Below are 71,593 nucleotides of genomic sequence, written 5' to 3'. Positions count from 1 at the left end.
TAAACACACGCAATGTTTTCCATCAGAATATTGCAGGATAAGCCGGTGTAGTATTAAAAATAGATGAAGATGATGGCCCAGTGAAGACACAGAGCACCGTAGAAGCGGTCAGCCGGTCGAGCGGTCGAGCGGTCGAGTGGTCGGCCAGTCGGTCGGCCATTAGCGCGCTCGTTAACACGTCGAGTGCTGCAGCTGCATCATCAAACTCCTCGCGATGCGGCCCACTTCGTCCCGCCACCGCCTGTGCGCGTGCAGTACGCAGCAGACACACCTCGTCTCACTTACATGTTACATATATACTTTTGCGAAAGTTTCTACTTTACAACCTTAAATGCGGAATTAAAAAAAGAAACGGTTACATTGTGGCAAGTACAACATTTTAAATATACAATTGGCGCTACTTCCTGTCTCGAGCGAGCATCCACGTCTCCTTCACGATCACCGTCAGTTCTGGATCACCTTTATTTTGTTCAAATATGCAACATTCTTGTATCGTCTTCACAAGAAGATCAGACTTATCGCTTCAAAAGCAAAAGAGGCGGAGTGCCGCCAGCAAATTGCACTGTAAGTAGTGGCTCAATAATAAGTTGTACTAAATTGCATTAATAATTATTTGTTTTACAATAATTAATAATGAGTTCAAACAATGCCGTTAGGAGGCGATAATGATGTCTTGATGAATGTCATATATACTATAATTATTAATTACTTCCTCTCTAGTACGATCGCTGGCAACGTACAAGAATGTTTGTTAATATCTGGGTGTCAGTTGTAACGGGTGAAGTTGTGTGGCCCAGTATCTCTCAGTGCCCGCCTGACCTGACTTGCCGCTTGCCGCCTGCTACTTGCCACCTGTGTAACGGTAACGAGCAATTGAAATCACACATTTTATTGTGTCATTTGTTGAATTAAACCAACAAACAAATAAAATGTCTCAAATTATTTTTTGTCAATAGCATGTAAAATGTCGCCTTCCCTTCGTTAGCGAATACTCGCCTCACATCCCTCGTTTAGCCGCCGCACTGCGCGCTTTAATCGTGGGGTGTTTAAAAGATACCCTAGAAAATAAAGGAGTGCCGCAACCGGCTATTGTGTTACGATCCGACATCGCAGGGGACAGCACGGGGAATATATTTTGCAGAAAATTTAAGTAGCCGTATCGAGATAGAATTACACGTAGGTACCTACGCAATCGCTTGAGAAATAATTGTTCCAATATTATGTACAGTAGGTACATAAAATTCTCTATAATAAGGAGTTTGTTGACATGCCGAGAATATCAACATCAGCTGTACAGTTTACTTTAATCAGACTATTTTGCGAAGGACATTCTCTTATAGTGATGTCTTAGTCACAGAAGCATTATTATTTACAACTTAAAGTACAAAGGACAATCTTTGTTCGTACTACGAGTATCTGTCCGAGGAACAATTAGAAGCGCAGTTATCGTCGCACTATTGTTAACGGTAAAACATATAAATATAGTTGCGCTGACGTCTTTCGCCTCAACTATAGTTATTATTAAACATATGTTGGAAATCACTTATGACTCACTCAATACTGATAATCGAATATGAATAATTCATCTGCGAGGAGATCGTAAGTAAATAAGGTCGAATATCTAGAGAACACAAATGGGTTGCGCGGCTGCGGCCGTCGACCCCGACCGGTCCGCAACTACGCAGCGGGTTACTTAGCATCTAACTCCGATACCGCTTACGTTGAAATGCTGGACAAAAAGATCTGAACCGGCCTCGGCGGTCGGCACTAATCGCACCAGCCCGCCGCACAGCACGGGGCCGCCCGACGCAGCGTTACGCACGGATTAACTTCAATACTCGGCCTTGAACGATGTTCAATGAATGACTTCAGATGAAAACAGGAAAAAGAAACATAATACATGAACAGGGTTAAATAACATCAGTGGAGGCGCGCAGCTGCAATAGCTTTGTTGTGCTTGAATAAACGCGGCGTGCGCGCGTCGGCGCAGCGTCGCGTCGTCGGCGAGCAAGGCCGAGGCACATCGCCGCGGCGCAAGTACCTTTAGTAAAACTGGATTCCATTTGGTAAATGATATATGTTTCTATCCTCTTTTAATTCCCTTCTCTTTTCTTACCGATTGTGTCGCTTGTTCAAAGACAGCGAAGGTCGCGGCTCAGGGCCAGATTTATATGTAGGTACTGTACTTACTGTACTTTGTAAGTCTTAACGTAAATATCTTGAAATAACACTTTAAATTTTATTATCAGAAATGTTATCGGAAAATTATTGGAAGAGGAAAAATCACTCCTTACGATGAGTTTACATAAATTATATTTTGTTTATCAATTTTCTCTTCGAATATCCTTCTTCATAATGAGCCATATTTGTTTTTATCGAATTAAATGTGAATCACGTACTGCTTCAGCTCGGCCTCGCGAGAATTTCTCTTCACAAATATTTGCTTATTTAATGAGGTAAATTGAAAACATAATTTAATAGATATTCTAAATTCTAGTCAATGACATATAAGATATTTGTATATAAATATATATTCGATCTCTTTAATTTTTAATTTAGAATATACAAAACATTTTTAACAAATCCAATGTTTATTTACGAATATTCAAGTCTATGTTCATGATATCACAACAATCAAAATCAAATCAACCGAGTAGGTATCACGATACCATATGGTCGACTGCATATCACGCCCTGTAAGTGGTGAGAACAAACAAGCACTAGGCTCGCGCCCCGGCCAGTCGTGGCGCCCACACAGCGTCACGTGTTTATTCAATATTTTAAAATTAAAATGAATTCGTGGCTACTCTCGCTTTCGTTATTTAAAAGCTTACCTGACGTGTGTTTACTGCGCGCCTTCTTTACCGCAACGGAATCTTCTAATAGACGTTTTCCAGAGAATTTCGCGAGAATTAACTTTGTTAACGTTTACTTATTTACTGTCTTATTACGCAAAGTGCGCTATAAATCTAGTAAGGTAATGCGCGTTAAGTAAATATTTAATGTAATATATTGTCGGTTATTTGCTTGTGTTTTGTATCTGAGAGCACTCGCAGACAACACCGAGTGTCGGCGAGTGGGAGGTGAGCGATGTACCGCCGCCGTGCTGCCTTGCGCCAACCAACAGCGGCATACCGTCCATTGCCTACCATCTGGTTTCGCAATCGTCGTCACCAGAAATACAGCTAACAGCTGGTATAGGAAACACGATTACTATGTTACATTGCATTTGTTGTTACATTTTATGTATCTTGTAACAAATACGCGTAAGTTAAATAGTTTCCGCTCGACTGAAATAACATCAACAATTCTAAAGATATTGTGCATGTAGTGTAGATGTATAGACGTAGATGTCTTCTGTCATCACTCTACACTGATGTGAGAGTGAGCCACTCACACTGTCGGACAAAGTGGACGCAAACAGCTTTCCCATCGGCGACCAAAATCCGGTCCATTTCCACAGAGCGCGCTTTGAGCTGAGAAATGCGCGGGGTCGTCGCCCCGCGGGCTGCCGGCCGGCTTACAGGCGGGAAGGCGGGCAGGCGGGCAGGCGGGCAGGCGGGCAAGGCGGTGGACCCGAGGGCCGCTATCGCCGCTCGCCGCTTGCCTGCCCTCGTGCCATCAATCAGCCGCTATCTGCGCAAGACAAGACAACGCCGCACTTGTGGACTGCACAGTAAACACCTCGTGAGCCGGATGTCTGACATCATTACTGCCAATTATATCTGCAGCCTCACAGAAAGATGTTTGTTCTTCATTACGATAAAGTAGATGTGTCATCCGCGCCGCCTTTCAAGGCCCGATATCTTATCAGCACCAGTTTGATGGATAACCCATTATAATACGCTACTCTGTAATTGTTTCTCTACTCTAGTGACCCTTCATGTGTTGTGTACATACACATAGCGTGATTTTAATGTTCCTAATAAGTTGCATCGAATCATTTCATTCCGATACGTCGCGTCGCCATAATGTTTCCCGCTAACGTTTAAACAACAAAAACATTCCAAAGCATAGCCGAGTATTCTATTTGTTCCGAATGAGAATTGATACGTGAGGTTATATTGATGAGGCGTGTATTACGAGCGCAAGGATATGGTGCTCTCTGAGACGCGCGCGCACGGCGACGCGCACAGCCACGCACTCATCAAGGCGCACATGAACGCGCGCTGCATCTCGCATGCGCCGCACGCGGTCCGCTTCCTCCGGCTGCATTCTAACACCGCTAATACTTGCACACTCGCTATTTAAAGCAACACAACATTGTAAAGGTGTTTGTTAACACTTGATAAGCTCGCATCTGTGGTGTACGCGGCCGGTAGGAAGCGCTCAGCCCGCCACGCCACACCACAACTCTATAGCGCTAGTGCGTCGCGCTCGCGGTCGCTTCTCTGTTGTGCCGCCTTCATGTTATGTATATTCATAAGGCGTCTTGCCCTGTGCCCAACAGACTGGCCACTTCTCTGCTAGCTGTTTTGTTATTTCAATGAGCTTCAACGGGGCATTATTCATGAGTTATAAAAGCTTTGTAACGTAACCGGAACGTCTGGTGATTACATAATGAGATGAATTTTATAAAGTTAAAAGTACAAAAGTTATCATGTAACTGTAACACGGAACCGAAATTACAATATCTAAACAATCAGAGCAAATGCAAACATGGTTCCTTTCTTAACAGTTCGTTGTGTGCGATCTCATCATCTCGGTATTGAAGGAACTCTTCTGTTTAAAGAAGATTTTCGTCACAACTACCTGTTGTCATGTTTCCTGAAATATACATTTTATCGGTATAAAGATGAAAGATCGCAAGAACAAAAAAAATAATTACAATCATAAATACCCGAAGTGGCACGGTTGACCGATAGGTCACCAAAAACTCCATCTGACTTTCTTACTTCCACGGTTTAGTCTCAGAACCAATTCTGTACATCTTATTGCGCCTACATGAGCATACGCCGCGCCGCCGGCCCGAGAGAGGCCGCATGCTAATTGTGTTAGCGCGGGCTCACGGCCTTGCGAGCTCGGGGCGGATCACCGCGAGTCCTACGCAATGATAATATGAATCCTGCTCTGTTATCGGCCGACGCCAATATAGTAACGCTATTGTTTAGCGGAAAGGAAAAACTATAACGAAAAAAAATCTTTAAAATAGGACTAGTTTCTTGGTCCTTTTACATCCATACATTATGCATCCGAATATTTATTTTCTTTAGTCAGCAAGGATAAATGTTTGTCCCCGTTTATATGATATTAATATAGTAGCAGATTAAAAAGCCCTCTTTAAAAGCTCGTAGCCAAGGGGTGATGTAAGCATCTTCTTTGGAATAAAAAAATGACTGCTAGGCGTTGATTATAGGCTGATATAGGCTGGCGTCGCTCTTGGCTCATTGTATGAACTGTCCCACTATTTGTAGTCGCAGTTAGGATACTGTTGTGGTATTGCTGCTGTCTGCAGGACTACATCGCAGTAGTATAACATTACATTAGCTTATCAATGTTTCAATTTGGTAAAAGTGGAAAGGCCTCGAGATACTTCGCTCTTTACAAAACGAACATCTATTTTTAAACAATTGTATAGTTGAGTAGTTATAATTAACTCTGTACACATCTCAAATGTATTTACGCAAGCAATATAGTAATACACGTTCAAAAATATGTGATTTATGCATTAGTAAAACTTAATTAATCTAATTATGTCATTACGAGGTGAGTATTTTAAAGTGACTGACTGTAATGTACGAGTATGACAACGCCCATCGAATTGTCGTCATAATTTAACTCATAAGAAAACATTTTGTTAAATAAAACCAACAATACTACAATTTTTTACTTCCTTACGAATGAAATCTCTTAATTAGACTTTGATGACCAAGCTTTTGTTTCCTTAGTTTATTACTTAAGCTTTTTTTTTAATATTTTCTGGCAAATTATAATGAACAATACTTTAAACACTGATAAATCTCAAGGAAGCACCTCCAAAAAGCGAGGTACTTCCTCAAAACTTATCACAATAGAATCGTTTGTGTGTTGGTTTGACTTTTTATGTAGCTACATATATTAATATCGTCTTTACATTTTTAACGCAACACCCGACGCCGCCGCTTGTAAATGCGAACGCAAAAACAACACGCGGTCACTGACCGCACTCTGAGACGTTCGCTCCTTGCAGTTTATTTTATCTCTGATGCGATAAACACTGCATAGTGTCCACAAGCGATAGATGTCACCGCGGGCCACGCGCGCTGTCCGAGCCGCCTGCCTGCGCTCAGCGCTCACTGCGGACAATGGTCCAATGCCACTGCGAACACATCGTATCGCCATAGTTACGATGTCAATTGAATGTCAATGAAACATCGGTGTGGTGTCGGTGCCTGCCGGTGGGCGAGCGCCAGCGTGTGACGTCACGCGGCTCGCCCGCTCAAGGTCGCTCGCCGGCCGTGGCTGAATCACCGCACTCGTTTACCCAAATACCTAGATACCTACCTAATACTAAACGCACTTGTACGACGTCCAACATAACTTTACGGTACGACGACTACATCTATAACCGATATTCTGAGAAAAGACTGAGCCTGATTGATACCTTCTGGGTACCTTCCTGTATGGAAATGGAACATACAACATGGACTCGTCATGGACTCGCGTCCTCGACCTTGAATAGGTACAGTCAGCTTCATAAATATAGTGGCAGTCAAGATATCCAAATATATAGGAACACCTAAAGTGATCAATTATATAAGTACAACCAAAGTCATCAAATTAATTGAAGCATCCACTCTGCTCAAAAAGATCGAAGCGTTCACATCGTCATAAATATGAGTACATTCAAAGTGCCCATAATTATAGTAACAGACAGAGCGTCAATAGTAACGAAGCATCGAAAGTATGCAAAAATATCGTAACATTAGACAAAATTGAACTCTGTCTCTATTCACTTAAGATACACTTTGAAATATACTACTTCTGTTAAATTCATTTGACATTTTATAATCAAAACATTTTTTGCTATTTACTACAAGTTTACGTCCCGCATGACAGATACTAGATAGATAAGCAATATCAAATTTTAATTTGTCACCATATATGCCAGTTTGGCCTTACGGCTTAACTGTTCGCTGTAATACGCAGTTTTGGCGATTCGAATCCCAAACTTTTTTTTACATTTTTTAAGGTTTTTTATTTTATTATCAAAGCGTTATATAAAATTGAACTTTATCGCAACAATTATTGGTTACATTAGTAGTCGAATACGACATCTTTAAAAATTAAGGAACCACAATATTCCTTGTCCCTTTTTTTAACCGAGTCGTCATTAGCATGTTTTTTTATTGTTCACGTTTGTTATTGTAAGTTTCGTCATTTAATTCCGCGCGGACTATGTCACAGGCGACATCGAATACGTGTAATAAATCTATGCTTGGAAAATTCTACTGCAACCGGACTGAAGATACCTAACAGTAAGAGAAAAATATTTTGATACAAATTGTCAATTAATTTAACAGAATTCGTATACTTTCAAAGTGTATTTCAAGGATATGGATATACGAATAGAATTCAATTTCAATGACCGCAATGACAAGTGAAAACACTCTCCGCCCACTCGCTTTATTCCGAGATGGCCGAACCTAATCGTTATTAATTTTATATAAATATTTAATACCCCAAAAATAAAAAATTAAAATTGTTTTTGTTAAGTAAAAAACATATTCTAAGTACATAACCAGATTTTTCCTTTTCATTAAAAAAAACAAGCTCTATATGTGATTGATAATATTGAAAAATAAAAACCTTGTAAGCCTGGGATTCGAACCATTAAACTTACGTACTGCGGCGAAAATAGTAAAACATTGAAACTAGCACATATTGTGACAGAGTAAAATTTGATATTACTTACTAGCTTTTACCCGCGACTTCGTCTGCGCGGAATAAAAAAAATGCTCACAAGATGAAAAGTTCCTATGTCCGTCTCCTAGTTCTAAGCTATCTCCCCATCAATTTTCAGCTAAATCAGTTTGACCGATCTTGAGTTATAAACAGTGTAACTAACGCGACTTTCTTTTATATATATATAGATTAGGTATCTGTCATGTATCGTCAATTTATACATTTTAAACTTTATAATAATAAGAAGAAAAATGTTGGGTTGTCCGATAAGTTCGTGCCCATTTTCAAGGGAAGTTTTAAAGGCCCTTAAGTTTTGGAATACGTCTTTTAAATTATATTTGTTCGATTTTATTGCAAAACGTCTTATGTATTTCGGCAAAAATTAAGTGAATCAGTTTTTATAAAACTGATAGAAAAGAACGAATCGTGTCCAACCATTTGTCAAAATATGGCTGAAGTTATCCTCGTTTAGTATGTACTAGCTTTTACCCGCGACTCCGTCCGCGCGGAATTAAAAATAGAAAACGGGGTAAACATTATCCTATGTCCGTTTCCTCGTTCTAAGCTACCTGCCCACCAATTTTCAGTCAAATCGATTCAGCCGTTCTTGAGTTATAAATGGTGTAACTAACACGACTTTCTTTTATATATAGATGTGTTATCTAAACATGTCATATGTTTTCAAAAATTGTAATATATTCGGGTCTATTCTAAGCTACCTATTAAAAATCGGAACGAACTTATTAGACAACCTATTATGTTGATACAAAGCGTCAAATGAATTTAACAGAAGTAGTATATTTCAAAGTGTATCTTAAGTGAATAGAGACAGAGTTCAATTTTGTCTAATGTTACGATATTTTTGCATACTTTCGATGCTTCGTTACTATTGACGCTCTGTCTGTTACTATAATTATGGGCACTTTGAATGTACTCATATTTATGACGATGTGAACGCTTCGATCTTTTTGAGCAGAGTGGATGCTTCAATTAATTTGATGACTTTGGTTGTACTTATATAATTGATCACTTTAGGTGTTCCTATATATTTGGATATCTTGACTGCCACTATATTTATGAAGCTGACTGTACATATATGAAGTCATTCATTTTACTTCTGTTCTATGCACGACCGGATCGTAAGGTGTGTAAAGATATAGGTCTTATTACTTAAGTTGGATCAATAAGAGACTGTGCAATTCTGACAAATTGTAAATACGTAATAACTAACAATTTGTGGCAATTATAAATAGCATACTGTGTAGCGTTGTCCGGGCAAGTCTGGTAGCGGGCGGTGAGCTGCAGACAGCGGGCAGCGGGCCGCAGTTGGCCGCCGATGATCGACGAAAGACGAAAAGCAGAGTGCCGATGCCGAGGAGCCCGATGAAGCGCGGCGTAAACACCGGGCAGGAAATAATAAACAAGATGTCCAGCAGCCGAGGCCTGCGCCCGCTGCCTGCGCCCGCTGCCTGCGCCCGCTGCCTGCGCCCGCTGCCTGCGCCCGCTGCCTGCGCCCGCTGCCTGCGCCCGCTGCCTGCGCCCGCTGCCTGCGCCCGCTGCCTGCGCCCGCTGCCTGCGCCCGCTGCCTGCGCCGCTCTTTGTGTTGCGACGCGTTGATTGCAACGCACGCCGCCTCTAGTGGCGTATGTCACGTGTTGTCTTTGTTGAAATAATGAACTGAAATGTTGGACTAAAAATGGATTCTTTGAATTATGAAGGCGAGTATTTTATATAGCTGCTAAATGCTAGCTACGGTATAAGATTAATTTAAAAGACTGAATTTGTGCTTTATATTTGAAATACTTTGAACCAACATAGCACTAAAGTTAAAACTTCAGTCGTATCGGGCTTGTCAACTATAATTTATTTTCTTCTATCGTATGCAAAACTGGCATCCCTCGACCGGCGTGCTCATAGACATGTCTACGGCAAAATCAAATTCATGGAGTAGCTCGTAAAGTAGGGCATCTTTCAACGGATGCAATAAAACTTTTGGCCTGAAATTTTACTGCTGAGAGTCAGATTATATATAGTTACGATAAATAACATTAACAAACTCATTTCATATACCAATACTATACCTTGAACATTGTAGCGAGCGTTTTGCTGCTCAATGGAATAGCACCGGTAAACTCGGCCAACCACAACAGTAAGTAACCATTAAATGTAGTAATTTTATTTAGTGACTTGCAACTCGCAGTGCTGTACGTGAACCCTGCCGGTGCCGCTCGCCAACTGCCGCCATAATTAAACACTGGAAAAACGAGAATGCTGTGTTGTGACATCTCTCCGTATTTTTAACAAGAGACCACTTTGATTGAATCCCGACGCTATTTGCGAATATTTAAAGGCTTAACAAGACGATACATCGTCGGTCGTCACACGCTCAAACGACACGTTGCAAAGTACAATAAAACATTAAGTTGTCCTCACGCTCAGGCATTTTAATCCGGCCGAGGTGAACGTTGACGATTGACATCAAAGTAAACGATACGTGTAACAGCGGCGGCGGAATCCAAAATATCTTAGCCATGAAAAGAACATTCCGTGACAATATGATGGAGGACCGACTATACATACGTATAAACGACGACCTCTAAAACGGTTGCATTATAAATAGCTAAAGTTTTAAATAACACTATAGATGCGACACACTGCCCCGACGAGTCGCGCTCCGCCTCACCATTGTGTTGTGCAGATGTTTATAATTTAAACATTGGTACATCAGTGGTGATTGTTGGCCCTAGGCCTCGGCCCTGGACTCTGTGTGCAACTAATGATGAACTTGCCCAATAACTACAATGGCTTATTGGCAACAAGCATGTTATGGTTTTGGACAGATGAACACATAGCTGCGAATGTAAAACTACTATTTCATTGGCTAGCTGCTTTATTTTTTTCTTCATGTTTATTTTGTCAAATTGATGTACCTCATCAGTTTAAATTAACACCCTAACATATTAAGGTTAACTCATTACTGCGCTATCACTTTCCAATCTTATTGATAGCAATTACAATAATTAATGTTCCGTACTCGGCAGCTGCTGGCCCCCTGCCCCGCCCCCGTCCCTGCCCCCTAGCAGCGGTAAAGTGTATCACTAATTGAGGCGCGCTAATGACGTATTAAGATCGCATTTAGACATTCACCGAGAGATATAAATATGTACCGAAGTCGTCGACCGCGCTGGCCCCCGCCTCGCCACCCCGCCGCCCCGCACCGCGCGAGGTATTTCGGTGCGTGAGCGTGACCCACATCGGGCGCGGAAGTGGCGCTCCTCTTGGTTTCAAAACGTCGCTCAATGAACGTGTTCATCTCACACGTCGCTCGCTGACCACTGGCCACTCGCGCACTGGCTGCTTGCGCTCGCCCCTCGGCCCTCTCTGACCATTGCCGACTGGCCACGAGGGCGTATGCGCTAAGGTTGCAGACCCCAGCTCCGCTGTCACAATATTTTGGGCACGTGGGTAATTTCAGTCAAAAACCTGAATTTTACAATTTAAAAAAAGGCCTATTGTAAGCCACTGAACTAAATAGGTCCTAATCGATAAACATTGAACAGGGTCCAAGTAAGTGAGGTCTTTATAAAATAGCAGATGATGAAAATGTGACGAAAGCAAAACGACCAGGACATACTCAGTGCAGGCGTATTGTAGCGTATTTAACTGATTATTGCCCAAGCCACTTCCTATATATATACGAGTAGAGAGAGATATGTGGGGAGGGGCGGACTAGCGGCTAGTGGCTCGTCCCCCATCCCTATCACTCCCTCTCCCTCAGTACGTGTATGTTACCTTACCAGTCAATATCTTAAAGCTATTTGTTTTCAATAAAATCACAAAATAAAATAAAACAATATATCTAATAACGAAAAATTATTTTACAGCAAAATGGAACAAGAACCTGCTGCAGGCGTAAGCCACCAGACTTGTGCGCGACACACGGACAGATAGAAAGCGGAGTAATAATAAATACTTGCAATAAATAATGTTTTTACTTTCAATAACATTTGTAACTTTATCTACGATTTCTCGACCCATATCAATTAATCGTGTATAATTATTACCTACGCTACGTTACTTTCACTGTTTTCAAAAACAAGCTGGCTATCAAAGTGCCATCCCTGATCGGCTCACTTTATTTTTTAGTTTTTTTTCCTTCCTGCATAATGATTATGCTGCGAACATTGACTATAAATTGATTGGCTTAACTTGTGGGCAAACAGAAAAATGAACGCGGTGAAGGTTCCTGGCGCTCATTCAAGTGTCAAAGCAATCTTATTTATTTGCTTATTGTTAAATGTTTTGCATTTTGCAGAAAACAATAAAGTCGCAGCCGACGACTTGCCAACTCCATTGTAGCACATGGACCTCCGCACAAGGTCCACAATATCGGCGAGCGCCTTACACGTCAACCCGTCACGGTCGCTATGCACGATAGCACCGCCCGCCGCCCGCACTGCACCGTACTAGCAAGCACTGGCAAGCACGCCTTATACATGAAAACCACATTTTTCATCAGTTGTACTCTAATGGTCACAAATGATTTAATTTATATTAAGCTGATGCTGTGTAAAACGACGTGAACCTCCGCGACTACTATTTAATAAAAATAAGTTGTGCAAGGTAGACTATGAGACCGGAAGATTGTCCTGTAATAATAGATCCATATCGCAACGATCGTGTGCAGTAACCAGTAAGCAGTGTGAAGTGGACAAGTAACGCCGCGCCGGACAAACAACAAATAAAGTTATCGGCCGGCTGAGCGGCAGACAATGGCTGATAAACGTCCACCAAATATTGACTCGCCCACCGCAGCGGTCCCGCCCCCCGCGTTGCCCGCACGCCCGCCACGCGCCTTGAAATCCACATTAGTACATGCTTCTAAAGAAACAGTGGGTCTAGCATGAATATTAGTGCAATCACCTTCGTTCTCATCAATTATGTCACTGAATTTGACTTTGATTTTTTATGAGATTTTTGGTGTACTTTAACGAAGATAGGGGGGGAAATTTTGTTGACGACGATGGCGATTGTCACAAATATTCATGCTAGGTCACAGTACGCACAAAATTTGACTTAACATTTTTATCATAAATATCGTTAGGTATGTACAACATGTAACTTCTAATGCATAAGTATGTAAATGTGTTCGCAATCACTAATTATTGCAACATTTCATAATGTATAGAAACAACTAATTAGCTACATCTTGTAGTATGTATATACTTTTGTATTCAATATAAATTGTCATTGTAAATTTCTCTCAAATGTAATATGACTGGGGCTTTTCGCATCTCCACGACTAGCGGGTATTTTGCGTGAAACTTTCAAGTTTTTAAAGCACATTTAAAGACCAAATAAATAAATATGCAAACCTGACATTAATGCTTAAGTTAGCCAAAGTAGAAAGCGTGACTGAAATTACTGGAGTGTCAAATTGTTCCTTTGTCTTTATGCAAAGGTAGGAAAAACTACTGGCTTTTATGGATGAAAAGATTACGAGGAAATTGCGCCTCCAAAACTTTTACTAAAGTTTGTGAATGAGTTGGAAAAAAAAATCTTCAAATTTTAGTCATAGTGCCAAAAGATGGCGCTGTATACCTATAACAGTGATTCATAGTCTGGAATAACATATGTATATACGCTACTTATTAAGTTTTTATCTTAATTCCGCGCAGACGGAGTCGCGGACGACAGCTAGTATTAATTATTAGTTGAATGCGGACTGTAAGTGTACTCGCTAATGCTCTCGTAATGTTGGCGGTGTTCGGCGGGCTGCGGGGGAGTTGGAGGGGGACGACAAAGAGAAAGCGCGCTCGGTGGCGCACAGCACAGCACGTCGCGCACGACACGACACGCCACTCGACTCTAAGCTGTAGAATGTACCACACAAATTGAACATTCTATCAATTGTATGTAAAATATTTTGCAATAGACCTGTTACCTGGGAAGCGACCTAAGAAATTAAACTGCATTTCACATACACTTTTTAACGAAATACGATTCAGAAAAACTAAAGTATTTACGAACTTACTAATATTACTTATTTGTGATTGAAAAAGTTTCACAGGCATAGACTATAGGAGTCAAACAGGAGCTAGTCTGTCTCGTAATGTTTTCTTTGATGTCTTTATAATTGTCTGTAAATTTAACAAATAGTTTTCGTTCAATTTGATGCCGGCGAAGTCTCGTGTTCATCTACTAACACAGTATCTACTAACACTAACTACAACACATGTTAAACAGAGGAATGAGCACAAACATTACAAACTTAATAGACGAAACGTAAAAGTTTACTCGTAAAATCTATACTATAAAATATCAAAAATTTTGCCCCGGGTGAGGATCGAACTCACGACCTTAAGATTATGAGACTTACGCGCTGCCTACTGCGCCACCGAGGCTCTATATCTTGCGTCGAAATCGTAAATTTAATTAAGCGTAAAAGTGTAACTCGAGTTAATTATGTATTACTGTATTTAAGTATAGGTATATGTAAACGTGTGTCACCAGTGAAAACTAGGCATGGAGTGGGGCGTACTCACCGCACCGCTCCGCCACACATTATAGACAACATTAGCAACATACTACTCAAGAGAAGGTTATTGCACTATGCGTTTACTGTAACTACAGTTTCGATAAAGAATAGGTATTCAATATATCTTATGATCATCAAAGTTGGCAGAGTCCGCAAATGACGTGCGGGCGAATGTGCGGGTTCATGCGACGCAACACTGCGCCCTCACGGGACTCTGCGTGACCTAGAGTACTGGCGAGACAGGGAGCACTTCAAGTACCTGCATCGTGTTCTGTTATAAGGGCGGAGGCAGTCGCGCACGGCTAGTCGGAGTGCACTCGCCCCGTGCCCCCCGCCCCGCGCCCTTGTGTTCCCGAGCCTCAAGCATTCTATTCCCACAAGAATTGTTCGATTGACAGATGTCAGATATTATTCCATATCGCAAGACTAATACATCTTGCCTATTTCTATACCTTAACAAATCCAGATTCTTGTATTTTTAAATGTAAAAATGTTTACATTTGCACGTTCCGCGTGACGTCACGTAGCGAGATGCGAGAACCGCAGCGGTCCTCAGCGCGGATCGGTGTCCTTGCTGTCGACTCTTGTCACTTGGCCACCTGAATTCGCGAGCTAAAATAGTTAAAATAAGCGAGCAGCTGTATTTTTGTTGCGGTGACTTCCGGAGCTAAACGTAGCGCCACTTCGCGCGCTCGGTTTTGCGTGTGTGTGTGTGTGTGTGTGCGTGTAGACACGTTCTTTACGTGTTTGACAAATAGACCGTCGGTTATTAATGTTTCGATGTCTACGTTTATTTTTAAAAAATATCTGATATTCCACATCTTTCTCGAATCTCACAAATCCCATAAATTTTGAAGATGTTTCTCATTTTTGCTTCAGATGTTGTGTCGACTTAAGTGAACTAAGATTTTGAGCACTGCCTTAGCTGCATGAATGAATGATAGACGGATAGGGAGGATGAAAACCAGTGCCCAGCTCACACAGAATGGCACCACCCGCATAAGGTCAGGGAGAAACTGTAAGGTCCGGTGACTAGTGCCTGCGTCATCGACACAACACGAAGTCCGTCATTATGAAACTCGTACGAGAAAGCTGCACTGACATTTACCTCCTCCCCCGCCCCCGCCCCGCCCCGCCCCGCCCCGCCCACTCACTTCACCCCGCTACGGCCCAGACATTTTATATAGGTACTACTAGTATAAAGATCAAAGATTTCATTGTTTGTTTGTTTGCAATAAATAGGCTCCGAAACTACTGAAGATTTGTCGAAATTCTTTCACTATTGTAAAAGCTGCACTATCCCCGGATGGCTATATTTATTACTTTATTTTTTTTTATTCCGTGCCGATAAAGTTGAGTACAAGTACTTTTTAAAAAAATTATAAATTCGTATATAAAATTATTTAGTATTGTGTCCATGTTTTAGAATTTTTAAAATTTTAACTTGTTGCTATTATTAACTTTATCGTCGTTTAGTAAAAAAAATACTACGTATTTAAGATCTTATTCGTATTCTATATAACAAGATATCATTTCTGGTAATTCTAGTAAAAATAACCTTTTATATACTAGTTGTCGCCATTAGTAGAAATTCGACCATAGTTCATAATAAAAGATGTTTTCTTTATTAAATAGCCTTATACACTTATTCTTCACATTCACTTCTTAACTAAAGGGTAAAAAGTTTTCACTTCACCTATTAATATAATGATATGGAATATGTGTTTAATGAATGCCTCGTCTAATGAGGATGCAAAGACAATCGCGCAATCTCCGAGCACTAATAAGGAAGTCGCGTCATGATTTCTTCAACTGCAAAAGAGCGCGGGCGGACGACTCGGCCCGGCTCGCCCGCCAGCACTCGCCGCAGCGCCCTACCGGCCACACCACACAAGCACACGTTGCTTCAACTCGCTCGATGCATTAACAGTAAAGTTATGTCAATTAAAATCCAACGGTCTCCCTTTCCTATGCGTCCCCTCCTCCGCCAAATCCACTTCCAAAGAGACGAAACGCCCAATTGTTTCAACTTGACGCCTATCTTCAGTGTTGTCATGGTATTTCACCAGGCCCATTCATGCACCCAACAAAATATTATTGTTGCAAGATCTACCACTCTCTAAAAGTGGTCACTTTCAATTTGACTTAAATAAAGTAAATATCATAGACATTTTATTAATTTCTTACAAAACACCACTAACATGCGCATTCCCTTTGTTTCCTTCTCGTCTGAGTCCTCCTGTCTTACATATACAAACACGATGTATTACATCTACAATACTTCAAGTACCTATCTATGTAAATAAATATATCAACATATCTTACTAACATTATTAATGCGCATGTTTAGTTGACTGGATGGATGTTTGTTTGAAGGTATCTCCGGTACGTCTGAATGGATCTTGATGAAATTTGGCCCAGATGTACAAGTAGTGTGGAAGAACACAGGCTACTTATTAAGTTTTTCTTTTTACTCCACGCGGACAAAATCGCCGGCGACAGCTAGTAACATAATATAGCACAAAAAAACGTTTTTATAAATTTAATGAAATAAGGATATTTAGCAAGTTTTTTAAAAACGCGCGATGGATGTCGCGGGCTAAAACTAGTGTTAAAATAAAGTCAATAATTATAATATGTAATCTCAGATGAAGAATTATATAGATATGGCATGCGCGTTCACCCGTAAGGGACAGATAGAGAGTACTATAGACTATACCTATATATAAGTAAAAGGATTGGGGTTACCAGTTATTTGTTTTGTCCCGAAAATGAATAATTACGATGTAATTTAATATAGACCAATTTATATATTCCCAATTTCCAATTTATATATATTAGGTGGGAAGCTGAGGTATATCCCGGTTGGAAGCACAGATAGGTGAATCTGGTCTTCCAAGTTATAAAATCTAAGTCTATCTGCAATGTTAGTAGCGGAACATAAGCTAAGCAGAGCCTCAGCAAGTCCGAGACATCCACGTCCCAGTCGTCCACCCCGGGACCTGCTACAGCCGCACATTGCGACCGCTACCATGAGCTGTAGTTGCCAAGGATGCAGGGCAAAAAGGCGATTGTTCTGCGCCCAAAACAGAACCGTTCACCAGGGAGGATACCCGTAATAAACCGAGTTAGGTTGTGAACTCCAAAGGCGGCAGCCCCGCCAACAGCCTAGGGCACAGTGGGCTAATCACCTGCTTGCCCGAACTTTATTGATTCAAGAAACGAACACAGTAGAAAACCGGACCGCTCAAAAACTAACGACCTTCGGCTTGAAAACTCGGACTCGATTAGCATTCTGGAATGTACGAACGTTATACGATGAGAGTAGACTGTTTCAGTTGGAGACCGAAATGCTAAAGTATAATCTACAGATACTGGGATTGAGTGAAGTACGCAGAAATGGATTCGGGGAACTTAGAACACCTAAAGGCCTGACTTTCCTGTATTCTGGTAAGGAGGACCCTAACAGCGGCCGAGAATACGGAGTAGGGCTTCTCCTTTCTAATTCCGCAAAGAATGGCCTTATAGATTGGAAACCAGTCTCGGAGCGGATCATCACTGCACGCTTCAACTCTAGAGTACGCAAGATTACCGTAGTACAATGTTACGCCCCCACCAACGTCGCAACGGAAGAAGAGAAGGACAACTTCTATACTGCGCTTCAGACTATCCTGAAGAGTATACGCAAACAAGATATCATCATTTTAATGGGTGATCTGAACGCAAAAGTTGGCACAGACAATACAGATTGTGAAAAGCATATGGGGAAATATGGACTCGGTACCCGCAACGACAATGGAGAACGATTTGTAGAACTATGTCAGAACTATGACTTAACCATCGGAGGAACATTATTCTTACATAAAGAAATTCACAAATACACCTGGAATTCACCCGACGGTATCACTAAAAACCAAATTGACCACCTCGCTATCAGCCGCACATGGCGAACTTCGTTATTAGACGTACGAAATAAAAGAGGCGCAGACATAGACAGTGACCATCTGCTGGTAGTGGCTGAACTGCGTATCAAAATAGCAACTGCCCGGCGCGCTAATAATATATGTAAGGTGGGACGCCGGTATGACGTCGGGAAACTGAACAAGGTCGAAGTTCAAGAGAAGTTTGCTCTTGAACTGAGAAATCGTTTCTCCAGCCTCCCCCTAGATAACATAGACGATGAGTGGAAACGTATCAAAGCGGCTTACCAAGAAACCAGCTCCAACGTCTTGGGATATCGTCCGAAGAAAAGCGAGGACTGGATATCTCAGTCTACCTGGAACCTTATCGAAGCACGTAGGGAGCTCCACCGGAAAATTCTTAGCACGTCGTCTGAAACAGATCTAGCTGATTTCAGAGAGCAGTACCGGCAGATACGGAGGCGCATTTATCGCAGCACCCGGAAAGATAGAAGACAGTGGGCCGACGATATTGCGGACCGAGCTCAGGCAGCCGCCAATACTGGAAATATGCGAGAGCTGTATAACGCTACTAAGAAGCTAGCTGGAAGGAAAGGCTTCTGGAAAAAGCCTCTACGCGATAAGGAGGGTAGACTCATCGCTACTTCGGAAGGGCAACTCGCACGTTGGCGAGAACATTTCCAAGAAGTCTTCCGCAATTCTGCCATGACATCCCACGACAACTCGCTTGATGCCACGGGATCCCAACTTCTGGACATTGACACTTCACCTCCATCCAAGGAAGAAGTCAAAAAGGCTATTCTTTCTCTGAAGACCAACAAGGCGCCAGGATTAGACCTCATAACAGCGGAAATGCTGAAAGCGGATGTAACAACAGCTGTAGAGATAATGACGCCCCTCCTGGAGAGAATTTGGTCCTCTGAAATACTTCCAGACGACTGGAATAAAGGCCTTCTTATAACAGTACCGAAAAAGGGAGACCTTAGTCAATGCGGAAATTGGAGGGGTATAACTTTGCTCTCTATCCCATCAAAAGTTCTATGTAAAGTAATATTGGATAGAATCTCAAAAGTGGTAGAACCCCTCTTAAGAAAGGAACAGGCGGGATTCCGGCCCAACCGCTCCTGTACAGACCAAATTGCTACCTTAAGAATTATTCTCGAAGAAGCATCAGAATGGCAACGGGAAGTTTACCTTACCTTCGTTGACTTCGAAAAAGCCTTCGACACCATCAAATGGTCCAGTATTTGGTCTCGTCTCAGAGAATTAGGAGTCCCCTCCAAAATTGTAAACATCCTAAGAGCCGTCTACAAGAATTATTCTTGTAAAGTAACCCACGACGGACTTATTTCCGAAGACATAGAGGTACAAGCTGGAGTAAGACAGGGATGCCTCCTTTCCCCTCTTCTCTTTCTTGTCGTCCTGGACGGAGTAATGCGCAAGGTTAATGATGGCAAGCGACGAGGTATAGAATGGGGTTTGGATAGCAACCTGGACGACCTAGACTACGCTGACGACCTCTGTCTGCTGAGCCACAAACATGCCGACATGCAAGCAAAATTGGACGACTTGCAAGAAGAGGCAGCGCGAGTTGGCTTAAAAATCAACGCGCGGAAGACTCAAGAGATGCGTACTGAGGGAAGTAACACGCTACCACTGTCACTACGGGACGTCAACATCGAGCAAGTGCAGATGTTTACTTACCTCGGTAGTGTCGTGTCCAACTCTGGAGGAACCGACGAAGATATCACCTCTAGAATAGCCAAGGCCAGGGCCACCTTCGCGCAACTGCGCCCCATATGGCAGTCTAAGAAGCTTACGCACCGAGTGAAGACTAAAATATTTCGATCTAATGTAAAATCCGTACTGCTATATGGATGCGAAACCTGGAAGGTGACAAAAGCTTCAACACAGCGGGTCCAAGTCTTCATCAATCGCTGCCTCCGACAGATCCTAGGAATCTTCTGGCCAGATACGATCCGCAACGAAGAACTCCTTGCACGTTGCAGAGAACAGCCGATTGGTCAACAAATAAGACGCCGCAAGTGGTTATGGATTGGCCACACGCTTCGTCGGGATCCCAGTCATATTCCCAGGGAGGCCCTGGAGTGGATCCCGCTAGGAACAAGAAGACGTGGTCGCCCTAAACAAACCTGGCGGCGCTCAGTGGCAGCCGACATGAAGACAGTCGGGCTGACATGGCTCGAGACCAAACGCAGAGCCCAAGATAGAGTGAGCTGGCGACGTACTGTGGACGCCCTCTGCCCCACTACGGGGACATAGGACTTTAAGTCAAGTAAGTAAGTCAAGTATATATTCCCAATTAAATTGTAATTAATAAACGTAATAAATATAAAAAACAATGCGTAATTTTTGTTTATGTGACTAAGATTACATAAACAGATTTTTTTAGTAATACTTAGTCAGGTCATAAATTCTGTTACATGTCTAATATAAAATAATTGAAACAAGTTTATTCATTATGTGACCATTTATATACCAAAATGAACTTAACAAAACATAGATTCTTATGACAGTAAAGTTTATTCAAAATGACATCCGTGATTTTGAATACAGGCCTTCAATCTGCTCGGCCAGTCGTCTATCACAGCACGAACGAGGTCCATGTCAATATCGGCGGCTGCCTTAATCAAGGATGTCTTGAGTGACTCCAAAAAAAGAATTTCCCGATATTTTTTTCCCGCGTACTGCTTCAACAAAGCGCGGCATCTCTTCAGTCTTAGGTCCATTAGACGAGCATTCAAACGATGTCCTATTTTTCTTCGATATGCACGAAGCCCTAAGTCTTCATAAAAAGCTACAAAAAACATACCAATATTATAGTCATATAATTTTAAATTACTCTGTATATCATTACAGTGACCACTACATGTAAAACTACTTAATATTAAACTATTTTGATTGTAATTTCTAAGAAACAAAATTTACATGGGACAAATTAAAAAGCATACTCTTTAAAATCAACGGGATAAGAAAGTATCAAATATTTAAAAACACAGCATATACCAGAATTAAAAACTCCTTTTGAAATCTGTTGAAAATAGTATAAAAAATGTGAATTGTTTCATTTATATACATTATACATACTATAATTTATTTCCCCTAAATTCAGGGTAATTTTTACAACAAGATGGTGGTATTATTTTTACGGGTAATAACCAACCAATTTGAAAAGAAGTTTAATATGGCCGCTTGTTTCCCAGATCTACAGTATATTATTTGACACAAATGACATCTGCGTTTGGGCGCATAATGTTCGAAAAATACTATTTTATTTTAGCTGATTTTACCCGTATTTTAACATATTAGTTATTACAAAGACTGTAAAGAACAACTAGTTTGTATTTTCTTCCTTATTTTGTATGAATACATGTGAATAAGTGCGTAGTTTCAGTACTTACGAGTGAAAGGTTATGTTTTTCTCTTTTCGCTCACTACGGCTTTTACAACCGACGATATAGCAGTATACCATGTTTTATAAACTTTACCTTACTAAAACTGTAATATCAAAATATTTTTGCACAATTACAGCCACTAAGTACTCACAATTTTCGAAAAATAGCACGAATGTCAAACTTTGTTAGGGACAACCTAGGTTGTTTGTAGGGGACAACCTTTGTTCCAAACAAAGCCCAAACCCTGGTACGCAGAAAGGGACGGAAGATAGTTATCCCTGTCTTTGTCACGTCACAGGAATTGTGTATAACTGTATCTCTCTCTCTCACGGTATTATTATTACCGTGTCATAGACTTGTATGTAATGTACGTGTGGGAGAGAGAGGGTATGATAAAATAAATGTCAATTTGACAATTCATTGTGAAAATATGCGATTGTGCAATCGAAGACAATAGCGTTCTTCGATGTTATAAGTGAATGTAATTCATTCAAATACGCACGAGCGCATACACAGTTTGTAAACTTGCGCCCGCCGACCGCCGACCGCCGACGCAGCCCTACAATACAACACTGACAAACGTGATGCGGCGATGTGGTCCCCCGTGTTGTCCCCGCTGGTGTAGCCGCAGCCTTATCACTCTTCTCTCGGCGAAGGTACCTTCTATGTGTCAACAATTTTCCGTCACCTCGCTGACTAACTACATATTATATGCCTCAGGAAAACATACAGCATTGCTTATGAAGACGCATTGTATACTTAGCTTAAATTTCGCGGTCTTTCGCCGTTGACAGTTGGTATCAGCTACGGTTGGTACTACCTGTTCTGTTGCTATTTCACTCGCCAGCCAGGACGAGGCAGCCGATGTCATTTACGGAGCTCATAGCGTTGTGTACTTTCGTACAAGGCGGTCGTCACTGTACTCAGTAATAACAAATGTTTAATAGCTAAACATTTACTAGTGTCGAAGTTCATAATTCGAATAAAGCATTCTAAAAGCTCTTTCTATTGCTTAAGAGAGTTTAAAATTTCGAAATAGTCCAAAAAGGTAGTAATGGAGCCGTAGAAGAAACCACCGCCGAGATGTCGGGTAAATATTTTACGCCCGCATACAGCATAAGAAGATTCTTCGTGGCAGAGCAGCTCATCTAACAGCGATATAAAAGAAGAGGGGGGCCGACACACAAAACGCAACCAATCGGACCACCCTCACATCGATGTATCTAAACCCAGGTTAGTGGGTAGTCTTTATATGAATATAATGCTCTAATAATTTGCACGTAACAAGGGCGCAAATAGCACTAACGTTTTCTAATAAACACAGCCTCAGTCCTAAAAGAACTCTTAGATATTTTGGATTAAATTAAGCGTGAATCGGCAGACGAGGAACGCTTCGATAGATTTAAATTTATTGAAATTTAATTTGTTTACCTAGTAGGTAACTAGTACGTCACTTCTTCCTTAGTACAACGTAATTACCAACAAATTACCACATTAATGAATATGTTAACTGTCCGGGACCTTTTTGTACCTAAAAAGTAAAAGAGTAATACTATTTTGATCCTTTCATCCTTATGTTTTGGCAGAACTTATGTTCATATCGCTCGGACAACAATAACAAAGAAACAAGACGCACATGTAGGTCGTTACATTAGAATTTACATTACTAACTAATTAAAAATGGCTTTACTCAGGTAGGATTATTTACATTTACATTGAATTCGTTAATAGCACATCCAAAATGGTTAAACAATACCACAAATAAATCTAAGTACCTACGAAAACTTAAAAAAAAAAAAAAAAAAAATAGCGGACCGTGGGCCGTGAGTCACTGCTGTATATGTTGGCTGAACTATTTTAACAATTTGTTTTCAATTAAATTCAAGCGAACCTTGACCAAGGTGCAAAACACTAAATTCCGTAACATGCTTGGTCGCGGAGACCTAGCGTGAGTAGGTATGTCGTGCTAGTCTACCTAGACGACTTCCTTCCGGCCTGTAACGTAGGTGCATCACACCAGCTTTGCGGAGTATTAACTACTAATCGCCGAATTGGCGCAGCCGGGTTGGCGCCAGCGCCTGATCTGTTCTTTCCTGTAACACGCTTTTTCGCGGAGACCTAGCGTGAGTAGGAATGTCGTGCTAGTCTACCTAGACGACTTCTTTCCGGCCTATCTGTTCTTTTCCGTAACATGCTTGGTCGCGGAGACCTTGCATGAGGAGGTATATCGTGCTAGTCTAACTAGACGAATACCTTCTGGTCTATAACGACCCATACAAGTTATGTCTCAGACCGCGGAGGTTGTGTGGCACTTGTATCACCTCAACTGGCGCAGCAACCATCAAATCGGTAACTAACATCGACAAAACACTTATCAAGAAGCAAGAGACAAAGATAAACTATCGCTGCTAATGAACAATAACCTAGAAGAGATACAGATATGTTTTACCTGCTTAATTGTTACCTGAGGTCAATTAAACCTTAATAGAGAAGATTATTTTACGAGAAAAAGACATAGATAAGTCAAATGGCTGTTAGCAATAGTTGCAAAATTATTTTGGAGCCTATCTACTACAAAAGCGTTGGATATTTCATGCTACTTTGTGAGCACTCCTTTGGAACACTCAGCACCTCTTTTTCGCAGTCTTCTAACAACATACACATCGTAACAAGTTCAAATTCTCAATAATAATTGTAATTGTGTAATTGCCCAACAACGGATATTTATGATTATTGAAAAAGTTATTCATGACTTAAAGCAATCTTTCCGTCAGTCAAAATAATAATAATAAATGAGTCATCATTACATACTAACCAGACTTGGTTAATTTTTAAGCCGCAAAATCGTCTGTATTCCTTTGACATTGTATGCCGTCCAAGCATTATTAACGTTATTGTTTTTCTAAGAAAGAAAGCTATAACTATGATAATCATGGAATCTTTTCTTTTAATACCTATGGTACATTGCATATTGCACATTTTATTATATACTAGCTTTTACCCGCGACTCCGTCCGCGCGGTATAAAAAAATATATATATATATATATATATATAAAACGGGGTAAAAAATTATCCTATGTCCGTTTCCTGGTTCTAAGCTACCTGCCCACCAATTTTCAGTCAAATCGATTCAGCCGTTCTTGAGTTATAAATAGTGTAACTAACGCGACTTTCTTTTATATATATAGATAAATATAATATATAGATTAAAGTTTAAAGTGACATAATATATTGAATCCAATTATACAAAACCTAATTACACTTAATTTAAATAAAATATGAAAACTAAAATATGTCATTAAAAGGTGTCCCTTCAGGCAAGGTTCCAAAGATACTGGCATACATATATATATATTACATTGGACATAGCTTTTAAGGTATAAAGTTATTGGATTATAGAAGTAGTTGTCATTTCTTGAGAACTAATATCACATAATACATCATAATTCAATGATAATATTTTATAATTAACCAAAAGAGGCTTTGGTCATTATGGAAGATATTGAACATAGCAGTTATGAAAAGTATGAATTGAAGTGAAAATAAAATAGATGATAGAGGATGATAAAGGAAGCAAATGACTAGAACATGCTAACCAACATTGATTTCTCAATTTATTATAAAAAGAGTTCAGAAAACAGATTGCCGTTAAATGCACTTAGTAGCGTACCAATTCAAGCTTAAGATTTTTTTTATATGAGAAAATTCCACAAATAAGGTATATCTTATAGTGATGAAGGAGCATCCTGCTACATATAACCATTCTTAATGAAAAATAAATGTTTTCCATAAAAATCCTTATAGTGCCTTAACTCAAAAGATTACAATTGAGATATATACTGCTACACTATAGTAAACATGGAGGATATGTAAAAATGTATGAAGAAGAAAGATATGTAGTGAAGAGAGATAAGAAAGACAACAATATGTATGAACAAAGAGAATATTAAAGTTAAAAACAAGGAAGTTTTGTTTTGGAAAGCTTAAATCAATTCAGATATAAATCAAGTATGGAATAAATGAAGTTGACGTGCAATCTTGTTTATAAGTTGTATATATATTTACAATACTTTACAGCAGCAGCAGCAGCAGGGGCCCGAACCCTAACGCACCGAAACCCATTTCAGTGACTGGCTTCATTTGACTCCAACGGTATTTTCTTATTTACAACATACTATCATCTTCTTGCCACATCCATGGAAGGTATAATTAGGCCTCAACTAACGAATATATTCAACCATGTGCTGCGACTGTCATAAACAGTCGATGACAATACCAATACCTTGGAGAATACAGCATTTCACCTGCTTCGGGAGATGAGTTCAGTTTAACACTAACAAAAACATTTTGTTACTTCTTGATATTCGATGTTCTGCTGACAACGGAGAGAACATTTTGCTGTTATAAACTATCAGCCTTCGAATTAAACACTGATATTGATGTCAACAGCAAGCTGTATGAAATCTTTCTTTACACTGTGCTAAAAGTATATTATGTCACTCCATGTCAAATTCTGATAGGGCTACAATGAATCATTCAAACAAGTTTTTAAAGCCATTCTAGTTAGATTAGTCTATTTATTTGAATTTGGATCCAATCTAATAATTTGAATCGCATTCTTGCACTGACCATCTATCTAGATTCGAATCTAGAATTTAGAACTGATACTTGGTTCTGACTACTATAAGACATTGTTCAAGGTTTGTTGTATGATTATCTTATTTTTTTTTTCTTGTGTGTTTCTGAATGAATTTTTTACCACCGTGCAACACGAATAAAGACGCATCACATAGTCAATCAATGGGTCTTCAGAAACATCATTTCAAACGACAGTTTAACAATTGAAATTCTATCTAGGACTTCCTCAGTCACAATAGTCTTTAAAGAGAAATCCATCAGGAAAATAGTAACTTAACAAGACCCGACCTTAATGGTTAGGTTCTAAACGATTATAACAATATAGACTTAAGCTATCTGACCCGGTGGTCATAAGTAAAACTGGAATGGGATGGTTCACTAGCTCCCTTACTTTGTACCATTTCCTGTATCTGTGTCGTGGCTCGATGTAGGTTTTACATATATTAGTTTCCAATCAAGACTTTAAGTTATGTAGGTGGTATTTTTTATGTATAAATTAATTTTAACTCTTACTCAGATGTGTAACTTTTTTTTTCAGTTGTAACGTGTTCATTAAGCTGTTTTTTTTAGAAAAACAACCATGCAATTAATCATCATAGCGTTGTGTTTTACATGTATTTCACCAGCAGATAACAAACACATCGTCTTCATAAGCAATGCTGTATGTTTTCCTGAGGCATATAATATGACGGTTTTACATTACAATAAAACCGATATTATGTGCCGAGAAAACATACAGCATTGCCAGAAGTTCTTCCTGGTGAAGACGACTATGAGCTCCGTAAATGACATCGGCTGCCTCGTCCTGGCTGGCGAGTGAAATAGCAACAGAACAGGTAGTACCAACCGTAGCTGATACCAACTGTCAACGGCGAAAGACCGCGAAATTTAAGCTAAGTATACAATGCGTCTTCATAAGCAATGCTGTATGTTTTCTCGGCACATAATATCGGTTTTATTGTAATGTAAAACCGTCATATTGTTAATAAAACACAAGTAGGTACTGGAGTGTCTCTGATACGCTTAGCTATATACGAGCGGCGCACGACACGACATGCATGAGCGGCACGCGGCACAACATATCGGCAATTGACTTATTTATCGTTCGGAAATACAAATAACGAGTAATTGCATTTATTATGTTTTTTTTTTCGCAACCCTTTTTTTATTCGCACGTCCTTCCGGCGCGGCAACGTGACGAACACGATCCGTCCACAAGCGCGGCCGGCTCGCGGGCGCGGCGCTAGCGGGGCCGTATCGCGGGCGCGGCCGCAAATGTTTGCGAACTTTTATTTAACCCTGCCCCTGCTCGAGCCCCTTCTGAATTCGACCGGCCGGCTCCGGCGTGCGGCTCTGCCGTGCGTTCACATTGCACACGCGTACATATAAATACTTATTTACAAGAAATAATTATAACGTTTTTGTTATTTGCCAGCAGCTATTTTTGATATAAACTTTTCGTTTTATTATTTCTCCAGAGAAGAATAAGAAGATAGTTTTTTGTTTTTAATATTGCAATAGATAGTATAAAAATTGTTGTCATGTCACGACAGCGATATAACGTTTTCTTCAACATTTGTACAATGTAGGTCGCTGAGTGGTCTGTCTGCACGACACGAGCAGTGAACAGTGCCACTAGGGTAAAATACTTACATTTGCACTGACGCTGCATACAGCAATGCAATTTTATAATAATAATAATAATTCATTTATTTAACATAAATAGAGTACAGTTATTAAGATGTTACAGAATCGTTGAGTGCGGCCTTTTAGTTTAACTTTAAGTTTAACTTATATTCAGTTTTATTGATTATTATGATTATATTATCTGTTATAGGAATAATGTTTGAAGTACACGTTTCAAAGTTTCATATTACAGATCCCTTTGTGGAAAACATCTAGAATCGCATTCGGAAGAATCACTCGCACTCTAGAGAGGCACTCGGTGCGGCGCGAGCGTTCCGGCCGACTGGTGGACGGAGGGGAAGGCCGTTGAAGGTCCAACAGTTTACGGAGCGAAAGATCCAGTCCTATTGGAGACTGTTTCAGTATTCTTATTCAAACCGTATCGAGATCGTCATAAACATTGCAAAGCTCTGTCGCGCGCACTTTCCCTAGCGCTCGCCGCCGCATTATGTACTCGTTACTGTTACAAGCGCCTTCATATGTACATATAAAACTGGTTCAAGAGCGCCATTACTTTCGTTAAACTTCACCAAATCGCCGCCGCCGCCGCCGCCGCCGCCTCCACGTCGACCGCGTGCATGCGTCTTGTTTACTCTCGTACAATATTTTAAACCCACGTATTATTCACCACAAAATTAATCAATCTCGTACCAATGAACCATAGCTAGTCTTGTAATTTTAGAAAGCGAAATGCTTTCTTAATAGACACTATTTAATGCACGGTCAATAATGTAGATTAACATTAGGTTTTTAACATTAATGTACATACATAACTATGTAATTATTTTTTGGGAAGGAATTACATTTTTATTAAATTGCATTATTCTTATTTGATATCTTTTTTTAATTTTTTACATAAAACATAAAAAGGTTTAAATATAGAGGGTTACTGTTCTTCTTACCACGATTAAGCTGTTTGAAGAATCCCGTTTCTTACGAACAGTATATAAGTAAAAACCACGAAAGTTTGAAGCTATATATAGAGACGGTGTTTCAATTACATTTTAGCTTAAACAGTTGTCAACCTTTTGCTGATATTAGACATTACCAGAAATCATGATTATTGAAATAGGATTGTGCGTAGGTTTACGAAATATCATCTTAACAAGTAAATGAAAAAGTACTTTTACCGGAAAAAGTTTTTTTGATACATATTTCAAGGTAAAACATAATATTTAATAACTAAGTCTATATTGTCTATCACCCGCGGTCAAAGCGTTCAAAACTCATGTTTTACTGAACAGTGTTTGTCGAAATTTACCTTTCATTTGAAGAACATCTTATGATTCATCAAGTGAATACTCTAAAATAAATACAAATCACATAACTTTTGGGCGCCGTAATAACTAACTAGTTGGTGAATCTTATCTGTTACAGTTTTTCATTTTACAGTAACATATATCATACAAATACCCGGATTGTGCAATCCATGATGAAAACTGTTTTTTTATCCGTTTCGTGCCTCATATTATTGGTTTGTTCAAAAGGAGTATTTCAGTGATGCAGCTCCGGGGCCATTGAAACTATGCTCTATTCTCTTTCTTTTTATTAATACTTTATAGAAATGTACTCATACATTCAATCGTTAATAACTTATCACTTACAGACTTGTATATAAATATGTAACCTGCGCGCGTCCCACGGCGCTGCGCGGCGGGCGCGCGGTCCCCACGCGGTCCCCACGCGGCCCCCACGCGGCCCCCACGCGGTGGATACGCGGCGGTCACTTGTCACTGTTTGTCGTTAAACTAACAGCCAATAGAACGGCCGAGACGTTCATGTCGTTTACGTTCACTTCATTATACTATTTAACACATATACAAATACGTATGTAAATACAAACGGCGCTCGGCGACCAGAGTCGCAGACCGAGCTTGCGCCCGGCGCGGGTCAGCACACCGTCTCCATGGGCAGGCGCGCGGGGGGCGCGGCGGGCGCGGGGGGCGCGGGGGGTGCGGCGGGCGCGGCGGGCACGACGGTCGGCTGCGGCGCGGGCGCGGCTGTGGTGTGCGTGAGTGACTCCCCGCAGGAGGGCAGGTGCGAGGAGGAGTGCGCGGCGTGGCGCGCGTGTCGGCCACGTCGCGCGCACAGCGCCGCCGCCGCGCGCTTGGCGGCCGCCCACGCGTGCGGCTGGCAGCCCGCCACCAGGAAGATGAAGAGGCCCTGCAGCGCGTTCAGCAGGTCGGTGGCGTACCAGAGGTAGGCCGGCCCGCCCGCCGCCCACGACACCACGTCGGCCACCCACGTCACGCCCATCACCACCACCAGCTTGGCGCACACGCGGCCCAGCGCCGCCCTGCGCGACACAACGAACACCTGCACTTTCATTTCCTATCCGAATCCTAAGTTGAACTGTGGACGGAGTTGCGCTCCGGCTAATGTTTCGTTTGTAAGAACGCTTTGAGCACATTTATTTATTTATTTTATATTCGACAAAAATTTGAGATACCGTGTAGTGTCGCGAAATGTTAAATTTTAAAACGTTATAAAGATGATTGTAGCGGTTTCCTAAACGGAAGTTGATGTCACGGGAGCGTCGCGAAGCGTCCTTTTCGTTATTCAGACGACACAGCTCGCTGTGCTTTAGAAGAGATACATGAGTCGAGGAGAGAGTACAATACATAATGTAAAGCATCAGAGAAAGAGAAGGGAACGCACCTCTCGGATGTGGACTTGACCTCGTCGCGGCGCCAGAGGCCACAGGTGAGTTGGCGCGTGGTGGACACGAAGAGTGCCAGGTTGACGAGCAGCAGCACGCCCACCGGGCCGAAGAAGTAGACGAGCACCTCGGCGTCGCCGTAGAACCAACAGCGGCGCACGGCGAAGCGCGGGCGCAGATAGCCCGCCGCCGCAGCCGCCGGCAGCCGGTCCAGCAGCGCGCCCGCGCCCGCCAGCGCCAGCGGCGCGCCCCACGCGTACACCTGGTACACGCGCAGCCGGCACGCCTCCTGTCCGCGCTCCAGCGACGTGGGCCGGAAGTCCCTGCGCACACGCACCACGCTCTACACTCGCCACTCCACTCGGCACTCCACCCGTCACAATGACGGAGAAAACCCTTTTTTAATCCGTTTCGTGGCTAACAACAGTCAACAACGTCAGAAAACAACTAAAGTCAATGGTTTAGTCAACGTTTCATTGTGTTCACAGTTTACCTATTTGTACCGGCAGCTAGTAACTATGGCTAGTGCTTTCATACGGCTGTTGATGTGACGAACTGACGACATTTACAATGTGATTGTGAAATACATATAATATGAACACTTCTTGTGTAATTTGACATTGTATTCTATTGTTAGAGTCTTTAATTGCATAGTGACACGGAAAAGATCTATATTACGGGTGGATTTCTCTTCTTGTTGTCATGTCAGGCGAAGTCAGAATTTTGATATCTCTCAGTGAATAAAGTTTTGAGAGACCAATGCAGGACTATTATCAAGAATATAGAGGTGGTAAAGAATAATAGTACCACCGAAGTATATGGCGATAACTACCTACTAGCGAAAAGAGCTTAAAGTTTTTCTATCTATAATGTTTTCTTACTCATTTTTATTTATGGCATATTTTTAGAAGTAATTTTGAATTATGTAGTTTAGAATATATTTAATTTTAAGAAATTCCTCCCAAGTAGGGTTGGCGACAGGCAGGCGGCCGGCCGTAAAAACTTAAGCCAACACTTTAAAGTTTATAAAACCTTGTGTGCCGACCTAACGTGAATGGGAAAAGGCCAGGGAGATGATGATGAATCTTTAATAAAAATAAAGTTAAAACGGACATCTTACTCACCTGAAAGTCCACCAAATGTTAAAGCACATTGTGTTGAGCCAGAAGAACGCCGAGAGGAACAGGAAGTGCATACACACGGCTGCAGCGTCCGAGACAAACCCGCGCCAACGCCGCATCACACCACATGCACAGAGCAAACACGTTATTTAGCACGGCGGCCGGCTGAGTACAGGGCGCAGGGCGCAGGGCGCAGGGCGCACACTCACCGAGCGCGCGGCACACAGCAGGCGGCACGCGATCCCCCGCCAATTGCGTCGCGGCCAGCAGCACATCACCCAGCATGAGCGCCGCCACATAGTGAGTCTGGCATCGCCAGTGCAGCGCGTGGTGTGCCGCCGGTAGCGCAAAGCTCGCCGCCAGCGTGGCCGCCAGGAACGCCGCACCTACGGCCAGCCCCGCGCCGTACAGCGCGTGGTGCGCCGGCCCGCCACCCACCGCGCGCGCCGCCGCCTCGCAAGCTAGCACGCGCGCGCCCGACGCGCCTTGCACCGATTCCGCGCACCACGCGCCGCCCGCCAAGCGCGCCCAGCCGCCCGCCGCCCGCAGCCGCAGCGCGCCGCCCGTCTCCAGCCGCGCCCCACCCAGCGCGCCTGCCACCGCATACCGCGATCCCTCCGCGCACGCCGGCCAGCCGAAGCCCACGTCGCTGCCGTTGGCGAGTGCGCGAAGCTCCTCCAGCACGGCCGCCGGTCCCTCAGCCTCCGCGCCCGGCTCGTCCGCGCAATGCGCACCGTCGAAGCCCTGACCCTCGGCGCAACACTTGGTCGGGCCGCGCGGTACGTCCTCCTCGCAGACGAGCGCGCCGCCCTCGTCCGCGCAATAGCGCGCCGGCGGCAGGGCGTGCGTGGTGCCGCGCAGCAGCAGCGAGCCGTTGTTAGCTAGCAGGGCGTAGGGCGCGGCGTGTTCGGGCAGCACGCGCAGCGCGGCACAGCTCGGAAGCGCCGCGTCCAGCGTCCGCCAATGCTGCGGTAGGCGGCCGCGCTCTAGGAAAGTGTTACGAGCGGGCGCGTACACGAGCGGGGCCCAGGCGGGCGCGCCGGGTGCTGGCGGCGCGCAGGCGGCGGCGGCGCGTGCGGGCTCGAGCGCGGCGGCCCGCAACGCCTCAGGCGAGAGGCTCTGGCCGGCGGGGCAGCAGCGCGGCACGTCGAGCGGTGCGAGCTTTGCGCCCGCGGCCGCGCTCACCGCGCCTAGCACCAGCAGCGCTCGGAGCATGGCGACACTCTCACCGCATATTACCGTCAAACGTTTCACTTTCCACCCTATTTAAAATAATCACAACACTTCCTTCGGCCAATTCTGATCGCTCGTGTTAATTATTTCACTTAATAGAATTGGATCTAAATTTATTGTTTTCGTAAACCAGACGAAGCACAGATCGGGATGTAAACATTTCCTCCGCGAAGATCGAGAAGCACGTGGGAGCGAGAGTCGATATCGAACGACACGTCCTTTCCCCGCGGGCGGCGGCGATGCACTGCTGTCGGCTATGCTATGCTGCTTAGTGCTCGCCGAGTGCCGCGGCCCGCGTCGCCGGCGGCCGCTGCGCTGCACGAATGTATTAGTGCAGGCGCCCGCCAGGACCACTTTCGTTTGCAAAAGTCGCCGCCTGCATTCTGATTTCTGATAATATGTGTAGTTTGGTCAACAAACCCTGAACGTTAGCAAACAACAACAACATGTCGATGTTATTGTTGCTTCCTGGCTGACTGCGGCGGACTTCTATATAGATTTTGGTTTTGCGTGCATAGGATCCCTTAATAACGTATTGTTACGTTGAATATTATTATTATTAAATAATAATGATAAGTTCGTCAAAATTTTTGGCACACATCCTCACTACCATTCTATATTACCCCGAATCTTCCACATTTAGTTGTTTCAATAATATTGCCGACCCCCTCCCCCGTTCTCATCTCTTTCCCTAATCCAATTTCTAACACAGTCTTTTATTTTCAACTCAATATTAACTTCTTCGATAACTTCTAATAGTATTAAATTTATAGTATGCTTATAAAGTGTTTTCCACTGTTTCCTAAAAGTCATCCCAGTAGTCTTTACGAATCGACAGCTTATACTGGGCTGGTATAATGAAAACAACCAGACATAATATTAATTTTACGCTATGATATTGAATGATTTTTAGTTTGTAAATCCTACCTACCTAATTACCAAAAATATTTTAATATACAGACAAAATCAGTTATTTGCGCACTAAAATCATTGAATATTACGAAAATATTTTCTAGTTCTGTTTCTATTCACCTCGTTGTATCACTTAAAAGATACAGATGATTAAATTAAAATGTCTCACAAATAAAACAATAAGCAATATACTATTTGACTTGCTAAAACTTATTTTAAAAAATAGTAAATTAATCGATGTGCGCTGGCCGCGACTTTGAGAAAAGCTAAAAGTTTCGCTTCATTTTCGAACTGTTCGAGTCTCGATAATGCCAGACAGCTTAAATTTTCAACATAATTTCTACTTTTGTAGACATATCAAGTATCAATTATCCAGCTTTTATCAACAAGAAACTACGCGAGCAATCTGTATGTTGAATTGAATTAGAATGTCGCAAACTACATACACAGTACACACTGTTAACAAAAACCTGCAGCGTTTACGTGACGTCGAACGCCAACGCGCGTTGGGGTACGAATACGATGGTGTTGATTTTGATATAAATGTTACGGCAAATGTGATTAATTGAAAATTATAATTTTTTGTCAATCAATATTAATAAATACCAAAAGTCAAGGTAAAAGTAAGAAATTTAAAGGTGATTTTATTTATAATTGAACCTTAACAAAAACAAACTGTATAATAGGTTTAGAACATTTTAAATAAAGTCAAAAACAATTTAACAAGTGAAAATGTCTGTGTTTCTCTTCTGTGATACTTCGTCCGCGCGGAATTAAAAAGAACTTAATTAATAGCCTATGTTTTCTTACAATGTTCTACATCTGTGCCTAAGTTCAGCAATATCCGTTGAGACGTTCTGGAGGTACCTTCAAACAAACATCCATCCATCCAAACATTCACATTTATAAAATTAGGAAGAAGTAAGATTTACCAAATCGCGATGTTATTATTAGTGATAGAAAATTGGTCATCGTTTTTAATTTATTAAATTTATCGTAACATTACATCTAACGGAACAGAATCCTAAGTGGTTGCGGCGTTGAAAGTGAAAGTGCCTGGTGCTGGTGTGTTTAGCACGGGCCGGATCGCGAGGTGCAGCGCCATCTGTTAGCCGCACGCTGTCAACGCATTCAGCAAGTAAAAACTGTCAGTTCTCAACGCATGGGCTAGATGGCGGTGCTTGTTATCAAAGAATCTATCGATCGATAATACATTTATATAAAATGATAATAAATGTGTATAGTAAGTATACTCTAGAAATTACGAAAATGTTGTATTGGTTGTAGCGCAATATTTTATGCTTATTTGATTTTCGCCATTTTGGTGTTGATGGTTGCGGTTGCTAGCGGTGATGAAGATTCTAATTAATAATAGAGACAGAATTGTGAGAGAGAGATCTGTCAGGTACATCACGAGATGTTTAAGTCGGAACGAAGCAAAAGCTGTCATTTCCAAGCAATGACTTATCTATTCTAAAGAGATCCTCAATGATCCTAGCACGAATAATTGTGACAGTTTTTTTTTAATATTACAAGGTGGCAAACGAGCAAGCGGCCACATTAATTCACCGAAATAGCGAAGCGAACGCTGCCCATAGACATTCGCAATTGCAAATGCGATGCCTACCCTAATTCGACGAAGGAGGAGACGCACAAAAAGAGAATATTTAACCTTCCTATGCATCTTCTTCTCCATCAAATCCACATCCCCTTTCCATCCTTTCCTTATAAGAAAAGGGTGGAAAGGGACAGAGGACTAAAATTAGGCCTCCGGCACCATACTCATCAGACGAAACGCGGAATTACTTCCACTTCACGCATGTCTTCTGTGTGGTCGTGGTATTTCACCGGGTGAGCTGACCAATTCGTGCAAAGGATGTTGTTGCTGGCGTCTACCACTGTTAAAATTGCCTTCGCCTCGCCCGATAGGGGGCGCTGCACACATTTTGTCGATGACGATACAATAACGCTTGTCACAAATATTTGTGCCAAGTCCACTGATCAAGAATAGGCATATCTTACTAATATTATAAATGCGAATGTTTAGATGGACGGATGGATGTTTGTAAGAAGGATCAGAACGACTCAACGGATCTTGATGAAATTTGGCACAGATGTAGAATGTAGTCTGGTGGAACACATAGGCTTATTAAGTTTTTTAAATGCCCCCGGACGATTCGCAAGCGATAGCTAGTGAATAATAAAACAAAGTTATTCTGTAAAACAGAAATTTCATGCGGATGAAGCCGCCCGGGAACAGAGAGTAAGTTATATTTTTGGTCCTACTAGAGGTCAGCGATCTTGTGACACTTTTTTGACATTGACAGCCATCTAGCTTATGCAATAAACTTTTGTTTCCAATCTTGTTTTTTAGTTTTAGAGATTTTTACACAGCTTCTCCCGACAATATTAATGCATTTTAAGACATCATTGAAGTCATCTACCTCCACAAAGCTTTTGCTCCGTCCATTAAAAAACACGTGTGTGTATGTAAAGAAACGCGCTGTCTGTCTGAGAGGGCGGGTGTTTAAAAATGACTGATTCGTGAGTGGGTCATCTATACCATATATATGTATCATCTGTTGTTAACGTTGTCACTGTATAAGGTCTTTCATTTAAATATGTTAAAATGTCGCCAGAAATGAAATACTTTGAAACATAAAATAGAACTTTATTAACGGACCGCAGGCCGAGCTCCTGCCACTGGAGCGATATCGTCTATTTACAAATATATACAATTCATTTAATCGCATAAAACAAAAATATAATAATAAAATAGTCCTATAGTAGTATGTGAGAGGGGGGGAGGGCGTCAGACGGGCGCGTGGGGGGCGGGGGGCTCGCGCGTGCCGTAGTGCGGGGGGTTGGCCCAGGGGTCGTAGCCCAGCACGGAGAGCATGGGCGCGAGCTCGGCCATGTCTGCGCGCACGTCGCCCGGCAGCTGGCCCACCCACTTGTCCAGCGCGTCCAGGTTCACCGGCCGCACCACCTGGTCCGAGGAGCGCTCCACGCTGCACACGACACACCTCGCACCTCACACCTCACTCAACATCGGGCTTTTCACTGCCGAAGCATTGCTACGAGAACATTTTGTCGTCGCTCCCGTTCTCTTTTAAATAACTGATACAAGTACTTTGACAGTGGAAGCCACCATTTATAGTTGAATAAAAGAAATGGTGATTAAATAGCAAGTGTTAGGTTAATATACATATCTAATTGTTACTTCACAATTATCATCTGTACATGTAAACTGTGAATGAACACAAGCATGACTGATTTCTTGATGATCAGTGAAGTAGGACAAAGGCCCCTTACTGTTGCATATGTTACTGGTTAATTTAGTTAAAACTATATTTATTAAGTAATTAGCAAAATAAATTTATTAAATAGGATACGAAATATGTATATTAGAGAAAGTCTGAAAGTAGCACCGGTAGTAGAAAAATTGAGAAGTAAAAGGTTAGCGTGGTGTGGACATGTTATGAGGAGGGAAGAATCGCGTGTGGCAAAAGGAACGTTTAGTATGAGTATGGAGGTACACCGGTAGAGGTAGGCCTAGGAAAAGATGAATGGATTGCGAGAAAGATGACATGATCAAGAAGGGGGTGACAATGGAGATGACGACAGACAGATTCATTTGGTGGACGGAAACCTGGTGCACCGACCCTACGTAGGTGGGAGAGGTCAAGGAGATGATGATATGTTTATTAAGTATAAGTGTATGGTGCATTAATAAAAATAGCAGTCATACTTGGAGAGTGCGACGCCATTGGGCTGGTTAATGTAGCGCTCGTGGTGCAGCACGGCCTCGTGCCAGGGCAGCTCGAGGAAGGCCAGCACGCGGCGCATGGTGGCCGCCGGCGCCAGCACCAGCTCCTCGTAGCGCACCATCAGGCAGCGCGCCGGCCCCAGCGACCGGCACTGCTGGTACATCAGCTCCACCGCGTGGTTCCACTTGCTCAGGCACTGCCGGTAGCTCGACAGGTCGAACCCCGTGATGGTCACCTGCCACACCGCCTCACGTCACCGATGTAATACAACTCCCGACCCTCCGTATTCTTATTTATGAAGCACGTGCTTTGCAAACGATTTAAAATAGTAAATAAATAGAACATGCACCTTGCGAGTTATGATCGAGTGAACTGTGGCTCGGCCGTCGCGGACCATGAAGAGAAATTTAGCATTGGGGAACAACTCGAGCACATACGTGCCCATCTTGAGCACGAGCGGGTCCTTGTTGCAGAGACGCGGCGCGGGGTCCCCGTGGCGCACGATCACCTCCAGGCAGAAGGCGGCGATGGCGTTGTCCAGCACCGCCTTGGACACGCCCGCCTGCTCCAGTCGCACGCTCTCCTTCTGCGAGCGCATCCAATGCTGCCGCATCTGCAGGATGCGCGGCACCACGCGCGTCTCCTGCCCGCACCGCACGTCCGGGTGCGCGTCCAGCATCGCGCGCATCAACGTGGTGCCCGAGCGCGGCACGCCGCCGATGAAGATGAGCGGCAACTCGCGCCCCGCCACCGGCCCGGCGCCCACCGCGTCTGTCGCACCTCGCCCCGCGCCCACGCCCCGCCGCGTCGCCCACGCCCACACGAGCAGCGCGCCCACCGCCAGCAGCGCCGCCACGCGCCAGCGCGCGCCCGCTCCGCGCCACATCCCTCACGCACTCCCGCCCCTGAAAACAACTCCTTATCATTTGCTGTTCTTCTTCTTCATTTTTATCTCTTTCATGTCAGTATGTTGAAGAAGAGAAGTAAATAGCGAGCGAGGAGAAGTTATGTATTTTTGCTATTTATATTTTTTCCAAAGAAAATTTGAAATATACCAGATTATGTTTAAATTTGTTTTTTATATGTACCTTTAAGTGTAAAAAAACTATAAGCAAATTATTTCTTGATACCATGCCGTTCCACAGAAATATGTACATTGTTGATTAGTAGACAACACACATGCATCGTTAAGAAATTAATTATATCCATTAAAGATTTTAGAGAATAGTAATTTTGGTAAGTAGAGAAGACTTAAATCATCATATGTTGGATGTATTATGGAGGCTTCATTTATGCTTCATTTCATCTCAATCAATGCATAAAAAAATTAATGAAAAGCAAGAGTTTTGGATTTATATTCCAGTACAATTTGAATTTTATATAAAATAGACTACAGTTTAGCTTAGAGAATGTGAGTGTGACACTAACAGAGCTGCGCGCGCTCACCAGATCTAGTCTACGCAAGTCATGCGATGTTTAGCAACATGTTCATCTTAAACTTTGCACTATACTTTTAGAATAATTTGATTTAGATACAAAATATTAAAAATACAAAATAACATAATAATGTGTATGTTTAACATTGTATGCATTAGTCCATTGCGCCAACGCTACATCAATAACACAGAAAGGTCCAATGCTCCCTCTGTATTGGATCTGTGAAACTTTTATAATTAACATTAACAAAAATTTACCATTTTTAATATATGTACAGATAGATAAAAGCAACACAAATGAAAATAGAACAAACAATGTAACCTTAACTTAACATTAGTGAACAAATATCTCTGTTCCAGTATAAAGTAAATACAAGTGTTTGTTATGTGAAAAATGGTTTTACCCAACACTAATTCATACCTAATAATACTAAATAAATGTAACTAAATACCATTTGACTAAATTAAATGGTATACAATATTAATGGAATACAAAAACAATATATAAAATGTGTATTGAAAACTTACGAGAAACGTATTTGTGGCTGTTATATTAAAATGTTCCTGTAACAATTGTTCAACCTAGTCAATGTGCTAACAAACATCAAAGCATACTACTCTAAATGTACATATTCTCTTGGCAACATGTGGCAAGTCTCATTCAAACTTTAACACTTCAATAGCGTTTAAAAATGATTCAAAATTGTTATACAAATTTATGCCCAGATATGTCCAATTGCTGTTGAGAATCTCCATTGATCACAGTTTACATTTATTCATGTTGCTAAGGATCACAGAAATATTTTTCCAATTTTCACCCCGTAAATTGGTAAAATTTTGATCCTACAAGACTCACCAAACATTTTGTATTTTTTTACAATTTGAATCCTTGCAAACAGTTATAAAAGGCTAATTAAAATTGTGGTGGCGTCGGGCGTCACTCACCTACATTAAAATACGTTACGAGTATCTTCTTTCTGCTACTGCCAACACATCTTGTTGGTTTACACAAATATTGTTGTAAAGTTTATAGTCTCAAATAACTTGACTAAATAATGTCAACATGAAAACAAAGCTGCAAATTTCATATATGCTTAATGATATCAATTTTGTGCAGTGCAATGGTATAAAGCTTTTAAATTAGAATTAAAAATAATATTTAACGGTTGAAAAATTGCAAATATGAAATTATGAATCATGAAATGTAATGAATTCACCCGTCAGCCCAAGTCAGCCCGACAACGTCAGTGGCTGTCAGCCGACACCTAACGTCAGTTCAATTAACAAATCCAAAGAGTATATTTAAAATTATTACTTAAGACTAGCTGACCCGGCAAACATTGTTTTGTATGTGTTTTTTAATGCCACATTCTAAAAAAAAATGTCTAGAAATATAAGGGGTCGTCACTTAGGGGTGGAATAATAGATAGGCGATTCTTAGATCTACTGAATGTGCATATGAAATTTCATAAAAAATGGGCTTGCCGTTTTGGAGGAGTATGGTAACTAACATTGTGACACGAATAGTTTTTCTATAAGAATATAGCCCATTTTACGAATTCAACAAAAATAATTAAATAATAAAAAATAATTAGCCTATTAAATGTCCGTATCTGTGTAGTTGAAAATACTTTCTTCTTTGTTGCTTACTTTTTTTCTTTGTCTTTGTCAACTTCAAAATCAAAACTTGAGCTTCAAACTTCGACTTTATCGCGAAAATTATGCTTGAATAGATCGTTTTGTCCATTTTCGTTTGAAATATAATAAACCTTAAGTTATTTAATTTGCAGCTAGTTTTATTTTATAAGTAAAATAACAAAATGTCCTGGTGTTACTTTCGGAAAAGCGGATTACTTGAAAGAACTTTATGATTAAACTTACTGTGTATCGGTAATCAATATGGCCGACAGTATGTATTTGTCAGAAGGAATTGTGGCGGTATTTATAGCAACGTTTCAAAATCATAAATTATATCATAATTTAAATCCTTCCTCATGTGCCGAAGTAATTTAAGTGTATGAAGTTATGTTATTGTTTAACTTAATAGAGAACATTAAGGATGTTGCTTTTGATATATACCAAAACAAACTATTTAGCATCCAAGTGTAGTGTAGTGCAGTACAGTGTATTTTGTTTAATTGAATTGTGTTTTGTATAGTTTTTCAAGAACATAAAAATTTACTATTTGCCCGCGATGTCGCATCATGAGTTGTGGCGATGATACCTACTCGAATCGTGCAACCGGCGCTGCTCTTCCACTCATGGTATGTGCTTTGTACTCGCGCCAATGTTTCAATACGTGCAGATCTAACGTGATCTAACCTAATATGAGACAAAATAATAGTTGAATCTTGCATATGTTACACAACCAATAACAAAATAAACAGTCCATTATTTTTGTATCAGTTAAATGTACACTTAGTCAATATGTTAGTTGGAATTGGTAGAATAGTCATCATAAACTTGCCAATGACCAATTTTGTAATGAAAAAAATCAAGAATAATATATGCTTTGCAATTAAATTCTCTTCAACGAACCTTGAGGCTTCCATAAGCAGTCAAATGAATGAAGTAAAACAAACACTTCTTATTTTTTTTCTTATTATATGTTAAATTAGCCGCTTTGGATATTAATCTTGAATTTATTTGTAGTGCTGAAACAGTGTGTACATTAATGGCAAATGGTATATTGATATATCTGTGTTATCACTACTATTGTACATTAACAGAAAGATATCTACAATAATCAACTATCTCCTCCCACACCCTGAATGGCCCGTCTCAACTTATAGAAGTAGTATATTCTGGTTTATTGTAAGAAAGTAAGTTATCGATCTTGCTTATGAGTATAGAGGACTGAAATGAAGCCTATGGCAACCATTCTCACTGGATGGAATGAATAATGCTCTACTTGCCCATTGGCTACATAGGTTGGTATGGATGCTCAACCCCTTAACTGATTTGTTAAACTTGCATACAGGTTGCATTCTTACCTATTACTTACAAGATGTATACACATGCCAGGTCATAAGACAGTATGTGTAAATGTCAAGCTTTTTTTCTATGGAAAACAGTCAAAATCATTTAACCTTTTAGCAGCTAAAGGATGCTGCTTGCATAGCTGTATTCTGTGAGTGATGAGTGAAGGCACATAACTTTAAATATTTACTACAAGAAAAATAAGGCTTGTAGTTGTATTGTTGATAACATGCAATACATACATATATTTTTTCAACAGTTAAATTTTGATTTGTTATTATGTTTAGTTCTACTTCCTACCAAAGTAACAATAAATATTATATTTAAATTGTTAAAGGCAGTAAATACAGATTTGGAACGGTTTCTAATTTTATATTCTTTTTTCCTTGTTTCATATTTTTTTATTTATTTACAAAAACATCATGGAGGTAGGAGCATTATGGCTGGCTTAGATTATATTTGAATATTTTTGAGCAATCCAATACATATGCGTCACATCACCAACAGTCTTGTATGAAAGACAAAGACTTGGTTGTATTATACTTTTTAACATTTTAACTTCTTCCATTTTAATTAAATGTTCTAAGATAAAAACCAGATATAATTAACTTTCTTTTATGTTTATATATATTTCGGACAATAAACTTTTATAAACTTTTAAGTTTAATAATTAAAATGAACAAAATACATTAATTATTATGTGTATTTTATGTTTTTGGTCTTGTATAGAACATGACGGCCTACTAAGCATTTCTTTGCTTGTCTTGTATACAAGACTGGCTGTGAAAAGGTTAAATAATGTCTGTTGTAAGTAGAACAATGTGCCACCAAATTAATGAAAGAAAAAAGAAGACTGTTTTGGGTGAAAGATTGAATTAGCAGAAGAGAAAATTTTTGAGCAAGTAGTTGTGTGGTTACAGTAGTGCGGCAAGAAGATAAAGATGGTAACAGAATCCATTTAAGAATGCTATTAGAAAAGCTACTGGAATGCCTATACTAGTCACAATGTTCACACATCCTGTTTTGTAGGTCTCCTCATCCCCACCTCCAAGATGAATGCTTGCTTATTACAGGCTTGCCAGGTAGCATATACTTGGGAAGAAAAAGTAATGGAAATTGAGCAGAGCATTAAAACAATGTGAAAAATTTGAATTCTTTATTCATTTGGTTGTTTAATGATATATCCCAAAATCATCAGCATTCTTTAAACAATTTCAAAATTAACTTGATAACTCATGAGTTTTTATACAGGGTGTGGAGCGGGGCGGGGGCGGGGGCGCCGGCGGCGCGGACTCCGTGCTCAACGGTGCCGGCCCGCCCGAGCGCGCAGGCGAGCCACCGCGAAAACGCCCCAAGCTCGTTTCGGACGACGCGCATCTGCTGCGCAAGCGCTTACTCGAGTCCAAGGTGTTGCGCTTGAAGAGCCTGCGCGATAGGTAAGATTAGGCCACTCGGGGTCCGAATTTGTGCGTCAATGGACGCGCTGCCGCTCTAGCGCCGCGTTCGGTTTCAGGTTTACGGAGCAACTGAGCGAGCTGTACTTCCTGCAGGCGGGCGGCAATATGATGGACTACGTAGCGTGGCGCAAGCGGCCGCCCGCGCAGCTCGTTGCTTTTCTCGAGTCTCGCCGGCCGCCACCTGCGGCGCCTCCGCCGCCCGAACCGCCGCCCGCGCCAACGTTACCTGCCGCGGACACGTCGCTCCCGGTGCCCGCCCCGGTACCGTTAGCCACGCCCGCCTCACCGACGTCGCCGGTGACGTCGACGCCCGACTTCGCATCCACTCCATCGGTTGCGTCAGCCGTTGCCTCTATTGTTGTTCCCCAAGCCCTAGAACCGAAGGGCGAGGTTGTCGTTCCTGCTACGCCCTCCGCCGGAGCGCCCTCCGTTGCCGCATCCTTCGCCGCCACGCCCTCCGCCACCGCACCCTCTGTCCCCGCCCCTGTGTCCACGCCTGCGCCTACTCAGGTAGCGAGCGCGGCCGACGAGATGGTGGAAAAGGCAAAACAAGAGGCGTATGTTGCGGCTCGAGTGGCCGAGCTGGCTCGCGCCGGCCTGTGGACGGAGCGCCGGCTGCCGCGCGTGCTGGAGCCACCGCGCCCCAAGACCCACTGGGACTACCTGCTGGAGGAGATGGCCTGGCTCGCCCAAGATTTCTCACACGAGCGAAAATGGAAAAAACAAGCCGCAAAAAAGGTTAACATTCTATACTTTATTATTGTTTTTAATATTTAATATGGGACCAATTTTATTTATAATGTGACACTGCTTAGATTTGGCACCTCATAGTGCTTTGTACCCGTGGCTGCCACAGCACTTGTACTGTTCTTATTTGATCACTTAATCAACTAAAAACTGAGAAAAAGCTCTTTACAGTAATTTTAATAGACTGCGAAGCGTTGACGATTCTTGTATACTGTTAATATAGGCGCGATGGCCGATTTTTGTACTGTGTTAAAATCGTATTTATATGTAAATCAAAAATTGGAGTGTCTGTATGTAATATAAAAAAAAACATATTTTATACACATGATGTGTTTTTACTTTGCTGATAACGAAAAACCAATTTTAAATTCATGTCCCTGCTACTTACTGACAGCTACAGGCCCGCCTTTGTTCCTGGTAATCTCTGACTGATTTTGACGGGAAGGTAATTGCGCCAATGAAATCGCGAACTACCGCTCTAGTAAATACATATTTGTGTTATACACATTTTAGAATTTATTGTGTTTTTAAATAAGAGACATCATATCATATGTATGTATTGACTGATTAAGAGAGATTTAATATTTTGTGTTTCAGTGCGCCAGAGCTGTACAAAAATATTTTCAAGATAAAGCTCTCGCTGCACAGAAAGCAGAAAAAGCCCAAGAATTGCAATTGAAAAAAATTGCGTCATTTGCGGCTAAAGAAATCCGAACATTCTGGTCTAATGTGGAAAAAGTAAGTATCATTTATTAAATGTATTTAAACACATATTACAGGTTAGGAGGAAAATCTCCGTGGATGGGATAAGGAAAGGGAGATGATGATTCAGTGGCGACTACAACCACTCTTGATTATGCTGACATTTACAGTGAATGAAGACAGTTTTTCTCTCTATTGAGATAACGTCTATTATTGTTAATTATAAGTTGTAAGTCAAAAATGTTAATTGTAATGTAATAATAATAAACATGAGATTTAAAAAAAAAAGAATAATTTCAACTTTTAAAATATGTGTTTTAAAAATACATTATGATAAGAATTAGGAAGATAACTGAGAGTAGTAATAAGGTATTAATTTTTTATTTGTCAGCTGGTGGAGTGGAAGCGAGTGCGGCGCGTGGAGCGAGCCCGGAAGGAAGCTTTGGACGAACAGCTGAGCTACATCGTGGACCGCACCGAGCGCTACTCGCGTCAGCTCGCCGCCAACCTGACCGCCGCACCCGGCGCGCCCCCCGCACCCGGCGCGCCCCCCGCACCCCCTGCACCCGACACACCGCCCTCCGATGATGAGTTCCAGCCGCGCGGCAGCTCCGACGACGACGAGGAAACTATTGCAGCCGCCGAGCGCGAGGCCGCACACGACGCCGCCGACCACCGCGACGAGCTGGAGGCGCTGCGCCGCGAGTCCCATCTGGCGCTCGACGACCTGCTGCCGCCCGGCTACCTGCCCGCGCACTCGCCGCCCCTCTCAGACTACGGGCCCGACGCCGACTCCGCGGACGACGAGGACACCATCGCCGAGCAGGAGCTCGCCGAGCGCGCCGAGGACACCGCGGCGGAGGTGCAGGCGCTTCGCGACGAGGCCGACCTCGACCTCGACGAGCTGGTGCGCCGCTACACCGCGCGCGGCGACCGCCCGCCGGACCTCGACGGGGGCGCCGACTCGGACGCCCATACTGACAACGATTCGAACATACATGCAGAAGACGACGCAGACGATGACGACGATAACGACGATGACGAAAATAACGATACTAATGAGAGTATCGAGGATGACGACGTAGACGACTCGGACGATTCTCAAAGCGTTTCCGCCTCCTCCGTTTCGGAGGCACTAGAGTCGCTGATGGAGACGGAGAGCGGCGGGGCGCAGGGCGGGGCGCAGGGCGGGGCGCCGGGCGGCGACGGGGGCGAGGGCGGCGAGCAGCGGGTGGAGGCGGCCGCATCGCTGGCGGCGTCTCTGCAGCCGACGGGCACCACGCTGTCGGAGACGGCGGTGGGCACGCCGGTGCCGCGGCTGCTGAGGCACGCGCTGCGCGAGTATCAGCACGTGGGGCTGCACTGGCTGGCCACGATGCACGCGCGCGGCCTCAACGGCATCCTGGCCGACGAGATGGGGCTCGGCAAGACGATACAGAGCATCGCGCTGCTGGCGCATCTGGCCCTCGAGCGCCGCGACTGGGGGCCGCATCTCGTCGTCGCGCCCACCTCCGTCGTGCTCAACTGGGAGATGGAGTTCAAGAAGTGGTGCCCCGCCTTCAAGATACTCACATACTACGGCACCATTAAGGAGAGGAAGCTGAAGCGCGTCGGTTGGACTAAAGCGAACTCTTTTCATGTGTGCATAACATCTTACAAGTTGGTAGTGCAGGACCACCAAAGTTTCCGGAGGAAGAAATGGAAATATCTCATTCTCGACGAAGCCCAGAACATTAAAAACTTTAAGTCCCAGAGGTGGCAGATGTTGCTGAACTTCCAAACGGAGAGGTGAGAACTGCAACATTTCACAATGTTTCACTTGTCACCCCCTCACCGGACTTACATTTTCCGTAATTTTACACTAAACGTTGTCTCGTATTGCGCGCGCAGGCGGCTGTTGCTGACGGGCACGCCGCTACAGAACAGCCTGCTGGAGCTGTGGTCGCTGATGCACTTCCTGATGCCCGACGTGTTCGCCTCGCACTCGGAGTTCCGCGAGTGGTTCAGCCCCGTGGCCGGCATCGCCGAGGGCGCGCAGTGCCACAACGACGCGCTGGTGAGTAGTGCCCGAGAGCCGAGTGGGGCGGCACCGGGGCCGGCACCAGGGCGGCACCAGGGCGGCACCACTGACCGGGCCCGTGTGCGCAGGTGCGGCGGCTGCACGAGGTGCTGCGACCCTTTCTGCTGCGCCGGCTGAAGGCGGACGTGGAGCGTCAGATGCCGCGCAAGTACGAGCACGTGTTGATGTGCCGACTGGCCAAGCGGCAGCGCTTCCTCTACGACGACTTCATGGCGCGCGCCAAGTACACATCTCTCTCTTATATCTTTGTTTGTCCAACTCCTTTAGGCCCCTACAGCTGCGAAATTATTACAAACTACGAGGGGAGGTCCAAAAGTTCGCGGAATGAAAGGGTTGTCAATGAAATATAACAATAAATTTATTTTTCCTTTTCAATATAATCACCCTTAAGTCTAATACATTTATTCGATCTATGAATTAATTTTTCTAAACCATCGAAAAAATATTTTTTGTCTTTGGCCTCAAAATGGGCCGAAATTGCCTCCTTCACTTCATTATCGTCGGAAAATTTCCTTCCCCTTAGCTCTTTTTTTTAAATTTGGAAATAAATAAAAATCGCTAGGAGCCAGGTCTGGACTGTAGGGTGGGTGAACAAGTGGTTCGAACCCATGTGTGTGCAGAGCAGCCATGGCAACTCGGCTCTTGTGAACCGGCGCGTTGTCTTGCAAAAGCAACACACCCTTGGCCAATTTTCCTCGACGTTTTTCTTTAATTGACTCCTTTAACTTTTCTAATATGAGTGCGTAGTATTCTCCGGTTATAGTGGTACCTTTTTCTTTATAATCAATGAGTAATATTCCCTTACAATCCCAAAAAACAGTGGCCATCAACTTTCCCGCCGATTCTGACACCTTGAATTTTTTGGGAGGTGGTGTACCCTTTTTGTGCCATTGCATGGACTCCTGTTTGGACTCAGGTTCAAAGTGATGAACCCATGTTTCATCTCCAGTAACAATCCGCTCCAAAATCTGCACGGGCTCGTCTCCACACAACTCCAAAAAGTGCTTAGACGCGTCGACGCGCTGCTGTTTTTGAAGCGGCGTGAGCATTCTCGGCACCCATCTTGCACTGACTTTTGTCATGCCCAGGTGGTCGTGCAGGATACGCAAAATAGTTGTATCTGATACTCCAACAAATGCAGATAATTGTTTCTTCTTCAAACGTGTGTCTTCGAGTACAAGTTTTTCGACTTTTTCGACGATGTCTGATGTGGTGGCGTCAGCTGGCCGCCCAGAGCGAGAGTCGTCTTCAATTGAATCTCGACCATGTTTAAAAAGACCATGCCACTTATAAACCATTGTTTTACCAGGGCACTGATCTCCATAAACGGCTTCCATTTCATTTAAAATGGTTTGAACGTTTTTTCCTTGCTTGGTAAGGAATTTTATCACAGCGCGATGTTCAATTTTCTCCATAGTTGCAGTTTGCTTCCGGATTGACTTGTTCAGCAGGCGAGTACTCGTAAACGAATGGCACTATAGGGTTGAAATGTTATATATATACTAATTATGAGTGCCCAATTAGTATGACACTAAGCGAGCTACCCTATCCCCACTCCATCCCCTCCATTCCGCGAACTTTTGGACCTCCCCTCGTATCTTTTGCCAGCGACTTCGTGTGCGCATAATAAAAAAAACATCGAAATCCATACAGCCTCTCTTGAAGATAACTTCTAACAAACATCTATCTAGACCTCTAAACATTCGATTTTATATTATTAGTAAAATTGTTTAGTTTTTTAATAATAATTACTATTATAATAAATTTATTGCAAACTGTGTTACGTTGTTACAAACATTTATATACAGCTACAACAGTAAGTTTTGATTATATTTAGTCGAATATGGATCTCCTCAGGACGAAGGAGAGCCTCTCCTCCGGCAACTTGTTGAGCGTGATCAACGTGCTGATGCAGCTGCGCAAAGTGTGCAACCACCCCGACCTATTCGAGCCTCGCGCCGTCTGCTCGCCCCTGCAGATGCCCGCCCTGGGTCTGTCGCTGCCCGCCCGCCTTCTGGGCGCCGCCGCCACCGCCCGCCGCGCCCTCGCCCTCGCCGCGCGCCTCGCCGGCGACCTGGCCGCGCTCGAGGCGGCCGGCGCCGAGGCCTTCGCCGCGCACCGCACGCGTCACCTCGCGCCGCCGCGCCGCGCCGTGCACGACGCGCCCGCGACCCTTCACCCGCCGCGCCCTCCGCCCTGCGCGCTGCGTCTGCATCTCCGCCTCGTGCCCCGCACGCCGCCCGCGCTGCCGCCGCCGCCGCCGCCCGCGCCTCTGGCTCGCCCCCCCGCCGCACCGGTCGACGCGGCGGGGGGCGCGGTGGGTGCGGCGGGCGGTGTGGGCGCGGCGGGCGGTGCGGGCGGGGCGGAGGCGCGCGCTGCGGCGTGGCGACGCGGCTCGCTGCGTCGGCTGGGCGCGGCCAACGAGCGCCGCTGCTGGCGGCTGCCGCTGTACGGCGCAGACCTGCGCGCCGCTGTGCACGCCGGCCCGCCCGCACTGCCGCCGCGCGACCTGCACGACCTGCTGCAACAGATGAACGATGTTATAGATCGGTTAGTCTTATTTATACCTCGGCGGGAGCTGTTTCATTATAGGTGGACCATTCTACCATAGGTCGCATTTAACACTTCATTAAAATCCATCGACGTAACCTTGTAACGGCGGGCATAAATTATAATTTATTTTTTTAAAGTTACAACTGTACAATTCCATTTCCCAAATTTCGATTACATTTTTATTGTAGTCATATCAATTAAACGTCGTTACAATGTTGGGTCTGCGAACTCAATTTTTTTTTAAATACTAAATATCCCTTTTTACATCAATTTTCATTTACATAAAAGTACAGCTGTCAAAACTTTCAATTAATAGTGGTAGATCCCGCAACAATAATATTTTGTTTGGTGCATGAATGGGCCTGGTGAAATACCATGACCACACTGAAGACAGGCGTCAAGTGGAAGCAATTCCTCGTTTTGTTTGATGAGGGTGCGGTGCCTAAGGCCTAATTTAGTCTACATTCTCTTTCAACCTTTTTTTTTAAAGGAAAATTGATTGGCCGGAAGAGATGATGCACACGATGGGGAAATATCCTATTTCTGTGCATCTCTTCCTCCGTAGAACACATTTGCAATTGCAGATGTCCATCAGCAGCGGTCGCTCGTTTGCTATCTTAAAATATAAAAAACCTTTCACTCTTAAATTGTAGTAATGTTTATTTTGTATCTGTAGTACAATTGCGCTTTGTATAAAATGTCAACTCATGTGCGTGTGCGTGCAGCTTCAGCATCTGCTGCGGCGGTGCGCGTGCGGGGTGTGTGCGGCTGCAGTGCGGCGGCGGCGCGGAGTGGCGCGCGTGGCGGCGCGGCGCGCGGCAGGCGGCGGCGGTGGCGGGGCCGCCGGCGCGCGCCGCCCTGGCGCTGCTGCACGCGCCCGCCGCGCGCCAGGCCGTCGCCTTCCCGCACCCGCGCCTTCTGCAGTACGACTGCGGTCAGTCGACACTTTATCATACACCTTCTAAACTTCTTCAGGTCGAACATGTGTTGCCTTTAATAGTTAAAAGTGGGGACGTACAGACGAAGGGGAAATATCCCCTTTCTGTACGTCTCCTCTCCCGCCAAACATTTCCTTACGAGCGAGCCGCACGTGGGCGCGTGGGCGCGTGGGCGGCGGCGGTGGCTGGAGATGTGGTCGCGTTGCAGGCAAGCTGCAGACGCTGGCGGGGCTGCTGCGCCGGCTGAAGGCGGGAGGGCACCGCGTGCTCATCTTCACGCAGATGACGCGCGTGCTGGACGTGCTGGAGGCGTTCCTGTCCATGCACGGGCACACGTACCTGCGGCTGGACGGCGCGACGCGCGTGGACCTGCGCCAGCCGCTCGTCGACCGCTTCAACTCGGACGCGCGCGTGTTCGCGTTCATCTTGTCGACGCGCAGCGGCGGCGTCGGGCTCAACCTGACCGGCGCAGATTGCGTCGTCTTCTACGACTCGGACTGGAACCCCACGATGGACGCGCAGGCGCAGGACCGCTGCCACCGCATCGGACAGACGCGCGACGTCCACGTCTTCCGGCTCGTCACCGCCGCCACCGTCGAGGAGAACATCCTGCGCAAGGCGGAGCAGAAGCGCGCGCTCGGCCACCTCGCCATCGAGGACGGCCATTTCACCACCTCCTACCTGCGTCTGGTGAGTCGCTTCACATTTTACTGCAGCAAAGCGACCATCCATCCATCGACATCTATTCTACACATATGATAAAATTAGATTGTCTATATTTAGTATCTACCTCTACCTAGAGATACCTCTTCAAACATCCATCCATCCATCCATCTTAACATTCGCATTTAGTAAATATTAAAGATTTTTATGTGTCTGACGGCAAAGCGGCGTTTGTACCGAGTAATCACCAGAACGGCTGGTTCGATTTTGACGAAACTGTTACAATCACACGCCTGTGAATAAGTTTTACTACGAAAATATAAAAAAAAATATATGTGAGCGACCACATTCACTAGCATATCATCGTATGTTTTTATGAAAAAAGATACGATCTCGCCTTCCGAATAAAACTTACTCAACCCTTCTCTAACTCCTGGCGTACTAATTTGAGAATGTGATGTGTTTTCAGTCTAACATAAAAGAGCTGTTCGGTGGCGAGGGGTCTGAGCCGGCCACGCACACGGCCACGCACACGGACACGGCCGCCGAGCCGGAGGGCGAAGTCGAGGGCGCGGCTCGCGGCGAGCTGGAGTGCGCGCTGGCCGCCGCCGAGGACGAGGCGGACGCGGCCGCCGCTCGCGCCGCGCGGGCCGAGGCGCAGGGCGAGCTGGCGGAGTTCGACGACACGGTGCCTCCGCCCGCCGCACCCGCGCCCACCGCGCCCACCGCGCCCACCGCGCCCGCACCCGCGCCTTCGCCGCACCGCGCAGACCTCGCAGAGTTTGCCACGCTCATGAATCAGGTGCCATATTTTGTAAACATTCGGTCGCGTCGAAATTATCTATATAAACTAATACCAATAATAAATATAACCAACCTATCTTTCAATGATCGCAGTTGACGCCGATAGAGAAGTATGCGATGCGACTGGTGGAGAACAGCGAGGCCGCCACCGAGGCGGAGCGCGCCGCCCTCGGCGAGATGCGCCGGCAGCTGCACGAGTGGGAGCGCGCGCGACGGGCGCTGCGAGACGCCAGCCCCGCCCCCGCCCCCGCCCCCGACCCCGACCCCGCCCAGCACGAGCCCGAGCCCGAGCTGACATACTGGCGCGGCGACGCTCGCGCCAAGGTGCGTGTCCGCCGACGACGCGTCGCGCAGCGCGACTCCCCCTCGCCTCCCTCCCCGCCGCCCTCGCCCTCGCCGCCGGCGCGCCAGCGAGCGGTGACGCCAGCAGCGCCCGCCACGCCCGCCGCCACATCCGCCGCCACACCCGCCGCCGCGCCGCAGCCGCGCACGCGCTCCCGCGGCACCGTGCACATCAACCTGTGGACTCTGGACGAGCGCGAGGAGCGCGGCGGAGAGCGCGGCGGCGGCGGCGGCGGCGGCGGGCGGGGCGGGCGGCGGCGCGGGCTGCGCAACGGCACGCTGGACGCGTGGCTGGCCGCAGCGCCGCGTCCGCCTGAACGATACAATAAATGACTTTACTCAACTTATCATGCGTTTATATTTCTGACGTTCGACGTTTTGGTGCCGCTCGATTTCGTCCGTAAATGCTTGATATCTTAATGTCGGACCGGTGCTTGCGCGACACGTCACCAAAACGACGACACCGCTCCGAACGTCAGGGATGTAACGCGCACCAAGCATTTACGGCCGGAGCCGACCGCCGCGCCACCCCTCACCTCCCCCCACCTCCCCCAACCTCCCCCACACGGCACATGGTCCAGCTAAGTGATTTGTAGACGAGACAACAAAATTGATAAAATGTAATACAATAGATAGCAATTCAATTAAGTCCAAAGATTCACTTACACTGGTCTGCAAAAATCTATTTTATGATCAGTTGCTCTAAGATCCAGATATAAAATGGAAATAAAAACAAACGGTATATTTAATAAACTAAAACAACAAGTTTAATCCACAAACAGTCCTATTAGACTCAAACATCGATTTGAAGATCCAGGAAAAGTCTATGAAGATGAAAATACACGAAAAAATAAAATTCGAATCTAACGCTGGAAAAATATAATGTTTAAGTTACTTTTGGAGGAAACTGATTATTGTATCATCCATACATAAGGTCGAATCGTCGACGTGCGTCGTCTATTCCATCAATACAGACATGCGACTACATTTCAAATATATATATTTGCTCCGCCATCTTGAAAATCACGAAAAAAGAAATACTCGACGTGTACATAGAATTACGTTGAAATCAACTAGTCGAATGAAAAATAGTAAACGTTGTGGAATGATCAACGGTTGATTCAACCAGTACGTTGAATCAATATCTGTGCCAAACTTCGAGATCCGTTTTAGAGATATTTTGTAACATACTTCCTTTCATCAAAACATTCGCATTTATAATATTTGTAAGATGAAGACGAAGCCGCGATCGCCGGCTAGTCGAAACTACAACTTTCAGTGGCTCTTAGAAAAAAGTAGTGTAGAGGTTTTAGGTAATTTTAAAAACTTAAATTTGCTTAAAAACGTGAAAATCTCATTTATGTACTTTGAATTATTATTATTACAAATATAGGTTCTATGAGCACTTTTCAGGATTCACATATACAGCCGTTCCCAACATTCCTAACAATTGTCAGCTCTATGCGGATTGTACCTTTAATATTATCATTTGAACTAATTTCACTATATTAATGGTTCATCAAAACCGAAACCTTTCTACATGTACAACATTAATACATTACTGTCTTATTAATATATTCGATGAACATATTAGTGATTACATTTAAAGTATAAGAAAATAAAGACAAAATATAAGTAAATAAAGGTAAACATAAATAAAAACGTTCGCTGCGACCACCATCTCTGCAAGTCACAGTCGCGGTCGCAGGTTGCAGCTCTCTCTCACTCGACACTGACACGTGGCGCTTCTTTTGCTAATCGCAGATGTTTTAATTAATTAATAAATTTTATTAAAACTGTATATCTTAATGAATTAAAAGTTCATCGCTCGAAAGGTAACGGCGAGTCTCCTCTGTAGTGACACCATCGCCACAGTAACAATGCTGCAATGTCTGACCTCGTGTTGCAGGTGTGGGTGAGCGCCGCCGGCCCCGCGGAGCGCATGCCGGTGAGTGTCCCGCGTCATCCGCGACGGCCCCGCGTCCTCGCCGCGGCCCCGCATTCACCGCCTTCTCTGTGCAGATGTGGTGCCCGCCGACCCCGCCCTCCAGCGACGGCGACGTCTACTGCGACACCTGGGCCCGTCCCTTGTACCGGCGCGGCGCCGCGGCCGAGGCCCTGCTGCCCGGCGTCACCCGCCGCGACGGCCGCGGGGGCGCTGCGGGCGTCGCCGGCCGCGACCCGCGCCGTCTGCGTCTCGCCCCGCGCGCCGCCCACGCCCCGCCCTCCATGTTCGAGAGGGGCGCGGCGGGCGGGGGCGGAGTGCCGCGAGCGCGCCCCCGCCCCCGCGCCTCTCTGCCGCACCGCGAGCCGCCGCAGCCCGAATGGTCGGGCGGCGAGGACGCGGCGTTGCGTCGCGCGCTGCGTCTGCAGCGCCTGCCCCCCGACGCGCCCGCCGCGCGCGCTCCCAACTGGGACTGGGTGGCCGATTTGGTGAACGACGTGGCTCGCGCCTACCGGTCGCCGAGGGCCTGTCGCGACCGCCACGACGCGCTCGCCGATCCCGAGCGCGCGCGCCGCAAACACAAAAAGCCGGCTCCGGCCCGCCGGCGCACCGACGACGACTCGCCGCGGCCGCCGTTGCAGCGCTTAGACGCCATGCGGGACGCGGCCGAACGCCGCCGCGCCGCGCCCAAGCGCCGGCTGGACGACGCCGCGCATCGCAATCCGAAACACCAGGCTCTGCTCGCGGACCACGGCGTCGATTACGACGCGCCGCCGACGCCCATGGAGGTGGCCACGCGCCGAGCGGAGCGGATAGCCAAAGAGAAGATGAAAGCGGGGGTCGCGGCCGCGAGCGGGGCGACGGGAGCGGGCGGGGCGCCGGCCGCCGGCACCGCGCCCGCCGCCGCCTCCGCCTCCGCGCCCGCCTCCGTGCCGCAGCGCATAGTGCTGGCGGCGCACGCGGCGAGCGGGGCGGCGGGCGGTGCTGCGGGCGAGCGGCGCGCGGCGGGCGGCGAGGCGGGGCGCGCGACGACGCAGCTCGTGTACAGGCAGCAGCCGCTGGCCGCGCGGCACCACCTCAAGATCCTGCACCACGCCGCCGCCGCCGCGCCACACTCACAGGTATGATATTTCGTTTCGTTCGTCGTGCCTGTATATAATATTGTTAGATCATCAATCTTGACAAGTCGATAAAATTGCTTTAACTGAACTGTGTAATGTTTCAGAGCGGAGCGAGCGTGACGAGCGGCGCGGTGGCGAGCGGTGCGGGCGCGCTGCAGCTCCTGCGCCGCGCCGCGCCCGCGCGCCCGCACCTCGTGCTGGCCCAGCTCGCGCCCGCCGCGCACGCCCCGCACGCCCCGCACGCCCCGCACCAGCAGCCGCCGCGCCCGCAGCACGCGCCCCACGCCCCGCACGCCCCGCACCCCCCGCACGCGCCCCACGCCCCGCATACAGAGGCATATCAAAAATAAATCATTAAAAGTAACCGACTATCATTCTCTGAAATATCCTCACATATTTTAACCTATCTCATGTTATGTTTATAATTGTTACATAACAAACAAAAACTACGTCACGTCATTCTTCAAGGTTGCCATGTTTATGACGATGACATAATATGTAACTATATACATCTTGGTTCTTGATAATATTTTATAAAATAAAATTTTAGTTAATTAAAATATGTATTATAATTCAAAATGGAGTACTCAGCTTGTAAATTGCAAAACCATTAATTAAACTGACTAGAGTCGAGAGTCGCCGGCGTTGCTTCATTCAGCAAAGTTTTTTTTTGTATACAAATGTGTCTTATAAATAAATACACTCAAAAACATTAGCAAATTAAAGTACATGTTGTGATATCATGAGTAATATTTTCATGAAATTTGTCATGTAAATGTTAACATTTAGGCCGGGACTCCACCAAAGCGGAGATGTTTTTAGCCGACTTCAAAAAGAAGGAGGTTATCAATTCGACTGTTTTTTTTTTTTTTAAAACAACCAATAGAATTGTGTTATTGACACATCTCTCCGCTCAGCTTCAGTGGAGATAGCTGTGCGGAGATGTGTAATATTTGTATGGCGCGATAGAAGCGGAGATGTGAGCTGTGCGCGGACGACGCGCAGTGGAGACGAGAGATGTGAGCAGCAAATCAAGACAGCAAGAAAAACATCTCTTTCGCACAGCAGCACAGCACACCGCACACATCTTCGCTTTGGTGGAGTCCTGGCCTAAACCGTGCAGATACCGCTCCCTCATTGTTCATAACATGAGGCTGCTGTCAACATAACATTCTCACTTCATATATTTTCCGACTGACATAAAATCTTGTGAAACTATAACTGTTATAGTATAATATTGTAGAATTTTATATGCTCTTTGCATTTTAGATTTTAATGCGAGAGCGCCGCACTGAGCGCTTTACTGTCCACATTAGGTTGGTCTTTTTTGAAACAAGAAAAAATGCTTTTTGATGAAGTAAATGTAAACTTTTATTTGAGTCAATCTTATTAAAAATAATTAATATTATTTGATATAGAAATGCAATTATATACTATTGTAAACGTCAACTGAGAAAAAAAATCTATACTATTATGTAAAAAAAAAAAACCAAACAACAACAACCGACCTTAGGCCAGGAATAGGCCTTAATTTTGTCAAACCGCAAAAAAAAGATAGACACAGCGTATAAAAAAGAATCACCGGCTTCTGGCGGCCCGCTAGCGAGCGTCACACTGCGGCCGGCGCGCGCGCGCACTCACAGCCGCATCGGTGCTCCACGTGCACGAGGCGCACCGCGGACAGCAGGCGCGCGGCCGGCGCCATCGCGTCGCCCGCCGCCAGCCACAGCGGCGCCAGAGCCTCGCGCAGCGCGCGCGCCGTCTGCGCCGTCAGCACCAGCGCCGGCCGCAGCAGCGCGTTGAAGCACACCACCAGCGCTGGCTTAAACGCTCCGTCCGACAACGCCTGCAACAACCCCAGCGCGGCGTCGCGGCTGGCCTCCAGCGCCGCGCCCGACGCCGCCGCCAGCAGCGCGCCCGGCATTGCGCCCGCCAGCCTTAGAACCGCGCCCATCTCACGCAGCAGCCGCACCGCCGGCCGCGCACGCCGCCGCAACGCGCGCTCCAGCCGCGTGGGCGCCGCGCCGCGCGCGCTCAGCATCCACACACCGCTTTCGAATTGATATAGGTCTAGTCTCTCGGGACCTGAAGTTACCGCGCAATTTCATTAGACCATGCGAGGAGTCTGTGCACGGCATGCGATTATTCCCCGCGTGCGAGTTAACAACAACTAATGGCAGAGCTGGGCATTAACTCGTTAATCCGTTAATCGTTAATTAACGAAGTTAACATTTTGCTTAACGGATTAACTTTTAAGTTAACTTCAAAAAGTGTTAACGCTTCTGTTAACTTCCGTTAAACTCAACTTCCGTTAATAAAAGTCCGTTAATCGTTAAATTAGAAACTTGGAGACGTGCTGTCATTTTGTTTAAATTACGCGCCACGCCACGCTCGTAAGTTCAGCTATATTGGGCGACTGTCGGCGTCTCGAATAGTGAACGAACGAGTTGATAATTGATATATGTAAAGTTCGCGTGCAAGTGTGATGTATCAGAGCATCCGGGAAAGACGTGACCAACAGGACAAAATCAAAAGAAGGTTCGAAATAGTATATTTCATTACGAGTATGTAATAGCCCACATTCCGAACGCTCTTCGTCCCTGCAATACGCCACTTTTTGAGCAACTGTATTAAAACACTTTTTTACTCGTGCTTTTTCTTTAGCTTTTCCAAACTCGTGCGTTCTCTTTCCCAACTGTTAAAATAATGTCTGTTAAAAAAAAAAATTCAGTCGAATTGATAACCTCCTTCTTTTTGAAGTCGGCTAAAAAGAAAAACCAACCACGATATTTTTACAAAAAAAAAATCATTGAAGTTTTTATGATTCATGCAAATATTTCTAAAAAGAAGCTCCTAATTTGTTACAATATCAAATTTAATGATTTGATTCAATGAATTAGGTTAGGTTTCATTTTATTTCATCTCATTAAATTTAATTTTCATTTCATATCAATAAAAATAAGCTACTGAAGTCTTGGCTGTGTGGACATACCCGTAGTTCCCTTTGCCTACCCAGAATGGGTGAAGAAAACAAAAAAATCTCTGTTTGTATTCTTTTACGGTTGGCGCCATTTTCCAAACATTTTAGTTAGTTGAGTTTGTTGTGTTTTTATTATTCTATTAAATTGCTTCATTTTTTCGCAACTGTATCAAAAATAATTGTTTAGTACACGTGCGGAACCATCATTACAACTTGTTCCAACTGTCAACTTGTAGACATTTGTCGGAACTCTGCAATGTCAGGCTTTCCGCACTCGTAATGAAATATACTAGTTATAATGCATTCATACTTGTCTCTATCTAATGTGTTATAGAATGTATGGTCAAATTACTATTTTAAACAAGTGTCGCCACATAAGTGTGAAATTAGTATGTATAATTATGGTATGGTTAACTGTTAACGATTAACTTTAACTTGCGTTAAATTTTCGAGAATTTAACGTTTTAACGATTAACGAAGTTAATTTTTTAATTAACGAATTAACGATTAACGAAGTTAACTTTTCGATTAACTGTGCCCAGCTGTGACTAATGGAATCCTTGTTCGATTTAAAACAAAGTTTACAAAAACAACGTAATTGTACGCAGTTAAGCAGTTTTTATCTAAAAAGTCATCTGTATGGTTCGTAAGTTAAATTACATAGAAACAAAACAAGCTCACCCTCAAAATGCAAATGTTCCGTGTCCAGCTTAGTAACGTCACTCACTCTCTGCCACAGTGAAAGTTTTCGTTTCTGGAAAATATTAATGTACGTAGTTAGTAACCTTTGTTAGTAATTATTATGTATACGACACGGGGACGCTGTAACATTGACAGACTGACAATAGAGTTAGGGAGTATGAAGCGGAGGAAGGAGTGGACAAAGTGCCATTTGCAACTTGCACTTTAAATATTACAACAGTCACTGCGGTGTTGCAATTAACAATACAAACCTACACCTTCATTATATACTACGAAAAATGGAGAGAACCAGAGTGATCCGGAAGGTTCCCAACAATCATAGAGAAAATTATTTGATGGAACGACTGCGGCCTCATTAAACACATATTTAGAAAAATAATACGTTGAACCGTAAAGTTTTGCCATCATTGTATAATACAGTAGGTATCTGGAATTATCTTCTAAATTACTAAAGTAAAACAACTTTTTGTTCTGTCCTCTTAATAGGCCTTTGTATAAAGCAGCATTCACATTTGTCTGACGTGTTGTGTCGTGATGCGTCAGAAAGGTATCGGTCTCATACAATTAATATGGTTGCGTGCACACTTCTCTGACGCAGTGTGTTGTGATGGCTTGTGTTGTGTCGCGTCAGTAGCGATCCCGGTCTGCGTCAGTTGGGTGAGGTGCGGGGGACGGCGCAGCGACACGACACAGCGGGTCGGACTAGTGTGCACACGCACGTGTTGTGTTGTGACGCGTCAGAAGTTAGACATTCTAAAATACTGATGAAATTTTTCAGCATCACTCTCAAGCTCTTTAACGAGACAATGAAACTCGCCTTTAGTCTCTCTTTTTGTATTTACTGGATGTATCCAATATCTTCTTCTCTTTCTTTGTTTTATTAGAGGTGTTGCCAGTGCCAATAACTGCATATCTTCTTCATAATCTGAATCTGAATCGTATGATTTATGAAAAAACATTGCGAATGTGTAAACTCTCTGAGAGCTATAACGGAACTGATTAAAAATGCGCCATAACGCGTCACATAGATGTGAACAGTAGCCATCACGACAGAAAGCATCACGACACAACACGTCAGACAAATGTGAATGCGGCTTTAATCACATGATGTATTCTTCTCATCTGAACATCTCTAACATGTTAATTATAATTTCTAATCGCCTCCTGTAAAATTACTAATGGTACCGACAAGGGGGGGTAGCGGTGCGTCACCCTCGCAGCCGGCGCTCGGCCCGCGCGCCTCGTGCCTGGCGTGCTCGGCGCGCGCCACGTGCTCGGCGCGCGCCACGTGCTCGGCGCGCGCCACGTGCTCGGCGTGCCCCGCGTGGTCGGCACGTCCCGCCTCGCACCTACCGCACGTCTCATTGTTACTTAGATTATTATTATTATTTTTTTTTAATGTTGTTGTTGGCGACCTAGTTACCAACGCGTGTTACATGTGCCGTCCTTGAACTCACCTCGCAAAACGTTTAACGTTAAACGTCCAAGGACTTCGCCACGGTTCGGCAATGTTTATCCTGTGCCGACACAGGGGGCCGCTAAAGGGCGGGATACTTCGTAAATGCTTTGTCGGCCTACGCTGAAAGACGCGGCGTCGTTTTAACTTTTGCCCGCTAAAGAACGGTGCGGCACAGGGTAACGTTTGCTGGAGCCGCGGCAAACTAGTATAAATATCGTTTGTTAATTATACAAATTGTCCAATCGTATGGGAGCAATAAAGGCGTCAGTATTTCCGATCTAGAAGAATTTTTATTTAATACAGTCAACTACAGTTGTTATTGCCTAACGGTCAACGGTTGAGTTGAACAACGGTCTCAGAGCAATTTTAGGGTAACCAAGATTTTGAGGTACTTCAGCAATACAATATTTGCGATTAATTATATAATTGTTAAATATTTTTGCTTTCTAACATTAGGTAAAACTTTACTAATAATATTATGAGATATTCTTGAATTAAATAAATATTATTGTAGTACCAGATTGACTAAAGTAGGTACGAAAGAATTTAGCAAACTTACGAGCGATGCATGGCCGCTACAGCCGGACAGGTCAGGAGTGTCTCGGGCCAGGAGCCGCGCGTCACGCACGCACACAGCGCGGCGCACCGCGCGCACTGCGCGTCATTTACGTAATAATAAATATAAACATCGTAATATTTAGCGATATCGCTGCCGTTTCCTCATTGGTTAAAACATGAAGCTGTCAAAAACACGACATTGATAGTTCAGATCATGTCTTCCAACTGCCACATGATCCTTGTCGAAGTGTCGAGGCGGCAATCTTTGGTACCAAGGGACTAAGTTATACATCCATTCAGAATTGTGTCTTAAAAGTTAATTGCGAAAATATACGCTTCAATTTTGATTTTCAGAATGTATGTAATGAATTTGTAGATTGTAGGTAAATAAGAAATTGGTCGATAATACTCAGTGTCGTAAATTAGTTATGTGATACCTGAATATGTAAACTACGGAACCATTTAAGCCAAAAGTGAAATCTTTGACACGATTATGCATAGTACCGCGTTGTAGTTTTATGTTGGATTGACCGCCGAGAAATCAGTCCTATAACTCATCTCTTAACCAAAGATTGAGAACTGATAGGAAGTTTAATGTATAATTTTTGTAGTGTGCTGCCTTGTCAGACTCGATGAACATACCGACATTGAAATTTCCTTCTCCTTAACGAGTACTGGTGAGGGCGGGGAGGATGAGTAGGTGAGTGCGGCGGCGGCACGGCGTGTGGGAGTGCGAGGCCGCGGCAAACGCTCCTCCTGTCGGCGGCGCTGCTTCTGCACCAGCACCTATAGGAGGAGGCTGTAAAAGACAAGTTCTGACGGATCGTAGGAGAGGTCATGTCCATCAGATTCTCACTTGTATGTAGGAGGCGGCATCGTCGCGCGAGGGCGGGGAGGGCAGTGATCGCGGAGTACGCGGCGGAGAGGGCGAGGAGGCGCGCGGGACGCCGTGTTGCCCGCCGCCCGGCGCATTGCCCGGGACACCACGTCCACTCACTGTACGCAAAAACTTTCGGTAGTCGCTAATGTTCATTTATTTTCATCACTCATGTAAAAAAGTACTAAACCTAAATTTATATTAACTATTTCTACTTCCTTAGCTTCGACTCCTCTGTTAGCGGTTGAGGAAGCAACATTTGAGAAATGCTTTTTCGGCGATACTGTCATTTAAAATACTATAAATAAGTATAAGTACGTGAGATTATTTCAACGAAATTTCCTTATAATGACAACAATATAGCTATATGTTGATTTCTTTTCAGAGCTATTTTTGAAATATTGACCAAAGAGTATGTAACTACTTCGTAGTAAGAGTCGGGACTTAGAACAATATTCATTTTCTCGATTTGCACGGTAAATACTTGCCAGAATATAAATGTTTTATTTCAAACTAGCTTTTACCCGCGACTCCGTCCACGCGGAATAAAAAATAGAAAACTGGGTAAAAATTATCCTATGTCCGTTTCCTGGTTCTAAGCTATCTGCCCACCAATTTTCAGTCAAATCGATTCAGCCTTTCTTGAGTTCTAAATAGTGTAACTAACACAACTTTCTTTTATATATATAGATATATATAAGATTTCTGACCCACGAAGAAAATCATGGATTATTAAACATGATATTGACCCACAAAGTTATCATACCCGGATGGCAAATGTCAAAAAAAAAAAAAATTATGGTAGCTCACTAGCGCCCCACTGTCCATAAATGATACATATTATGTATACTGTTAATATTATAAATGCGAAAGTAACTCTGTCTGTCTGTCTGTCTCGCTTTCACGCCAAAACTACTGAACCAATTTATATGAAATTTTGTACACAGATAGTCTAGAGCAGTGATAATCTGAGCCTGAGGAAGGACTTAACCGACGTGCTATGCGTTGATATATCCATGTAGACATAGAGGGAGATGTGCCAGGACCACGCCAAATGTAGATGCCTGGTCTCTGCCTACCCCTCTGGGTTACGGGCTTGAATGTAGTTGATGTTGTTGTGGAATTTTACTTAAAGTCATAAAAATTTGTAATAAAACAGATTCAACTTACAAAATATTTACATAAACATCATATACTCCCATACAAATTTCATCCCCTAAAAAAAAAAAAAAAAAAAAAAAAAAAAAAAAAAAAAAAAAAAAAAAAAAAAAATAAAAATAAAAAAAAAAAAAAAAATAAAAAAAAAAAAAAAAAAAAAATTAAATAAAAATATTATTAATTTTATCAAATTAGCAGCCTTAGTTTCAAAAAAAAAAAAAGACATTCTCAAAGTGGGCAATAGACAAAAAATAAGTTTGTAAATGGTGACACGTGTTATAAAATGTAGTAGATTGCTGACGATGGGAAACATGTATTGTGCAGTGTTAACACCTTACAGGGCACAATGTTATCCTATGTTATTGTAACTATCCTTTTATAATTTAATACAAACTCTCGGTTTATACAAAATTTAAAGTAGACGAGGACATTAAATTTTGACACACAGCACAAACACACAGCTCCAAAAACATCTCCCGCTGTGTGCGGTGAGTGCCGACCCACTATTGCACTCCCCCCGAAGTAGGGACAATAGTTGCCCTTTGGATTCCAATAAATACTGGCGAACCAGCAAGTGAGTGCCAAACTCATTGTCAGTGCGTAAGCACAAATTCAATCGATATCGCATATCAATGCGTGTTGTCAGGTATAAATAATATAAGGCAAGACTCTCAGGTCATAGTCAGCACAGGTCTCAGCCTGCAGAGCGCATTGTGAGTCTATTGCTCGCCTCAAGGGGTGGGGTCCAACGTTGTGCGAATACTTTCGCAGCCTTGCGAGCTCTCTGCTCCCTCCAGCTACCACCACGCATGAGACAAATGCATATGCTCCACCAACTATGATCAAGAAAGATATTAGGTCCTTACATATGAATTTTTTTTTTTTTTTGCAAGAAGAAGTTATCCAAATTTGAAAAAAAAAAAAAAAAAAAAAAATGGTAATCTGTTGGAGCAAGGTCGGAGTACGGAGGATGTCTTAGACTTTCCAATTGAAGCTCTTCTAATTTAGTAGCCGTCTGTTGCGCAGTGTGTGGTCTAGCGTTGTCGTGAAGCAGCAGTGGCGTGGAGCGATTGACCAGCCTAGGTTGTTTAGCCGCTAGCTTTTCCATCATGGTTTGCAATTGCTGACAATAGATATCAGCAGAGCTGGGCATTAACTCGTTAATCCGTTAATCGTTAATTAACGAAGTTAACATTTTGCTTAACGGATTAACTTTTAAGTTAAGTTCAAAAAGTGTTAACGCTTTTATTAACTTCCGTTAAACTCAACTTCCGTTAATAAAAGTCCGTTAATCGTTAAATTAGTAACTTGTAGATGTGCTGTCATTTTGTTTAAATTGCGCGCCACGCCACGCTCGTAAGTTCAACCATGCTGAGTGACTGTCGGCGACTCGAATGGTCAACGAACGAGTTGATAATTGATATATGTGAAGTTCTCGTGCAAGTGTGATGCATCAGAGCGTCCGGGAAAGACGTGACCAACAGGACAAAATCAAAAGAAGGTTCGAAATAGTATATTTCATTACGAGTATATAAAAGCAAGAGTATGTAAAAGCCCACATTCCGAACGCTCTTCGTCCCTGCAATACCCTCCAATCCCTTTTTGAGTAACTGTATTAAAACATTTTTTTACTCGTTGCTTTTTCTTTAGCTTTTCCAAACTCGTGCGTTCTCTTTCCCAACTGTCAAAATAATGTCTATGAAAAAGAAAAAACCAACCACGAAGTTTTTACAAAAAAAAAAAAAAAAAAAAAAAAAAAAAAAAAAAAAAAAAAAAAAAAAAAAAAAAAAAACCATTGAAGTTTTTATGATTCATGCAAATATTTCTAAAAAGAACCTCGTAATTTGTTACAATGTCAGATTTAATGATTTTATTCAATGAATTAGGTTAGGTTTCATTTTATTTCATATCATTAAATTTCATTTTCATTTCATATCAATAAAAATAATCTACTGAAGACTTGGTTGTTTGGGCATAGTTCCCTTTGCCTCCCCAGAATGGGTGAAAAAAAAAAAAAAAAAAAAAAAAAAAAAAAAAAAAAAAAAAAAAAAAAACCATTGAAGTTTTTATGATTCATGCAAATATTTCTAAAAAGAACCTCGTAATTTGTTACAATGTCAGATTTAATGATTTTATTCAATGAATTAGGTTAGGTTTCATTTTATTTCATATCATTAAATTTCATTTTCATTTCATATCAATAAAAATAATCTACTGAAGACTTGGTTGTTTGGGCATAGTTCCCTTTGCCTCCCCAGAATGGGTGAAAAAAAAAAAAAAAAAAAAAAAAAAAAAAAAAAAAAAAAAAATCTCTGTTTGTATTCTTTTACGGTTGGCGCCATTTTTTCAAACATTTTAGTTAGTTGAGTTTATTAAATTGCTTAATTTTTTCGCAACTGTATTAAAAATAGTTCTTTAGTACACGTGCGGAACTGTCATTAGAACTTGTTCCAACTGTCAATACTCACCTTCGGCTGCGCCTCGGCTCGGGTAGACATTTGTCGGAACTCTTCGCAATGACAGGCTTTCCGCACTCGTAATGAAATATACTATAATGCATTCATAACTGTCTCTAATGTGTTTTAGAATATATTATAGTCAAATTACTATTTTAAACAAGTGACTCGTAATGAAATATACTATAATGCATTCATAACTGTCTCTAATGTGTTTTAGAATATATTATAGTCAAATTACTATTTTAAACAAGTGTCGCCACAAAAGTATGAAATTAGTATGTATAATTTTGGTATGGTTAACTGTTAACGATTAAATTTTCTAGAATTTAACGCTTTAACGATTAACGAAGTAAATTTTTTTTTTTTTTTTTTTTTTTTTTTTTTTTTTTTTTTTTTTTTTTTTTTTTTTTTTTTTTAAATTAACGAATTAACGATTAACGAAGTTAACTTTTCGATTAACTGTGCCCACCTGTGGATATCAGCCGTAATAGTCTGGCCAGTTTTGAAAAAACTGTAATGAACAATGAACACTAGTCCGGCACTAGTCCACCAAACGGCTAACTAGTCCACCATTTGCGGAGCTCATAGTCGTCGTCTTCACCAGGAAGAACTTCTGGCAATGCTGTATGTTTTCTCGGCACATAATATCGGTTTTATTGTAATGTAAAACCGTCATATCAATGACGAGTTGTCATTGAGTATTATAGTATATGTTAGTAACATTATATTAAGAGGTCGTCTGTGTGTATGAAATTAATTAATAACAATAATTGAATACATTTGGTAAAATGCTATGTCCCTAGCACCATCTGTCGGTAGATATACTTTCGGTTTCACTTTGAGTGATTAGCAACAATAGATGGCGTGCTGCGTGTGGAGAATACGATATTGACTATTTCCGCAGGAGAATTGGGGTGGTAGGTTAGTAGGTGGGCGGGCGGGCGGGGTGGTAGGTTAGTAGGTGGGCGGGCGGGCGGGGTGGTAGGTTAGTAGGTGGGCGGGCGGGCGGGGTGGTAGGTTAGTAGGTGGGCGGGCGGGCGGGGTGGTAGGTTAGTAGGTGGGCGGGCGGGCGGGGTGGTAGGTTAGGTTAGGTTAGGTTAGGTTAGGTTAGGTTAGGTTAGGTTAGGTTAGGTTAGGTTAGGTTAGGTTAGGTTAGGTTAGGTTAGGTTAGGTTAGGTTAGGTTAGGTTAGGTTAGGTTAGGTTAGGTTAGGTTAGGTTAGGTTAGGTTAGGTTAGGTTAGGTTAGGTTAGGTTAGGTTAGGTTAGGTTAGGTTAGGATAGGTTAGGTTAGGTTAGGTTAGGTTAGGTTAGGTTAGGTTAGGTTAGGTTAGGTTAGGTTAGGTTAGGTTAGGTTAGGTTAGGTTAGGTTAGGTTAGGTTAGGTTAGGTTAGGTTAGGTTAGGTTAGGTTAGGTTAGGTTAGGTTAGGTTAGGTTAGGTTAGGCTAGGTTAGGTTAGGTTAGGTTAGGTTAGGTTAGGTTAGGTTAGGTTAGGTTAGGTTAGGTTAGGTTAGGTTAGGTTAGGTTAGGTGAGGTTAGGTTAGGTTAGGTTAGGTTAGGTTAGGTTAGGTTAGGTTAGGTTAGGTTAGGTTAGGTTAGGTTAGGTTAGGTTAGGTTAGGTTAGGTTAGGTTAGGTTAGGTTAGGTTAGGTTAGGTTAGGTTAGGTTAGGTTAGGTTAGGTTAGGTTAGGTTAGGTTAGGTTAGGTTAGGTTAGGTTAGGTTAGGTTAGGTTAGGTTAGGTTAGGTTAGGTTAGGTTAGGTTAGGTTAGGTTAGGTTAGGTTAGGTTAGGTTAGGTTAGGTTAGGTTAGGTTAGGTTAGGTTAGGTTAGGTTAGGTTAGGTTAGGTTAGGTTAGGTTAGGTTAGGTTAGGTTAGGTTAGGTTAGGTTAGGTTAGGTTAGGTTAGGTTAGGTTAGGTTAGGTTAGGTTAGGTTAGGTTAGGTTAGGTTAGGTTAGGTTAGGTTAGGTTAGGTTAGGTTAGGTTAGGTTAGGTTAGGTTAGGTTAGGTTAGGTTAGGTTAGGTTAGGTTAGGTTAGGTTAGGTTAGGTTAGGTTAGGTTAGGTTAGGTTAGGTTAGGTTAGGTTAGGTTAGGTTAGGTTAGGTTAGGTTAGGTTAGGTTAGGTTAGGTTAGGTTAGGTTAGGTTAGGTTAGGTTAGGTTAGGTTAGGTTAGGTTAGGTTAGGTTAGGTTAGGTTAGGTTAGGTTAGGTTAGGTTAGGTTAGGTTAGGTTTTTTTTTTTTTTTTTTTTTTTTTTTTTTTTTTGTTGACCTAACCTAATTTTTGTCTGCTATTGTACTCTTTCATGCAAGTTCTCACTTTTATGCCTCTCGCACTTTCTTTCTTCATACTATTTCTTTCTTGTTTACATCGTCTTTCTTACTCATACGGGTGGGATTCCCGTCTATTCTACTCTATTCTATATTTTACTTTATTTATTTATTTATTCTTATTGGGTATTAAAACTACTACAACTCTGTCTCTTTATTATACATCTTGAAATTTACATACTAACTTATTTTATCTTATTTCTATTTTACATTTTTTATCTTATATTACTATTTTATATTTTGCTTTATTTATTTGTTATTTGTTGTTACAGGTGTAATAAAACTACTACAACTCTGCTTCTTTATTTTACAGCTTAGTACTTACATACTAACTTAATCTATCTTATACAATTATTTTGTTACTTTTTATTTTCTTATGCAAATTACTTATCTGTTCTAACTTATATGTTTATTTAATATTATATTTACAAAGTGCCATATTGGTATATATTGTGGATTTATCAGTGTTTACATTTATTCTGGTTTTTATAATACTTAATTACACTTAATATGTTATAATTATCAATTAAGGTTTACAATTTTACTTTATTATTGGTACTATAAACATTTTAATTTTTTAATATTTTTGTAATTTTACTTTACATTCTTTGTACCTTTTTTTCTTGTTTACTTTACTTGTTTGTTCACAATATTTGTTGTTATTTATATTATAAACCATTACAATTGGTTGACTGATATTTGTATAATTTTGTCTCGGTGCCTTCTATATGCAATTTTATAAAAATTTTTAAAATTTCCTTCCCTGCCTGTATATGTTTTATTTTTATATAATTTCTATATGCATATGTGTGTGTTGTGTGTGTGTTTTAATTTGTTTTTATGTATTGTATGTACTTGTGTTTTAGTGAATGTTGTATGATTGGTATGTTTACATTGTATTGTATTGTTGTATTTTGAGTGTATGTGTGTATGCACTTTGTGTTTGTGTTGTGTATTTTGTGTTTATGTATGTTTGTATTTTGTGTGCATTTGTGTATGTTTGTTTATATTTTTGTATATGTTTTGGGTGTATGTTATACCTAAGTGTGATATACATATATATTTTATTATTGTGGTTTGGTTGTTTTGTTTTATAAGTTTACTAATTTGTATAATACTATAGTTGTGAGTAATATATTAATAAATATTTTGTGAATTTTGTTTTAGTCGCTGTGTTATACTTTTTATGTATAGTGTGTTATTTAATGTTAGTATAAATCCACTTTTACTGTTTTACAATGGTTATTATTTTTTAAATTTTGTTTGCATGTTTATTTACAATATTTGTTTATTATTTAATTTGTATAAAACTGTAATAGTGGTTTGTTTATATACCTAAGTGTGATGTACATATATATTTTAATATTGTGGTTTGGTTGTTTTGTTTTATAAATTTACTAGTTTGTATAATACTATAATTGTGAGTAATATATTAAATAAAATATTTATATGAGTATTGTTTTATTCGCTGTGTTATACTTTTTATGTATAGTGTGTTATTTAATGTTAGTATAAATCCACTTTTACTGTTTTACAATGGTTATTATTTTTAAAATTTTTTGCATATTTATTTTACAATATTTGTATTTTATTTAGTTTGTATAAAACTGTAAAAGTGGTTTGTTTGTGAATGTGTGTGTTTATGTATTTTCTTAGCTTGTGTATGTGTATGTTATTATGTGTGTTTATATATTTATTTATATATTGTATATATGTATATTATACTGTGTTTAGTTGTGTTTGTGTTATATTTATGTATATGTATGTGAAATCTATGAGTATGCTATTGTTGACCGTGCTATTTGTTCCCATTTTCTTCTTATTGGGCATTCCTGGCTGAATGCGTTGTGATTGTGGTTGTTTACTTTTGCTTGCTTACAGTTACAGCATGTGGGTTCAGATTTGTTTTTCCATTCTTCACATTCAGATCGTTTGTGGGATCCTCCACAGTGGCTACATTTTTCTACTTTATCTTTGCAGAACCGTTTGGGATGTCCATAACCCAGGCAGGTCGAGCATTGGATCAATGGTGATTGGTCTTCTACACGTAGCTTTTGTAAGTCTATCCGGACTTTACCAGCTTCCATCATGCTCTTCCAGACCTGGGGGGGGACTCTTATTACTACATGATTTGTTTGCGGATTTTTTGCTTTCTTTTTGTAGAGGATTTCCATTTTGTCTGTTTCAGTGTAGTTATTGAAAATATCTTTGTTTTGTTTCTGTAGGGCTGCCAGTATTTCCTCATCGGTGTTGTAGTTTAGTACATCCCTAATAACAACCAATGGGTTTTTGTTTTGTATATCCTGCACGTTTAGGTTTTCTGTATCTTTTAATTTTTCTTTTACTAGTTCTCTTTCTTTTTCTGTTTTAAAACCTATAATTATTTTCTGGTCCTTAGCTTTTCTTATTCTTTCTATTTCGACACCTCCCTCTTTAGCCTGAAGGGCCTTTCTAATTTTATCTAGAACCTCCTCTCCTGTATCTATTGGATTTTTAGATGTGATCTTTATAGAGTGTAGTGTTTGTTCTATTGTTTTTATTGGTGTGTTGGATGTTACTACTGATGCGTATGTTTTGCTTCTGTTGTTTTCGGTGTTTTGGTTTTTTATTATATTTTCGTTTAATTCTTCTATTCTTTTGCTGTTTTCTTGAATGATTTTGTTTCCCCTCTCCGTAATGCTTGCATATGTTTCTATTTGTTTGCTTATTCCATTCTCAAGTTTTTCCAATTTGTTCAAGTTATCCAGGGTGTCCAGTTTGTCCAACTTGTCCAATTTTACCGAATTTATTATGTTAGTCCTTCCCATCCCTTCCAACTCTTTGCGTATAATGTCCATCGTTTTGTTGTTCTCTGCGAGGAGTTTTGAGTGTTCCTCTATTTTCTGTGAAAAATTTCTATATTCATTAGTACTTGGGGGTGGGGGTGGAGAGGGGGGGAGATGGGTGGAGTTTGTGTTCTTTCTTAGGTTGCTTGATTCGAGTTCTTTGATGGTTTCCTTGAAGACTTTGAAGAGGCGCTTTTGATGGTTTCCTTGAAGACTTTGAAGAGGCGCTTTACGGCGTTTTCGATTCCTTCTTTTATTTCTCTTTTAAGGTTTCTGGAGTTGTTTAGATTTATAAGGGCTTGTTTGTGGGCTGATTTCGCCTCTTCTATGTAGCTGTGGAGGGTGTTTGTTTCCCTAGTTGGTGTTTTATTTTCTTTTCTTTCTAGTAGTGATGTGTGTGCGAGGTAGGTGTAGTATTCTGATTCAGAATCGGTTTCCATTTCTATTTCACTATACTGTGGTATATATATATTACTGTGTGCTGGTGTGGTTATTTCTGCAACTTCCTGTGTGGACGATGGTCTTTGTTTGGTTGGTGTTCGTTGCATGTTGTTTAGTGATATTTGTTTTATAATAGTTACTATCTGAGTCTAAATTCAAAATATTCTGTAAATATTTGCCGTTAGAATGGGTTGCGGTCCTAATATTATGGAGTTTGATAAGAATGATTGGGTACGGGCTGTGATTCACTAGAGTGATGATTTAACTG

General features: G+C 42.8%; 4 protein-coding genes and 1 non-coding gene across 7 annotated transcripts; 1 reads left to right on the top strand and 4 right to left on the bottom strand.

Annotated features, from left to right (window-relative positions):
• Positions 1-14,215: 14,215 nt before the first annotated feature.
• Trnam-cau lies at positions 14,216-14,288 on the bottom strand. The gene has a single exon. It is a non-coding gene; the product is annotated as a tRNA-Met (tRNA).
• Positions 14,289-29,806: 15,518 nt separating this feature from the next.
• Positions 29,807-34,071, bottom strand: LOC106713856 (probable G-protein coupled receptor Mth-like 1). The gene is made up of 5 exons (XM_045686787.1): positions 32,073-34,071; positions 31,867-31,945; positions 30,742-31,065; positions 30,058-30,379; positions 29,807-29,887 (listed from the first exon to the last, which is right to left on the bottom strand). Exons 1-5 carry the CDS (start codon positions 33,076-33,078, stop codon positions 29,807-29,809), a joined length of 1,812 nt encoding a protein of 603 aa, XP_045542743.1. The 5' UTR covers positions 33,079-34,071.
• A 2,315-nt stretch (positions 34,072-36,386) lies between these two features.
• On the bottom strand, positions 36,387-40,465 carry LOC106713855 (protein-tyrosine sulfotransferase). Of its 3 annotated transcripts, XM_045686771.1 has the most exons (5): positions 40,160-40,465; positions 39,743-39,778; positions 38,128-38,683; positions 37,760-38,013; positions 36,387-37,019 (listed from the first exon to the last, which is right to left on the bottom strand). In XM_045686771.1, the coding sequence occupies exons 3-5, from the start codon at positions 38,662-38,664 to the stop codon at positions 36,821-36,823; spliced, it is 990 nt and encodes a 329-aa protein (XP_045542727.1). In that variant the 5' UTR covers positions 38,665-38,683; positions 39,743-39,778; positions 40,160-40,465; the 3' UTR covers positions 36,387-36,820. The 3 variants fall into 3 exon arrangements, with proteins under 3 accessions (XP_045542727.1, XP_014362231.2, XP_045542728.1); XM_014506745.2 differs by lacking the exon at positions 39,743-39,778; XM_045686772.1 differs by lacking the exon at positions 39,743-39,778 and having other exon boundaries at positions 40,164-40,465.
• Positions 40,466-40,917: 452 nt separating this feature from the next.
• Positions 40,918-55,895, top strand: LOC106713854 (helicase domino). Its single transcript, XM_045686785.1, has 15 exons — positions 40,918-41,478; positions 43,445-43,629; positions 43,707-44,388; positions 44,995-45,135; positions 45,491-46,887; positions 46,990-47,155; positions 47,248-47,402; positions 49,037-49,729; positions 50,458-50,666; positions 50,879-51,360; positions 51,803-52,135; positions 52,231-52,461; positions 54,389-54,427; positions 54,502-55,545; positions 55,650-55,895. Exons 1-15 carry the CDS (start codon positions 41,419-41,421, stop codon positions 55,893-55,895), a joined length of 6,063 nt encoding a protein of 2,020 aa, XP_045542741.1. The 5' UTR covers positions 40,918-41,418.
• A 4,485-nt stretch (positions 55,896-60,380) lies between these two features.
• LOC106713853 lies at positions 60,381-62,449 on the bottom strand. Its single transcript, XM_045686784.1, has 5 exons — positions 62,328-62,449; positions 62,101-62,240; positions 61,887-62,030; positions 61,246-61,340; positions 60,381-60,576 (listed from the first exon to the last, which is right to left on the bottom strand). Coding segments are annotated over exons 1-5 (576 nt in total). The 5' UTR covers positions 62,329-62,449.
• Positions 62,450-71,593: the final 9,144 nt, after the last annotated feature.

This window comes from Papilio machaon, chromosome 4 (assembly GCF_912999745.1).
Source record: "Papilio machaon chromosome 4, ilPapMach1.1, whole genome shotgun sequence".
In the NCBI taxonomy this organism is placed as follows: Eukaryota; Metazoa; Arthropoda; class Insecta; order Lepidoptera; family Papilionidae; genus Papilio; species Papilio machaon.
The sequence above is the reverse complement of the archived record's forward strand: the minus strand, read 5'-3'. Positions and strand labels throughout refer to the sequence as shown.

What these genes read in the sequence shown, in the direction of transcription:
- LOC106713856 (XM_045686787.1), bottom strand. Translation starts at nt 33,078, where the DNA reads ATGCTCCGAGCGCTGCTGGTGCTAGGCGCGGTGAGCGCGGCCGCGGGC. An exon ending in TGCTGTGTGCCGCGCGCTCG is followed by an intron (nt 31,946 to 32,072) that starts GTGAGTGTGCGC and finishes CGGACGCTGCAG; the next exon opens with CCGTGTGTATGCACTTCCTG. An exon ending in CCGCGCCGCAGCCGACCGTC is followed by an intron (nt 29,888 to 30,057) that starts GTGCCCGCCGCG and finishes TGTGTTAAATAG; the next exon opens with TATAATGAAGTGAACGTAAA.
- LOC106713855 (XM_045686771.1), bottom strand. Translation starts at nt 38,664, where the DNA reads ATGTGGCGCGGAGCGGGCGCGCGCTGGCGCGTGGCGGCGCTGCTGGCG. An exon ending in ACTCGATCATAACTCGCAAG is followed by an intron (nt 38,014 to 38,127) that starts GTGCATGTTCTA and finishes GCGGTGTGGCAG; the next exon opens with GTGACCATCACGGGGTTCGA. An exon ending in AATGGCGTCGCACTCTCCAA is followed by an intron (nt 37,020 to 37,759) that starts GTATGACTGCTA and finishes TGTCGTGTGCAG; the next exon opens with CGTGGAGCGCTCCTCGGACC.
- LOC106713854 (XM_045686785.1), top strand. Translation starts at nt 41,419, where the DNA reads ATGAGTTGTGGCGATGATACCTACTCGAATCGTGCAACCGGCGCTGCT. An exon ending in TTGAAGAGCCTGCGCGATAG is followed by an intron (nt 43,630 to 43,706) that starts GTAAGATTAGGC and finishes GTTCGGTTTCAG; the next exon opens with GTTTACGGAGCAACTGAGCG. An exon ending in CCTTCTGCAGTACGACTGCG is followed by an intron (nt 50,667 to 50,878) that starts GTCAGTCGACAC and finishes GTCGCGTTGCAG; the next exon opens with GCAAGCTGCAGACGCTGGCG.
- LOC106713853 (XM_045686784.1), bottom strand. An exon ending in AGAAGGAAATTTCAATGTCG is followed by an intron (nt 61,341 to 61,886) that starts GTATGTTCATCG and finishes AATGACGCGCAG; the next exon opens with TGCGCGCGGTGCGCCGCGCT. An exon ending in GTAGCGGCCATGCATCGCTC is followed by an intron (nt 60,577 to 61,245) that starts GTAAGTTTGCTA and finishes GACGTGCGGTAG; the next exon opens with GTGCGAGGCGGGACGTGCCG.